Here is a 72,089-nt window from a genome sequence, read left to right on the forward strand (position 1 = left end):
CCTTGTGGAGTTTGTGTTTTCCCCCCGTTCAGCGTGGGGTTCCTCCCGCGTCTTTAACATAGACACGTGGTAACCCGTCGCTTTAATACGTGTAGGCTTTCGCGACCACTATCATCCAAAAGTAAAGATTGCTTTGGGTTATGTCGCGCCTAGCGACACGTTTATATTTACGTGACCTAACCCAAATAAAAACACCTTTATTATTGCTTGTAACTGGTATTGGCCACATTCAAAAGTGACTTTCACATCACTAAAATGGGATTACGCACAGCGGCAACATCGCCCAACGCCACCATAGAAAGCTGGCAGGACCTGACAAACGAGACCAGCCTCGTCGTCGTAATAACAACATGCTGACGACACTTTGGTCTTCAAGGCACACCGACTGTTGGGTCTGGCAGTCACCTCAGCAGTGGATGGAGCTCCACAAGCAGTGGGCGGGTGCTATGCGAGCAGTGGGTCACCTGAGTAGTGGGCGTGGCTAATCAGATGAGTGGGCGTGGTTACAAAAGAAATTGTGGGCGGGGTGATCTGAGTATTGGGTGGGGCTACCGACAAGTGGGTGTGGCTGCTTAATTAATGTGCCGGGCTATCTGAGCTAAGGATGATGGGCGGTGGATAACGGGTAGGGTGGGGGTTGGGAGTATGTTGGCACCAAAATCACGTGCGGGGTGACGTAATCGTTCCGGATGTGTGTGGGGGGGGGTGGCAGCAGTGAGGTCACAATGCCTGGGGCCCTCTTTGTGGGGCGCACGCGGCTGGTCTCCGTGCGTGGCGATGAGCGAGCAGGTCCCCAGGCGCGCGTTGTTGCGTATCGCGCGTTGAACTTCTTTCGCACCGTACGCGTGTAGCCAACCGCGCGAATCGGAAGGTGAGTCGGGTGGAGGCTGCGGGTTTATTGCGCGGGGGACAAGCTCCACCGGGCATCACGCATCGAAACGTCGGACATCGGGCCGAACAGAAACAAAATCAATCACTGGGATTTACCGCCACCCCATCAAGATCAATACAATCACGATACCCAGTCAACCCCACAACCGATGTATAAACAATACAGAGCCAAAATCAATATCTAGGCAAACCCCGATTCATGCCCAGGATGCGCTCCTGAAGACCAGAATGAAAAGTACTTAAACAGCAGCAAAGGGATCGATGGGATGGTGGATTGTAACGTGGTACAGCACCTACAAAGGGGATGCTTGGTAATCCACTGGGCCATCTATACAGCACAAACCATCGGTGTGAAAAGCATTACTGATATACTGAGATGTATTACAATGTCTCCTATACTCTACTATCATCATCATCACGACAATCCGTGGGCAGATAGCCCGTCGGTGTTCACTGCACATTTCCCCATCACGTGTTTCCACTTTCCCCTGTCTCGTGCCAACGTGTTAAAGTAGCGGCCACGTCTTCCTGGCGCCAATCTCTCATGGTGTCTTCCTCTCTTTCCAGTTCCTTACATTTCCCCCCGAAGAACAACACCACCACCACTTTGTATTGTCCCGCTGTTGTCCATCCTCCTCCTACTACTACTGCTGCTACGCGTGACCACAAATAGTGCCGGTTTCATTCCCATCGCTGCCCGCTGCATCATGATCATCATCAGCTGGTCGGCGTCGTCTTCTACGGCGCAACATTTTTCTCACTTTCTCCGTCGGTCACCCTTTGAAGTCCGATGCAATTTCGAGTGCCGGTGTCGTGGCTCCGCCGGTCTTTGTCAACCTCCAATTCTCGCCCGCGTGCCACGCAGACGTGGTGGACACGCACGTCCTAGGGAGGGGTCCTCGAGAGGGGTCCTAGAGAGGGGTCCCAGAGAGGGGTCCTTGAGAGGGGTCCCAGAGAGGGGTCCCAGAGAGGGGTCCTAGAGAGGGGTCCTCGAGAGGGGTCCTCGAGAGGGGTCCTAGAGAGGGGCCACGCCGACGTGGTGGACACGCACGTCCTCGAGAGGGGTCCTCGAGAGGGGTCCTAGAGAGGGGTCCTTGAGAGGGGTCCTATAGAGGGGTCCTCGAGAGGGGTCCTCGAGAGTGGCCACGCCGCCGAGGGATGAGCCATGGGCGGCGAGGCCACGACGGTTACGTCACGGCTTGTTAGGAATCAATTACTAACAACAACAAATAATTATTAATGCCTCGACGGCTCGAGTTTTGCCAATTGACTCGGCGGCGCAACTGAGAGGCGGATTAACACAGAGAGTACAAAAGGGTTAAAATAAATAAATAAATACAAAATGCTTCACGATTGAAAAATAAATCAAGCGACGGTGAGGAGGTGTTGAGGTCACACGACACGAGGTGACGCCACATCGTGCCCTTAAAGTTGCGACTTCTTTCGCACCGTACATAGCCAACAGTGCTCATGGAAGTTGCCTTTTATGGTCCTCCAGCCCGAGATATCGGTGACGCAATCGAAAGGAATTATTTTCAGCAGGTAACAAACAACCACCAAGACCACGTTACAGGAGATTGCGCAATGGACGAGAGTAAACGAGAGCTCTTGTGTTGTTGACGCCGGATGTTTGATTTTTTTTACTTTTACCAGGTAAGGCCCCATTGAGGTGTATTAGCTCGTTTATTTTTTCAGAAGCGACCTGGTTATCGCAAATGATAGCCGAGAGAAAGCGGCTGATCTCATCACGCGGAAATATATAGCGGACAAATAACTCTAAACTCCTCCATACCAGGCGAGGTAGTCAACATCTCCTTGCCACGGGGGTGTCTATACTTCGACCCCGGATGAACCTCGCCCTGGCTGCAGGCCACTCCGCTTGAATTCGCAGCAGACCGCGGTTTCGCGGTCATCCTCCAGCCTGACATGCAACTCTGTGGTGCCCACGTGAAACCGTACCAGGTGAGCCATTCTGGGCGAGCCATCCATACCGTGTGAGTCATATTGGGTTGATCATACAAGGTCAGCCATACCGGGTGAGCCATACCGGGTGAGCCATACCAAGTGAGCCATACCAGGTGAGCCATACCGAGTGAGCCACACGGGGCAAATAATTCTGGTCCAACCGAGCCACACCGAGTGAGCCACGCTAGCTGAGCCATACCACGTGAGCCCTACCGGGTTGGCCGTTCCGGGCGAGTCGGGAAAACGTGAAAGTGCACACGGTGGTGGCTTTCCACGCTGCACGTGGAATGGCAGCAGGGAGCGAGCGCCGTGGTGGCAGCAGAGAGGGTTGGTGGACCGCACTCGAAACGTCGTGAAACTCCCTTGCCACGTGTGTCGAGGAGTTTGACGTACCCCTTATAGGCTCGCCATTGGAAGGCCGGTAGAGCAAATAGAGTAATTTCCATCGGTTTGGAGTTGAGTGTTGCCCCCTCGCACACGCGGGTTTTCTCCGTGTTTCCTTCAACACTCATGAAGTGACTGAAACCACCATGCTATATAGAGAACCACAGAGCTTGGGGGGGGGGGGGGGCGGGAGGGGCGGGGATTTGGAACTAGCGACCCCTGAGAGGCGTTGCGTTATAGTCAATTACTCTCCGTCAAAAGTGATGTTTTATCAATTTATCTAAAAATCTCATTTGTATTTCTTGCGCAAAAACGAATTTGTATTTCTCACGTTGCAGAGTGGAACGTGCTCGGCCTGCAACCGTAAGTCCGGCTCTTGCCATGGGAGTGAGTCAATTGGGAAAACAGCGATCGTCCCACGAGTTTTCGCCCACCGAGCAATTCTCGCGGAACGTAAGTGCCTCGTTAAGCGAGACGCCTGCATTGGAGGGACAACAGAGAACCCACGCGTGCCTGGTGGAGGGGTAAAGGCTTTGCACCGAAACGCGCTCAAAGGTCACGTGCCGTGCGTGACACGGCCTCAAGGAAAATGTCACTCGAGAGCAGTGGTCCCTAATTACACCCGGGGTGCACGCATCCCCTGGGAGTGCGAGATGCCCTGTCTGGGAGTGGGAGACGTGGCCAGATGTTTGTTTGTCGAAAGTAAATCACAAGTTGAGCACCGGCACATAAGTAGAACTGCTTTGTTTCATCAAAAGCTACGTATCTTCTTGGTTCTTTCGGTGAAGTCACGTAGAATGGAAATGTTTTATTTTTATTATTTTATTTCCGTTCTACGTGGTGACTTTACCGAAAGAACCAAGAAGATGAATCCCTGCAGTCACGAAAGCCTCAAATCAAGATTATAACCTTACTAATTGGCTGTGTCGGGTGGTGGCGGGTTTAATGACACATTTATATTTACACGATCTAACCCCAAAACAAAAACCTCTGTCGACTTGAAGCTCATTACCTTTGTTGTGAAGTTAGCCTGATCACAACCATCATATTGTACACGGGCTGATGCCTTATTAATAAAAAAATTCAAAGTAAGCCATTGATTAATTTATTAGTTTTCAGTATTATTTGGACCGAGTGTTAGTAGCCACCTTGATGACTGGTGCTCCGACCTTTAATAAATGAGAGACTTGATTGTATTAACATCTGTGTGTGTTTTGATTTAAAGCTTTCGTGACTGCAGTAATTCATATTCTTAGTTTTTTCGGTAAAGTCACGTTGAAGAGAAACAACAAAATAATATATATATAAAACAATAAAAAATTCTCTCGCATAAATTTATGCGAACCAACACACCTGAAGACGACCGTTTGAGTTATGGTCGAAACGTCGTGAGAATTTTTTTATTGTTTTATATATATATTTTATTATTTTGTTGTTTCTCTTCAACGTGACTTTACCGAAAAAACTAAGAATATCTGTGTGTGTGTTTGAAATGCGTGTCAAAATCCATCCGTTACATGCGAGGTATCTCACAATCTGGACAATATCTGCTTCATCATACCCTAGATAAAGACAATATGGAAATGACAGCTTCCTGCCATCACTCGTCAGGGTCGACATTGATTTTATTTACTACGAGCCGGAAGTGCCCGGCGTTGCCCGGGGGGGGGGGAATATATATTTAAAAAAAAAAATCTCAAAACTTAAAAACATAACATATACAAATGAAAATAAAATTTTGATCATTACCTCATTAATTAAAATAAAACACAACGCGCGGTGGGGACAAAAAAAACTTACGCTCGCGCGCCAAGATTCGATTCTTTAAATCGCGCAACGGAATCGAAAGGTGTAGATTTCTTTAGAATCGGCCTATTCCCCTATTAATCGATACCACAAACGTTCACCAGATATCGATTATCGCCAGTCCTGGATGCGTGTTGACGCCACACACTTGATGGTCTTTTACCCACTCCCCCCCCCAAAATACATTTTTAAAATGTTTGCATTGTGTACAGTCTGGATGCTACCCACATGCCAAATTTCAAGTTTCTTGCATGTCGAGAAGTATGCTAAACATTTCGAACAGACACACATTCACAAATGTCCCTTTAATATACAGTATATATTTATATTACCAGGCAATGCTCACCGAGCTGCGTAGCTATTTTTCAAGAAGCGACCTGGCCATGGCAAATGATAGCTCAACAAAATTGGCTCATCACGCGATCATTCACAGCAGTCGCCAAATACTCTTTAAGATTTTGACTGCGTAAAAATGAATAAATAATTTGCGTCTCGCTGGAGGTGATTCCGGCAGCAGTGGCCACGAGCGAGCGATTGTAGGGCAGAAACCTTTTACAACAACAGACGCCGTTCGCCACGAAGTGGTCACCACGACGCTTGTGCCAGGCTAGGTGCATCTTGAGGCCACGTGAAATGTGGAAGACTCGCTGGCAGGCGGTCACGGGGCAGAGCCAGGTGCCATGGGTTGACTGACGTGCCAGGCAGGAGGAGGTCACGGCACAGACCCAGGTACTATGGGTTGACTGGGAAGACCTTTGCTCCCTACTGTACTGACTTGCTGAATTTTAGCCGCCCGGCGCTTGCCAAGTTTAGCAATGACTTGTGGAACAAAACATAAGTCAATCCTATCAATTCGTCCATTGTACTCGGGACAGCCACCTGGCTAGGGGCGGCGCGGTGGCGAGATCCCAGCTGACCTCGCCTGGTGTACAGGTGGAGGTCGTGGATTCAATTCCGACCCTGATGCCTGCATTATATTTGGAGTTTGCGTCTCTCTTTCGTCATCATCAACACGGTGACTAGGAGATGTTAACTACCTCGCCTGGGGTGCAGGAGGTCGTGGATTCGATCCCGACCTCTGCTCTATATTTGGAGTTTGCATGTCTCTCTCCCCGTGATCGCATGGATTTTTTTCCGAGTCCTCCGCTTTCTTTCCTCAACATTTAGAATCACCATCACGCGTTTGGAGTGTTTGGCTACTACTATACATGTCCACATGTTAAGCCACTCCGTTGAGCTGTCATTTGTGGCCAGCTCGCTTCTGAGAAAGAGCTCACTGCATCTGACCTGGGAAAATATAAAAAGCAGTAACAATAAATAGGATGGGATTCACGTGTCCCGTACCTCTCACCAGTATCGGGGTGCCACCGTGGCGAGATAACTACCTCGCCTGCTATGCAGGAGAGCATGGGTTCGCTCCCAACCCTGACGCCTGCTGTATATTTGGAGTTTGCGTGCCTCTCTTCCCGTGGTCACGTGGATTTTTTTCCTCCGGGTCCTTCGGTTTTTTTCCCCGCCACTTTTAAAAACGATGCCTTTAGACAGGGGTCGGCAACCTATGGCTCGCGAGCCAGATGTGGCTCTTTTGATGACTGCATCTGGCTCGCAAATACATCTTAGCTGACATTTCTTAACATGATAAGTAATGAATAATTCCGCTCACATTAAAGTAAAACATTACAGAAATCACGGTGTTAAAAATAACGTTTAAAATATAAAACATTCTCATGCATTTTAATCCATCCATTTTCTACCGCTCCTGCTCAGGGTTGCAGGTGGCTGGAGCCAATCCCAGCTGTCCGACACCAAAACTCTATTTTTATTGGATAATGCGGTAGCCTACGGGTCGTTGTGAGGTCAAGAAGTAAACTTCCGTCATTTTAATCAAATAGTCAGCTGGCTAATTCATGCAGCGCAAACCCTTTTGATGAAGAAGATGGCGAAAAGAAAAAAAAGATGAGGAGTACCGCATATTTTAGCACGAATGGACAGAAGAATTCGCCTTTGTGGAGAGAGCAGGTTCTGCGGTGTGTCTAATATGCAAAGATAAAATTTCATCGATGAAACGGTCAAATATGAAGCGGCACTTCGACACACGCCATGCTACATTTGCATCGAAATATCCAGCGGGGGACAGCAGAAAGAAGGCATGCCAAGAGCTACTGTCCAGAGTGCAAGCTGGTCACTCCGTGTGTGGACCAGACAAGGTGACGGGAATTCGGCTAGCTTTGCTGGTTCTTTAGCAATTGTGAGGGAACGGAAGGCCATTCACAGATGGCGAGTATGCCAAAACATTCATGCTTGATGTGGCCAACGAACTTTTTGACGACTTTTCGGATAAAGACAAGATAATCAAGCGAATAAAACACATGCCTCTGTCAGCAAAAACTGTTCACGATCGTACCATAATGATGGCAAATCAAGTGGAGGAAACAAGTGAAGGACATAAATGCAGCGCCATACTTTCCCCTCGCTTTGGATGAGTCAACAGACGTAAGTCATTTATCCCAGTTCAGTGTGATTGCAAGGTATGCTGCCGGTGACACACTGCGTGAGGAAAGTCTTGCTGTTTTGCCAATGAAAGGGTCAACAAGAGGGGAGGATTTATTCAAGTCTTTCATTGAGTTCGCTAAAGAAAAAAATCTACCGATGGATAAGCTTATTTCGGTGTGTACTGATGGTGCTCCGTGTATGGTGGGGAAAAACAGAGGATTTGTAGCGCTTCTTCGTCAACATGAAAAAAGACCAATCCTAAGTCTTCACTGCATTCTACGTCAGGAGGCGCTTTGTGCTCAAATGTGTGGCGAGCAGCTTGGTGAGGTGATGCCACTGGTCATTCGGGTGGTCAACTTTAGTGTTGCCCGAGCCTTAAATGATCGCCAGTTTAAAACACTGCTGGATGAAGTTGGGAATCATTTTCCCGGTCTGCTTTTGCACAGCAATGTGCGTTGGTTTGTCAAGAGGGAAGGTGCTCAGCCGTTTTGCGGCTTGCCTGAGCGAAATCCGGACATTTCTTGAAATGAAAGATGTCGAGCATCCTAAGCTAGCTAACACTGAGTGGCTCCTGAAGTTTTACTATCTTGTCTCCATGACTGGACATCTGAACTAGCTCAATGTGAAAATGCAAGCCATTGGAAATACAGTCTTATCCCTTCAACAAGCAGTGTTTGCATTTGAAAACAAGCTGGAACTCTTCATTGTGGATATTGAAACAGGTCGTTTACTGCACTTTGAAAAACTGAGAGAATTTAAAGATGCGTGCACAGCAAGTGACCCCGTTCAACATTTTGATCTCCAGCAGCTAGCTGGCTTCACATCTGATCTCCAGCAGTCATTCAAATCACGCTTTGGAGAATTTCGTGAGCAGACTCGTCTTTTCAAGTTCATCACTCATCCACACGAGTGTGCAGTGGACAAAGCCGACCTGAGTTACATCCCTGGTGTCTCCATCAGAGATTTTGAGCTGGAAGTTGCTGACCTTAAGGCCTCAGACATGTGGGTGAATAAGTTCAAGTCACCGAATGAAGATTTGGAAAGACTTGAACGACAGCAAGCAGAGCTGGCGAGCAAACACAAGTGGACAGAAATGAATAAACTTCAACCCGCAGACCAGCTGATTGTCAAAACATGGAACGCGCTTCCTGTCACATACCACACACAATGCAGCGTGTGAGTATTGCTGTATTGACCATGTTTGGTTCTACGTATTCATCTGACCAGTCGTTCTCACATCTAAAAAACATCAAGACTAACCTACGATCCCGTTTAACGGATGAAAGCCTCAACGCCTGCATGAAGCTTAACCTCACCACGTATCAACCAGACTACAAAGCCATCAGAAAACCCATGCAGCACCAGAAGTCGCATTAATGGTAAGAAATATTTTATTTATTATTGGTTGTTGGGATAACAACGTTATTAAAAAGGATACATTCAGAGACTTACTATATTTTAAAATTGGTGGTCTTATCTTCTATGTTTTTTTCGGTAAAGTCACGTAGAATGAGAATAAAATAATAAATTGATAAAATAAAATAACACAATAAAATTTTCACGACGTTTCGGCCACAACACAAGCGGCCTTCATCAGGTGAAGGGACGAGACTGTCTGGAGGACAGCGCTGGAGCGAAAAAGCCACGCTCAGATCGCGACCTTTAAGCTGTGTGAGAAGAAAAAAGCGCCTTAGAGTCGCGGCATCTCTTCAGAAAGGTGAGAGACTCGATTAGTTGAGCCTTCTTATCCCGAGACTGTCCTCCAGACGAGACTGTCCTCCAGACAGTCTCGTCCCTTCACCTGATGAAGGCCGCTTGTGTTGTGGCCGAAACGTCGTAATAATTTTATTGTGTTATTTTATTTCATCAATTTATTATTTTATTCTCATTCTACGTGACTTTACCGAATGAACCAAAGAAGATGCATCCTTGCAGTCACGAAAGCTTTAAATCGAAATTGGTGGTCTTAGTTAAAAATACACGCATTTAGTTGTATTCAGTGTTAAAAAATATTATATGGCTCTCACGGAATTTTTTTTTAATATATGTGGCTTTCATGGCTCTCTCTGCCAAACAGGTTCCTGACCCCTGCTTTAGAGTGTTTGGCTACTACTATACATTTCCACGCGATAAGCCACTTCGTTGAGCTGTCATTTGCGGGCAGGTTGCTTCTGAAAAAAAGAGCTTTATAGCTCAGAGGGCCTTGTATGGTTAAATGTTTAGTTAAGTTTATACAAGCCGTCAACCGCACGTTAGCAGGTGGAATGATGTTTGCCAAAATACCTACCGACTTGTCGAACAAGAATATAATATTTTAGAAAGTCACCTGCAGCGATGCTTTCGCATTCCATTCCTCTGAGCTCAGTCGACGGTGGCAGTGGTTTGGTGGTGGGTGGCGGTGGTGGGTGGCGGTGGTGGGTGGAGGTTGTGGCGGTGGTGGGTGGCGGTTGTGGCGGTGGTGGGTGGCTGTTGTGGCGGTGGTGGGTGGAGGTTGTGGCGGTGGAGGGTGGCGGTGGAGGTGGCGGTGGAGGCGGTGGTGGGTGGTGCGTGGAGGTGGTGCGTGGAGGTGGTGCGTGGAGGTGGTGCGTGGAGGTGGTCCGTGGAGGTGGTCCGTGGAGGTGGTGCGTGGAGGTGGTGCGTGGAGGTGGTGCGTGGAGGTGGTGCGTGGAGGTGGTGCGTGGAGGTGGTGCGTGGAGGTGGTGCGTGGAGGTGGTGCGTGGAGGTGGTGCGTGGAGGTGGTTCGATTCCCGACGGGGGCGACACTCCTTGTGGAGTTTGTGTTTTCCCCCCGTTCAGCGTGGGGTTCCTCCCGCGTCTTTAACATAGACACGTGGTAACCCGTCGCTTTAATACGTGTAGGCTTTCGCGACCACTATCATCCAAAAGTAAAGATTGCTTTGGGTTATGTCGCGCCTAGCGACACGTTTATATTTACGTGACCTAACCCAAATAAAAACACCTTTATTATTGCTTGTAACTGGTATTGGCCACATTCAAAAGTGACTTTCACATCACTAAAATGGGATTACGCACAGCGGCAACATCGCCCAACGCCACCATAGAAAGCTGGCAGGACCTGACAAACGAGACCAGCCTCGTCGTCGTAATAACAACATGCTGACGACACTTTGGTCTTCAAGGCACACCGACTGTTGGGTCTGGCAGTCACCTCAGCAGTGGATGGAGCTCCACAAGCAGTGGGCGGGTGCTATGCGAGCAGTGGGTCACCTGAGTAGTGGGCGTGGCTAATCAGATGAGTGGGCGTGGTTACAAAAGAAATTGTGGGCGGGGTGATCTGAGTATTGGGTGGGGCTACCGACAAGTGGGTGTGGCTGCTTAATTAATGTGCCGGGCTATCTGAGCTAAGGATGATGGGCGGTGGATAACGGGTAGGGTGGGGGTTGGGAGTATGTTGGCACCAAAATCACGTGCGGGGTGACGTAATCGTTCCGGATGTGTGTGGGGGGGGGTGGCAGCAGTGAGGTCACAATGCCTGGGGCCCTCTTTGTGGGGCGCACGCGGCTGGTCTCCGTGCGTGGCGATGAGCGAGCAGGTCCCCAGGCGCGCGTTGTTGCGTATCGCGCGTTGAACTTCTTTCGCACCGTACGCGTGTAGCCAACCGCGCGAATCGGAAGGTGAGTCGGGTGGAGGCTGCGGGTTTATTGCGCGGGGGACAAGCTCCACCGGGCATCACGCATCGAAACGTCGGACATCGGGCCGAACAGAAACAAAATCAATCACTGGGATTTACCGCCACCCCATCAAGATCAATACAATCACGATACCCAGTCAACCCCACAACCGATGTATAAACAATACAGAGCCAAAATCAATATCTAGGCAAACCCCGATTCATGCCCAGGATGCGCTCCTGAAGACCAGAATGAAAAGTACTTAAACAGCAGCAAAGGGATCGATGGGATGGTGGATTGTAACGTGGTACAGCACCTACAAAGGGGATGCTTGGTAATCCACTGGGCCATCTATACAGCACAAACCATCGGTGTGAAAAGCATTACTGATATACTGAGATGTATTACAATGTCTCCTATACTCTACTATCATCATCATCACGACAATCCGTGGGCAGATAGCCCGTCGGTGTTCACTGCACATTTCCCCATCACGTGTTTCCACTTTCCCCTGTCTCGTGCCAACGTGTTAAAGTAGCGGCCACGTCTTCCTGGCGCCAATCTCTCATGGTGTCTTCCTCTCTTTCCAGTTCCTTACATTTCCCCCCGAAGAACAACACCACCACCACTTTGTATTGTCCCGCTGTTGTCCATCCTCCTCCTACTACTACTGCTGCTACGCGTGACCACAAATAGTGCCGGTTTCATTCCCATCGCTGCCCGCTGCATCATGATCATCATCAGCTGGTCGGCGTCGTCTTCTACGGCGCAACATTTTTCTCACTTTCTCCGTCGGTCACCCTTTGAAGTCCGATGCAATTTCGAGTGCCGGTGTCGTGGCTCCGCCGGTCTTTGTCAACCTCCAATTCTCGCCCGCGTGCCACGCAGACGTGGTGGACACGCACGTCCTAGGGAGGGGTCCTCGAGAGGGGTCCTAGAGAGGGGTCCCAGAGAGGGGTCCTTGAGAGGGGTCCCAGAGAGGGGTCCCAGAGAGGGGTCCTAGAGAGGGGTCCTCGAGAGGGGTCCTAGAGAGGGGCCACGCCGACGTGGTGGACACGCACGTCCTCGAGAGGGGTCCTCGAGAGGGGTCCTAGAGAGGGGTCCTTGAGAGGGGTCCTATAGAGGGGTCCTCGAGAGGGGTCCTCGAGAGTGGCCACGCCGCCGAGGGATGAGCCATGGGCGGCGAGGCCACGACGGTTACGTCACGGCTTGTTAGGAATCAATTACTAACAACAACAAATAATTATTAATGCCTCGACGGCTCGAGTTTTGCCAATTGACTCGGCGGCGCAACTGAGAGGCGGATTAACACAGAGAGTACAAAAGGGTTAAAATAAATAAATAAATACAAAATGCTTCACGATAGAAAAATAAATCAAGCGACGGTGAGGAGGTGTTGAGGTCACACGACACGAGGTGACGCCACATCGTGCCCTTAAAGTTGCGACTTCTTTCGCACCGTACATAGCCAACAGTGCTCATGGAAGTTGCCTTTTATGGTCCTCCAGCCCGAGATATCGGTGACGCAATCGAAAGGAATTATTTTCAGCAGGTAACAAACAACCACCAAGACCACGTTACAGGAGATTGCGCAATGGACGAGAGTAAACGAGAGCTCTTGTGTTGTTGACGCCGGATGTTTGATTTTTTTTACTTTTACCAGGTAAGGCCCCATTGAGGTGTATTAGCTCGTTTATTTTTTCAGAAGCGACCTGGCTATCGCAAATGATAGCCGAGAGAAAGCGGCTGATCTCATCACGCGGAAATATATAGCGGACAAATAACTCTAAACTCCTCCATACCAGGCGAGGTAGTCAACATCTCCTTGCCACGGGGGTGTCTATACTTCGACCCCGGATGAACCTCGCCCTGGCTGCAGGCCACTCCGCTTGAATTCGCAGCAGACCGCGGTTTCGCGGTCATCCTCCAGCCTGACATGCAACTCTGTGGTGCCCACGTGAAACCGTACCAGGTGAGCCATTCTGGGCGAGCCATCCATACCGTGTGAGTCATATTGGGTTGATCATACAAGGTCAGCCATACCGGGTGAGCCATACCGGGTGAGCCATACCAAGTGAGCCATACCAGGTGAGCCATACCGAGTGAGCCACACGGGGCAAATAATTCTGGTCCAACCGAGCCACACCGAGTGAGCCACGCTAGCTGAGCCATACCACGTGAGCCCTACCGGGTTGGCCGTTCCGGGCGAGTCGGGAAAACGTGAAAGTGCACACGGTGGTGGCTTTCCACGCTGCACGTGGAATGGCAGCAGGGAGCGAGCGCCGTGGTGGCAGCAGAGAGGGTTGGTGGACCGCACTCGAAACGTCGTGAAACTCCCTTGCCACGTGTGTCGAGGAGTTTGACGTACCCCTTATAGGCTCGCCATTGGAAGGCCGGTAGAGCAAATAGAGTAATTTCCATCGGTTTGGAGTTGAGTGTTGCCCCCTCGCACACGCGGGTTTTCTCCGTGTTTCCTTCAACACTCATGAAGTGACTGAAACCACCATGCTATATAGAGAACCACAGAGCTTGGGGGGGGGGGCGGGAGGGGCGGGGATTTGGAACTAGCGACCCCTGAGAGGCGTTGCGTTATAGTCAATTACTCTCCGTCAAAAGTGATGTTTTATCAATTTATCTAAAAATCTCATTTGTATTTCTTGCGCAAAAACGAATTTGTATTTCTCACGTTGCAGAGTGGAACGTGCTCGGCCTGCAACCGTAAGTCCGGCTCTTGCCATGGGAGTGAGTCAATTGGGAAAACAGCGATCGTCCCACGAGTTTTCGCCCACCGAGCAATTCTCGCGGAACGTAAGTGCCTCGTTAAGCGAGACGCCTGCATTGGAGGGACAACAGAGAACCCACGCGTGCCTGGTGGAGGGGTAAAGGCTTTGCACCGAAACGCGCTCAAAGGTCACGTGCCGTGCGTGACACGGCCTCAAGGAAAATGTCACTCGAGAGCAGTGGTCCCTAATTACACCCGGGGTGCACGCATCCCCTGGGAGTGCGAGATGCCCTGTCTGGGAGTGGGAGACGTGGCCAGATGTTTGTTTGTCGAAAGTAAATCACAAGTTGAGCACCGGCACATAAGTAGAACTGCTTTGTTTCATCAAAAGCTACGTATCTTCTTGGTTCTTTCGGTGAAGTCACGTAGAATGGAAATGTTTTATTTTTATTATTTTATTTCCGTTCTACGTGGTGACTTTACCGAAAGAACCAAGAAGATGAATCCCTGCAGTCACGAAAGCCTCAAATCAAGATTATAACCTTACTAATTGGCTGTGTCGGGTGGTGGCGGGTTTAATGACACATTTATATTTACACGATCTAACCCCAAAACAAAAACCTCTGTCGACTTGAAGCTCATTACCTTTGTTGTGAAGTTAGCCTGATCACAACCATCATATTGTACACGGGCTGATGCCTTATTAATAAAAAAATTCAAAGTAAGCCATTGATTAATTTATTAGTTTTCAGTATTATTTGGACCGAGTGTTAGTAGCCACCTTGATGACTGGTGCTCCGACCTTTAATAAATGAGAGACTTGATTGTATTAACATCTGTGTGTGTTTTGATTTAAAGCTTTCGTGACTGCAGTAATTCATATTCTTAGTTTTTTCGGTAAAGTCACGTTGAAGAGAAACAACAAAATAATATATATATAAAACAATAAAAAATTCTCTCGCATAAATTTATGCGAACCAACACACCTGAAGACGACCGTTTGAGTTATGGTCGAAACGTCGTGAGAATTTTTTATTGTTTTATATATATATTTTATTATTTTGTTGTTTCTCTTCAACGTGACTTTACCGAAAAAACTAAGAATATCTGTGTGTGTGTTTGAAATGCGTGTCAAAATCCATCCGTTACATGCGAGGTATCTCACAATCTGGACAATATCTGCTTCATCATACCCTAGATAAAGACAATATGGAAATGACAGCTTCCTGCCATCACTCGTCAGGGTCGACATTGATTTTATTTACTACGAGCCGGAAGTGCCCGGCGTTGCCCGGGGGGGGGGGGAATATATATTAAAAAAAAAAATTCTCAAAACTTAAAAACATAACATATACAAATGAAAATAAAATTTTGATCATTACCTCATTAATTAAAATAAAACACAACGCGCGGTGGGGACAAAAAAAACTTACGCTCGCGCGCCAAGATTCGATTCTTTAAATCGCGCAACGGAATCGAAAGGTGTAGATTTCTTTAGAATCGGCCTATTCCCCTATTAATCGATACCACAAACGTTCACCAGATATCGATTATCGCCAGTCCTGGATGCGTGTTGACGCCACACACTTGATGGTCTTTTACCCACTCCCCCCCCCAAAATACATTTTTAAAATGTTTGCATTGTGTACAGTCTGGATGCTACCCACATGCCAAATTTCAAGTTTCTTGCATGTCGAGAAGTATGCTAAACATTTCGAACAGACACACATTCACAAATGTCCCTTTAATATACAGTATATATATTTATATTACCAGGCAATGCTCACCGAGCTGCGTAGCTATTTTTCAAGAAGCGACCTGGCCATGGCAAATGATAGCTCAACAAAATTGGCTCATCACGCGATCATTCACAGCAGTCGCCAAATACTCTTTAAGATTTTGACTGCGTAAAAATGAATAAATAATTTGCGTCTCGCTGGAGGTGATTCCGGCAGCAGTGGCCACGAGCGAGCGATTGTAGGGCAGAAACCTTTTACAACAACAGACGCCGTTCGCCACGAAGTGGTCACCACGACGCTTGTGCCAGGCTAGGTGCATCTTGAGGCCACGTGAAATGTGGAAGACTCGCTGGCAGGCGGTCACGGGGCAGAGCCAGGTGCCATGGGTTGACTGACGTGCCAGGCAGGAGGAGGTCACGGCACAGACCCAGGTACTATGGGTTGACTGGGAAGACCTTTGCTCCCTACTGTACTAACTTGCTGAATTTTAGCCGCCCGGCGCTTGCCAAGTTTAGCAATGACTTGTGGAACAAAACATAAGTCAATCCTATCAATTCGTCCATTGTACTCGGGACAGCCACCTGGCTAGGGGCGGCGCGGTGGCGAGATCCCAGCTGACCTCGCCTGGTGTACAGGTGGAGGTCGTGGATTCAATTCCGACCCTGATGCCTGCATTATATTTGGAGTTTGCGTCTCTCTTTCGTCATCATCAACACGGTGACTAGGAGATGTTAACTACCTCGCCTGGTGTGCAGGAGGTCGTGGATTCGATCCCGACCTCTGCTCTATATTTGGAGTTTGCATGTCTCTCTCCCCGTGATCGCATGGATTTTTTTCCGAGTCCTCCGCTTTCTTTCCTCAACATTTAGAATCACCATCACGCGTTTGGAGTGTTTGGCTACTACTATACATGTCCACATGTTAAGCCACTCCGTTGAGCTGTCATTTGTGGCCAGCTCGCTTCTGAGAAAGAGCTCACTGCATCTGACCTGGGAAAATATAAAAAGCAGTAACAATAAATAGGATGGGATTCACGTGTCCCGTACCTCTCACCAGTATCGGGGTGCCACCGTGGCGAGATAACTACCTCGCCTGCTATGCAGGAGAGCATGGGTTCGCTCCCAACCCTGACGCCTGCTGTATATTTGGAGTTTGCGTGCCTCTCTTCCCGTGGTCACGTGGATTTTTTTCCTCCGGGTCCTTCGGTTTTTTTCCCCGCCACTTTTAAAAACGATGCCTTTAGACAGGGGTCGGCAACCTATGGCTCGCGAGCCAGATGTGGCTCTTTTGATGACTGCATCTGGCTCGCAAATACATCTTAGCTGACATTTCTTAACATGATAAGTAATGAATAATTCCGCTCACATTAAAGTAAAACATTACAGAAATCACGGTGTTAAAAATAACGTTTAAAATATAAAACATTCTCATGCATTTTAATCCATCCATTTTCTACCGCTCCTGCTCAGGGTTGCAGGTGGCTGGAGCCAATCCCAGCTGTCCGACACCAAAACTCTATTTTTATTGGATAATGCGGTAGCCTACGGGTCGTTGTGAGGTCAAGAAGTAAACTTCCGTCATTTTAATCAAATAGTCAGCTGGCTAATTCATGCAGCGCAAACCCTTTTGATGAAGAAGATGGCGAAAAGAAAAAAAAGATGAGGAGTACCGCATATTTTAGCACGAATGGACAGAAGAATTCGCCTTTGTGGAGAGAGCAGGTTCTGCGGTGTGTCTAATATGCAAAGATAAAATTTCATCGATGAAACGGTCAAATATGAAGCGGCACTTCGACACACGCCATGCTACATTTGCATCGAAATATCCAGCGGGGGACAGCAGAAAGAAGGCATGCCAAGAGCTACTGTCCAGAGTGCAAGCTGGTCACTCCGTGTGTGGACCAGACAAGGTGACGGGAATTCGGCTAGCTTTGCTGGTTCTTTAGCAATTGTGAGGGAACGGAAGGCCATTCACAGATGGCGAGTATGCCAAAACATTCATGCTTGATGTGGCCAACGAACTTTTTGACGACTTTTCGGATAAAGACAAGATAATCAAGCGAATAAAACACATGCCTCTGTCAGCAAAAACTGTTCACGATCGTACCATAATGATGGCAAATCAAGTGGAGGAAACAAGTGAAGGACATAAATGCAGCGCCATACTTTCCCCTCGCTTTGGATGAGTCAACAGACGTAAGTCATTTATCCCAGTTCAGTGTGATTGCAAGGTATGCTGCCGGTGACACACTGCGTGAGGAAAGTCTTGCTGTTTTGCCAATGAAAGGGTCAACAAGAGGGGAGGATTTATTCAAGTCTTTCATTGAGTTCGCTAAAGAAAAAAATCTACCGATGGATAAGCTTATTTCGGTGTGTACTGATGGTGCTCCGTGTATGGTGGGGAAAAACAGAGGATTTGTAGCGCTTCTTCGTCAACATGAAAAAAGACCAATCCTAAGTCTTCACTGCATTCTACGTCAGGAGGCGCTTTGTGCTCAAATGTGTGGCGAGCAGCTTGGTGAGGTGATGCCACTGGTCATTCGGGTGGTCAACTTGATCGCCAGTTTAAAACACTGCTGGATGAAGTTGGGAATCATTTTCCCGGTCTGCTTTTGCACAGCAATGTGCGTTGGTTTGTCAAGAGGGAAGGTGCTCAGCCGTTTTGCGGCTTGCCTGAGCGAAATCCGGACATTTCTTGAAATGAAAGATGTCGAGCATCCTAAGCTAGCTAACACTGAGTGGCTCCTGAAGTTTTACTATCTTGTCTCCATGACTGGACATCTGAACTAGCTCAATGTGAAAATGCAAGCCATTGGAAATACAGTCTTATCCCTTCAACAAGCAGTGTTTGCATTTGAAAACAAGCTGGAACTCTTCATTGTGGATATTGAAACAGGTCGTTTACTGCACTTTGAAAAACTGAGAGAATTTAAAGATGCGTGCACAGCAAGTGACCCCGTTCAACATTTTGATCTCCAGCAGCTAGCTGGCTTCACATCTGATCTCCAGCAGTCATTCAAAGCACGCTTTGGAGAATTTCGTGAGCAGACTCGTCTTTTCAAGTTCATCACTCATCCACACGAGTGTGCAGTGGACAAAGCCGACCTGAGTTACATCCCTGGTGTCTCCATCAGAGATTTTGAGCTGGAAGTTGCTGACCTTAAGGCCTCAGACATGTGGGTGAATAAGTTCAAGTCACCGAATGAAGATTTGGAAAGACTTGAACGACAGCAAGCAGAGCTGGCGAGCAAACACAAGTGGACAGAAATGAATAAACTTCAACCCGCAGACCAGCTGATTGTCAAAACATGGAACGCGCTTCCTGTCACATACCACACACAATGCAGCGTGTGAGTATTGCTGTATTGACCATGTTTGGTTCTACGTATTCATCTGACCAGTCGTTCTCACATCTAAAAAACATCAAGACTAACCTACGATCCCGTTTAACGGATGAAAGCCTCAACGCCTGCATGAAGCTTAACCTCACCACGTATCAACCAGACTACAAAGCCATCAGAAAACCCATGCAGCACCAGAAGTCGCATTAATGGTAAGAAATATTTTATTTATTATTGGTTGTTGGGATAACAACGTTATTAAAAAGGATACATTCAGAGACTTACTATATTCTAAAATTGGTGGTCTTATCTTCTATGTTTTTTTCGGTAAAGTCACGTAGAATGAGAATAAAATAATAAATTGATAAAATAAAATAACACAATAAAATTTTCACGACGTTTCGGCCACAACACAAGCGGCCTTCATCAGGTGAAGGGACGAGACTGTCTGGAGGACAGCGCTGGAGCGAAAAAGCCACGCTCAGATCGCGACCTTTAAGCTGTGTGAGAAGAAACAAAGCGCCTTAGAGTCGCGGCATCTCTTCAGAAAGGTGAGAGACTCGATTAGTTGAGCCTTCTTATCCCGAGACTGTCCTCCAGACGAGACTGTCCTCCAGACAGTCTCGTCCCTTCACCTGATGAAGGCCGCTTGTGTTGTGGCCGAAACGTCGTAATAATTTTATTGTGTTATTTTATTTCATCAATTTATTATTTTATTCTCATTCTACGTGACTTTACCGAATGAACCAAAGAAGATGCATCCTTGCAGTCACGAAAGCTTTAAATCGAAATTGGTGGTCTTAGTTAAAAATACACGCATTTAGTTGTATTCAGTGTTAAAAAATATTATATGGCTCTCACGGAATTTTTTTTTAATATATGTGGCTTTCATGGCTCTCTCTGCCAAACAGGTTCCTGACCCCTGCTTTAGAGTGTTTGGCTACTACTATACATTTCCACGCGATAAGCCACTTCGTTGAGCTGTCATTTGCGGGCAGGTTGCTTCTGAAAAAAAGAGCTTTATAGCTCAGAGGGCCTTGTATGGTTAAATGTTTAGTTAAGTTTATACAAGCCGTCAACCGCACGTTAGCAGGTGGAATGATGTTTGCCAAAATACCTACCGACTTGTCGAACAAGAATATAATATTTTAGAAAGTCACCTGCAGCGATGCTTTCGCATTCCATTCCTCTGAGCTCAGTCGACGGTGGCAGTGGTTTGGTGGTGGGTGGCGGTGGTGGGTGGCGGTGGTGGGTGGAGGTTGTGGCGGTGGTGGGTGGCGGTTGTGGCGGTGGTGGGTGGCTGTTGTGGCGGTGGTGGGTGGAGGTTGTGGCGGTGGAGGGTGGCGGTGGAGGTGGCGGTGGAGGCGGTGGTGGGTGGTGGGTGGCGGTGGTGCGTGGAGGTGGTGCGTGGAGGTGGTGCGTGGAGGTGGTGCGTGGAGGTGGTGCGTGGAGGTGGTGCGTTGAGGTGGTGCGTGGAGGTGGTCCGTGGAGGTGGTCCGTGGAGGTGGTGCGTGGAGGTGGTGCGTGGAGGTGGTGCGTGGAGGTGGTGCGTGGAGGTGGTGCGTGGAGGTGGTGCGTGGAGGTGGTGCGTGGAGGTGGTGCGTGGAGGTGGTTCGATTCCCGACGGGGGCGACACTCCTTGTGGAGTTTGTGTTTTCCCCCCGTTCAGCGTGGGGTTCCTCCCGCGTCTTTAACATAGACACGTGGTAACCCGTCGCTTTAATACGTGTAGGCTTTCGCGACCACTATCATCCAAAAGTAAAGATTGCTTTGGGTTATGTCGCGCCTAGCGACACGTTTATATTTACGTGACCTAACCCAAATAAAAACACCTTTATTATTGCTTGTAACTGGTATTGGCCACATTCAAAAGTGACTTTCACATCACTAAAATGGGATTACGCACAGCGGCAACATCGCCCAACGCCACCATAGAAAGCTGGCAGGACCTGACAAACGAGACCAGCCTCGTCGTCGTAATAACAACATGCTGACGACACTTTGGTCTTCAAGGCACACCGACTGTTGGGTCTGGCAGTCACCTCAGCAGTGGATGGAGCTCCACAAGCAGTGGGCGGGGCTATGCGAGCAGTGGGTCACCTGAGTAGTGGGCGTGGCTAATCAGATGAGTGGGCGTGGTTACAAAATAAATTGTGGGCGGGGTGATCTGAGTATTGGGTGGGGCTACCGACAAGTGGGTGTGGCTACTTAATTAATGTGCCGGGCTATCTGAGCTAAGGATGGTGGGCGGTGGATAACGGGTAGAGTGGGGTGTTGGGAGTATGATGTCACCAAAATCACGTGCGGGGTGACGTAATCGTTTCGGATGTGTGTGGGGGGGGGCAGCAGTGAGGTCATAATGCCTGGGGCCCTCTTTGTGGGGCGCACGCGGCTGGTCTCCGTGCGTGGCGATGAGCGAGCAGGTCCCCAGGCGCGCGTTGTTGCGTATCGCGCGTTGAACTTCTTTCGCACCGTACGCGTCGAACCAACCGCGCGAATCGGAAGGTGAGTCGGGTGGAGGCTGCGGGTTTATTGCGCGGGGGACAAGCTCCACCGGGCATCACGCATCGAAACGTCGGACATCGGGCCGAACAGAAACAAAATCAATCACTGGGATTTACCGCCACCCCATCAAGATCAATACAATCACGATACCCAGTCAACCCCACAACCGATGTATAAACAATACAGAGCCAAAATCAATATCTAGGCAAACCCCGATTCATGCCCAGGATGCGCTCCTGAAGACCAGAATGAAAAGTACTTAAACAGCAGCAAAGGGATCGATGGGATGGTGGATTGTAACGTGGTACAGCACCTACAAAGGGGATGCTTGGTAATCCACTGGGCCATCTATACAGCACAAACCATCGGTGTGAAAAGCATTACTGATATACTGAGATGTATTACAATGTCTCCTATACTCTACTATCATCATCATCACGACAATCCGTGGACAGATAGCCCGTCGGTGTTCACTGCACATTTCCCCATCACGTGTTTCCACTTTCCCCTGTCTCGTGCCAACGTGTTAAAGTAGCGGCCACGTCTTCCTGGCGCCAATCTCTCATGGTGTCTTCCTCTCTTTCCAGTTCCTTACATTTCCCCCCGAAGAACAACACCACCACCACTTTGTATTGTCCAGCTGTTGTCCATCCTCCTCCTACTACTACTGCTGCTACGCGTGACCACAAATAGTGCCGGTTTCATTCCCATCACTGCCCGCTGCATCATCATCATCAGCTGGTCGGCGTCGTCTTCTACGGCGCAACATTTTTCTCACTTTCTCCGTCGGTCACCCTTTGAAGTCCGATGCAATTTCGAGTGCCGGTGTCGTGGCTCCGCCGGTCTTTGTCAACCTCCAATTCTCGCCCGCGTGCCACGCAGACGCGGTGGGCACGCACGTCCTCGAGAGGGGTCCTCGAGAGTGGCCACGCCGGCGAGGGATGAGCCACGGGCGGCGAGGCCACGACGGTGACGTCACGGCTTGTTAGGAATCAATTACTAATCACAACAAATAATTATTAATGCCTCGACGGCTCGAGTTTTGCCAATTGACTCGGCGGCGCAACTGAGAGCCGGATTAACACAGAGAGTACAAAAGGGTTAAAGTAAATAAATAAACACAAAATGCTTCACGATTGAAAAATAAATCAAGCGAGGGTGAAAAGGCGTTGAGGTTACACGACACGAGGTGACGCCACATCGTGCCCTTAACGTTGCGACTTCTTTCGCACCGTACATAGCCAACAGTGCTCATGGAAGTTGCCTTTTATGGTCCTCCAGCCCGAGATATCGGTGACGCAGTCGAAAGGAATTATTGCCAGCAGGTAACGAACAACCACCAAGACCACGTTACAGGAGATTGCGCAATGGACGAGAGTAAACGAGAGCTCTTGTGTTGTTGACGCCGGATGTTTGATTTTTTACTTTTACCAGGTAAGGCCCCATTGAGCTGTATTAGCTCGTTTATTTTTTCAGAAGCGACCTGGCTATCGCAAATGATAGCCGAGAGAAAGCGGCTGATCTCATCACGCGGAAATATATAGCAGACAAATAACTCTAAACTCCTGCATACCAGGCGAGGTAGTTAACATCTCCTAGCCACCGTGATAATGAGAGAGACCGCAAAGTCTAAATATACAGCAGGCGTTAGGGTCGGGATCGAACCCATGCCCTCCTGTATATCAGGCGAGGTAGTTAACATCTCCTAGCCACGGGGGTATCCATAATTCGACCCCGGATGAACCTCGCCCTGGCTGCAGGCAGCTCCGGCTGAACTCGAAGCAGATTGCGGTTTCGCTGTTATCCTCCAACCTGACATGCAACTCGTTTAGTCCAGGTGAGCCGTACCAGGTGAGCCGTACCAGGTGAGCCATACCCAGTGACCCACACCGGGCAAACCATAGCAGGAGCGCCGTACCGGGTGAGCCATTCTGGGCGAGACATCTATACTGAGCGAGCCATATTGGGTGGATCATACCAGGCAAACCATACCACGTGGGCCATACCGGGTGAGACATTGGGTGGGTCATACCAGGTCAGCCATACCGACCTTAGCAGTGGATGGAGCGACACAAGCAGTGGGTGGGGCTATGCGAGCAGTGGGCAGGGTCACCTGAGAAGTTACCCGATTAGTGGGCGTGGCTACCATAGTGGGCGGGGTTATCTGAGTGGTGGGTGGGACTACCGACTAGTGGGCGTGGCTGCTTAATTAATGAACCGGGCTCTCTGAACTCAGGCCGGTGTGCGGTGGATAACGTGTAGGGTGGGGGGGGGTATGAGGTCACCAAAATTCCGCGCGGAGTGACGTCATGGTTTTGGATGTGTGTGGTAAGGGGGGGCAGCAGTGAAGTCATAATGCCTGGGGCCCTCTTCGTGGGCCGCACGCGGTTGGTCTCCGTGCGTGGGGATGAGCGAGCAGGTTCCCCAGGCGTGCGTTGTTGCGTATCGCGCGTTGAACTTCTTTCGCACCGTACGCGTGTAGCCAACCGCACGAATCGGAAGGTGCGTCGGGTGGAGGCTGCGGGTTTATTGCGCCGGGCATCACGCATCCAAACGTCGGACATCGCGCCGAACAGCCATTCAATCAATCACCGGGATATACCAACCACCCCGTCACGATTACGCCGATAAATATAATCCCAAGACCAAGTCAACCGCACAACCGATGTATAAAGAATATATAACCAAAATAAATTTCTAGGCATTTTGATCACTTCTACGTTGGTCACTCTTGGGTTCCAGCGTAGATGCAGCATCCTTCTCCAGCGGTGCGATTTTGAGTGCCAGTGTCGTATCTCCGCCAGTCGTTGTTAAAACCTCCAATTCTCGCCGGCGTACAAAGCTGTACTGAACACGCACGTCCTCACTTTGGTCTTGTGGCCGATTCGCTTGCTTCTCCAGATGTCACCCAAGTCCTGCCGTTCCTCCTTTTGCCTTTCCTATTCTCGCACCCGTGTCTCCCGTGCGGTTATTTTCCCATGTCCGGATCCTTCCCAACTATACAAATTCCTTAACGTTCGCAAACCTTGCCGCTTTCCCGCGATTATGCTTCTTTCTCGATGTCCTCCCTTCCGAACTCTGTCGCCTTTGTCTTTTCCACGTTAAATCCTCAGTCCTTGCCACCCTTAATTATACGACAGGTACAATCAATATAATTGCCAACGTAATCAGGACCACCGCTGACGCTCCCGGTGCCATCTGGGTAACCAGCGCATCGCCACGCAGCCTAAAAACATTTGGGTACCTCGCGGTAAAAGTTCGTAACCCCCGGGGGTAAGCGATGGCGAGGTAACCACGGTACGTGCAAAAAAGACGCGGGCATCAATGCACTGAGCAAGTCGTCGGGTACGCGAAGCGGGCCCCATTGCGGCCCCCCCCCCCCTCATTCCGCCAGTGTCCATCGCTCCTCTCTTGAAGCCGCGATCACCCCGCCACCAGCAAGGCCTCCCCTTCTCCTCTGCTCTTCTTCCGGCATTCTCCGTCTGCGAGAGTTCCGACGACGCTGTTGCCATTCCCTCACGAGGTGCGGGTGTGTGGGGGGGGTGGGGGGCTTTCCCTGGGGGGCCATCTATCTGCCCACCCCCCCCCCCCCCGTAGCTTCTGCTGCTGCCGCTTGCTACCCCCGTGGATTATGTCACCGGGGAGCCCGGCTCATGTCCGTCCACAGAGCAGCGGTTCGAGTTTCCGATTTGCACGACCTGAGCATTCACGTTGAACTGGATGCCGGGAACTAAGGGAGGGGGGGGGCAGAAAGGTAAACGCGTTTAGTTGTTGTTGTTGTTGCGTTTTCAAGCGCAGCTACGAAGACTCATTTTTCACGTTGTAGGGTTGACGAGAACGGGAGAGTGTACCGTACCATGAGGGACCATAGCGCCGGGAACGTTGGGGACGTCATCGTCGTTCTCCTGCAGGACACGAAGAGAAGAACGCACGCTCAGGGACCGCAGCGAGCATGGAGACGCACATGTAGTCGTAGCCCAGGGAGGGGGGAGTGGGGAGGGAGTGGTGGAGGGAGGGAGGGGAGAGAGTGGGGGAGGGAGGGAGGTGTCACTCACCTCGTTGGAGGGCTGCAGGTGCGTCAGGCTGTCCTCCTTGTTGTAAAACTCCACGTCGTCTCTTTCCTTCTTGCAACAGCCTACAGAGAGCGTCACGGAAAGTGCCGTCAGCCCCCACTCGTAGTGGCTCCACCTCGCATCTCATCATCAGTGGCTCTTCGTCATCATCATCATCGCTGTCATCAAAATTATTTGATGTGAAAGTCTACGGGCCTCTGCGTGAGTCTACGGGAACCTTGGTGTGATCGCTGTGGCTGGGCGACCGAGACCCGGATTGGGACCACGGCCTCTGTGACCTGGGGCGGTGGTGCCGGTCTCGGTGCGGAGGGCGCTGTGCTTCTCACCTTTGCGGTGAAGTATGCAGCAGAGCCCCACCACCACCAGCACCGCCAGCACCACCAGCGGCGCCACCATCATCAAAATCGACCCTGGGGGCACAGCAGCGGCAACTCACTCTCAGCACCAGCACGGTGTACTCAGTGTCAGAGTGTGCGTGTGGTGGGGAGCGGTAGTGTAGCGGTTACCGTGCTGTGCTACGAACCTGGCTACCCGGGTTCGATTCCCGCTCATGGCCACCGCCAAACACCGGTGACGATTATCTAAATTGGTCCTGGGCCTCCCCTAGGTCGACTCAACCTCAAATGTGTACCTGGTGTGGTGTGTAAACAACATCGCTACTCGGTGACCGGGCGTGGTGTTGGCCACCCGCCCCCTCGTGTGCCGTGCCGGCCTTCATAGGTGTTGTTCGCTAACAGCACTTGCCCCAACAGTCTGCTAAGGCTACACGGGGGATCTTTGTCTTCGTGTGGCTCTTATCTCCACGTCCCTGTGCCCCCCCCCCCGTACACTTCCCCACCGCACCACCCACGCCCCCTCCCCCATGCATACCATATGTGAGGTAGGCCACTCCTTGGTCTTCACACTTTGTGTCTGTAGTCTCCGTGCCATTGGTAATGGTTCTCAATCCAGAATCCTCACAGCTGCACACACACACACGACCATCACCAACGTCACGACCATCAATACCACCACCATCAATACCACCACCATCCCTATCACCACCATCATACCACCACCATAAACACCACCACCGTCACTATCACCACCATGTCTATCACCACCATCATCACCACCATACACCCACACACTATCATCACCACCACCACCACCACCACACCCACGGCACTCACCGCGTGTGCTCCCTGCAGGGCAGCGTGGCGGACGTGGAGTCGGAGTAGGAGCCGGGTGGGCAGGGGATGCAGGAGGTGGCCTCCGGGGGGGGCCCAGGCTGCTGCCCCGGGGGGCAGAGCGGCTGCCCCGAGCAGAGCGGGCAGTCGGGGCTCACGCAGTGCAGGCCGGGACGGCACCGGCACTCCGCATTGGCCAGCGCACTGCACGGCCGCTCCTCCTCGAAGCCGGCATCTGCTCCAGGGGGATGGGCGGGGGAGGGTGGGGTGAAGAGCGAGGGGGTTGGCTGTGTGCTCTGGGCTGGCGTGTCTCCATGCTGCTGCGTTCTCACCCCGCAACACAGAATCAACCTGGGCGTAGACTTGCCTGAATGCTGTTTGTGTCATGCGTGGTCATGTGACTCGTGCGTGGTCATGTGACTCGTGCGTGGTCATGTGACTCGTGCGTGGTCATGTGACTCGTGTGTATTTTGTGCGTGGCTTGTGGTCATGTGGCTCATGCAAGTCTTGGGAGTGATCGTGTGACTCGTATGTGGTCATGTGACTCGTGCATGTATCCTGCACGGCTCGCGAGCGGTACCTGCGTTGCAGCTTCTGCACCTGAGGCACTTATGTTTGGTGTTGGCGTGGTCCATGAAGGAGCCGCGCGGGCACGGGGCGCAGGTGCCGCTCTCCTCCTGGAGGAAGCACCCTGGGCGCCCCCACCCACGCCGCACGAGAAGAAAAAAAGAGAAATCGTTAACGGGCAGGCAGCGGAAAGGCGAGCTCGCAGCCATGCCAACCCGCCACTCGCCATCGGTCTTCCTGGGCGGGCAGGCGGGCAGCGTGCGCGTTTTAATCCGGCCACGTCCGTGTCGTCGGAACCCCCCCCCCCCCCCCCCCCCAGCCACAACCCAACGCGGCCAATGGGGTTGGCACGCGGTGCGTTTGTGTGCGAGCGTAGAGTCTCACCTGGGAGACAGCGGATGTCCCAGGGCCCAGGCAGGGTGCACGGAGGCGACGTGACCGGAGTCCCGCCCACGCACAGCATCTAGACATGGTGAGAGAGAGAGAGAGAGACGCAAGGTGAGTCACAGGTAAGGGGCACAGGTGAGAGACACAGGAGGGGCAGGTCATAGTGACAGGCAAGAGCCTCGGGTGAGGGACGCGGGCGAGGGAGACGCACACGTGAGTGAGGAGACAGGTAAGAGAGACGTCACAAGCTGTCATCTCGTTCCGAGTTCAGGTAAAGTGGCTCCTTTTCTTCCCCTCCGCCCACCACACTCAAAATCCAGTTGGGCCTGCTCCACCGCTGCCGGTAACTCAGCCTAAGGTTTCCTCCGACGGAACCGATCAAGACGTAACTCCGGCTGCTGCTCATGATGACCATGATAATGACAATACTGGTGACGATGGTGCTGACAATGGTGGTGGTGACGATGATGACAATGATGACAACGGTGATGATAGCATACCTGTCAACCCATACGGTTTACCCCGTATTCTTGTACAGGGAAATTTGAGTTTTCATGTCCATACGGCGTACAGACATTTCAATACAGGCAAAAACGTGTTTTTTGTGTCTATTTGTGTTGTGTTTCTCCCTTGTAATGGGACTTTGTAGGATGAACGTTGGCATTTATAAGGGCACCGGGGTGACCAATAAGGTCTCGATTGGTCTTTAATCAGGTAGGCACTCATAAGGGGTTAACAGGTATGATGGTGATGACGATAATAGTGATGGTGATGACAGTGACGCTTATGATGACAATAGGGGTGGTGATGACGATTATGACAACGGTGATGACGATAATAGTGATGGCGATGACGGTGACGATGATAATGACAATAGTGGTGATGGTGGTGCTAATGACAATGGTAACAGTGATCATAATGACGAACGCGGTGGTGATGGCAACAGTGATGGTGGTGATGAAGATACTGGCGATGGCGGTGATGATGACGATGATCATGATATTCTTGGTTCTTTCGGTAAAGTCATGTAGAAGGGAAACAATAAAATAATAAAAATATAAAACAATAAAATGGTATTATTGTTTTATATTTTTTCTTACTTCATTGTTTCCCTTATACGTGACTTTACCGAAAGAACCAAGAATATGAATCCCTGCAGTCACGAAAGCTTTAAATCAAAAGATGATCATGATGGTTGTGGTTGGGGGTGATGGTTGAAAGGGGAGGTCTATGGTGTGGAGGAGGCACCGATTGATTGTAAAGCCGGAAGTTAAGAAACCACAAAACACCCGCGTGTGTATTAACCGCAAAAACAATACTACTACCACGCGCCCGCCCGCCCGCCTTCTTGACGGTGGATGTAAAAGATCCACTGGCGTCTATACTAAACATTTTTTTTATTTCACCAGGCAAGGCCCACTGAGCTCTGAATCTTTTTTTCAGAAGCGACCTGACTATCACAAACGACAGCTCAACATATATATCATCGCGTGGACATTCATAGCAGCACCCAAATACACGCGACGTTGATTCTAAATGTGGAGGGGGGGGGAAAACCCCAGAGGACCCCGAGAAAAATCCACGCAATCACAGGGAAAGAGATGGAGAGAGAGAGAGACAACGCAAACTCCAAATATACAGCAGTAGGCATCAGGGTCAGGCTCGAACCCACGACCTCCTACATACCAGGCGAGGTAGTTAACATTTCCTAGCCACCATGATGATGAGAGAGAGAGACACGCAGACTCCAAATATACAACAGGCAACAGGGTTGGGCTCGAACCCACGACCTCTTGCAAACCAGGCGAGGTAGTTAACATCTCCTAGCCACCGTGGCGCTCCATTGGTGAGAGTCGGCCACTGTGGTGTGTCGGCGTGATGGCCCATGTCTCTGGGACCTTTGTTTTAGCAGTGAAAATGAGACTTGGGCCGGTGTACTTCAACTTATTTATTCCGCCGTTACCGCTCGTACACCACAGCAACACTCATCATCAAAACCAACCCCGTTTCCTCGTTCCACAGTCCCTTTAAAACGTCCTCTCCGCCCTTCTCCACCAATCACCCTTCTCCAATTTATGGCTCTTCCCCGATCCGCTCACCGCACCAATCCGATCAGTGGTCATCCAGCCACCCGTGGGGTTTGTGTGTCGTGCGCCTTCAGTGCTCACAACCCCCCCCCCCCCCCCGATCTCTATTACCTGCCCAAGGCTGCCGTGCTGTGTGCGTGACGTGCGTGACCCCTCCTGACCTCCGACGCTTCCCTTGATTGATGTGTGCGACCCGAGCGTGTCGATGTCGAGTGCGGAAGGCATGCCGTGTTGTTTGTGTGGTGCGAGTGTGTAAGGATGGGCGAGACGATCCTCTGGCAATAAACAGGAGTTGTGTTAAGATGTTCAAACAGCCAAATAGACGCCTTTTTTTGGCAAGGCATCAAGTCTGCAGTAACCGCACACGGCACTTGTGGCAAACAAACATGCTCTGATAATAGTGTATGCATTGTCTTCGAAAGCGATTGGCCCAGCCAAGAGACAGCCTTGTTTATGGCCTTGAGAACCAGGCCTTCTCTGGTCCAACACCACTGGTGAGACTAGGCCACAAAGAAAGCAGTGTCTGGTGTAGGCCCAATGAGTTTCAAAGACAATGCATACATCATCAGAGCACGTTGGTTTGCATGTTTTTCCACAAGTAGTGTGTGTGGCTAAATGCAGTACTTGATTTTTTTAAAGAAAGGTATCTATAATTGGGTGTTTGAACATCGTAACACCTCCTGTTTTTCTATACTCTTTGGGTCTTTCGGTAAAGTCACTAGATAGGCGACTTTACCGAAAGACCCAAAGAATATGAATTCCTGCACAAAAGCTTGAAGTCAAGATTTAACTTCCTGTATTATTGCCCGAAAGGTGTAATAACGCCTATTCCCGTGTTTTATTGTCGTGGCTCACGTTTGCCGAATTCGAAACGTGGCTCCTCAAATTACTGAATTGAAAATCGACACAGACATATACATACAGACATAGTCACACACAGACATATACATACAGACATAGACACACACAGACATATACATACAGACATAGACACACACAGACATATACATACAGACATAGACACACACAGACATATACATACAGACATAGACACACACAGACATATACATACAGACATAGACACACACAGACATATACATACAGACATAGACACACACAGACATATACATACAGACATATACACACCCAGACATATACATACAGACATATACACACACAGACATATACACAGACATAGTCACACACAGACATATACATACATACAGACATAGTCACACACAGACATATACATACATACAGACATAGTCACACACAGACATATACATACATACAGACATAGTCACACACAGACATATACATACATACAGACATAGTCACACACATAGACACACACAGACATACATACAGACATATACATACATAGACACACACAGACATAGACACACACAGACATAGTCACACACAGACAAAGACAAATATCCCCCGTGTAGGCTTAACAGACTGTAGGGGCAAGTGCTGTTGGCGAGCAGCACCAATAGAGGTCGCCACGGAACACGAGTGGCTGAGTGGCCAAAACTACGCCCGATCGCCTTTGTCTCCCCAGTGGCGATGTTTACACACCGCACCAGGTACTCATTTGTGGCTGAGTCGACCTAGGCGAGGCCCAGGACCAGTTCAGATAATCGTCACCGGTGTTGGCCGTGAACGGGAATCGAACTCCTGACCGCCGCGACTCGTAGTGCAGCGCAGACCGCTACGCCACCGCTCACCACGCACACACACACCACGTGTACACACACACACCACGTGTACACACACACACACACCACGTGTACACACACACACACACCACGTGTACACACACACCACGTGTACACACACACCACGTGTACATACACACACACCACGTGTACACACACACACACACCACGTGTACACACACACACACCACGTGTACACACACACACACCACGTGTACACACACACACACCACGTGTACACACACACCACGTGTACACACACACACACCACGTGTACACACACACCACGTGTACACACACACACACCACGTGTACATACACACACACCACGTGTACACACACACACCACGTGTACACACACACACACCACGTGTACACACACACACACCACGTGTACACACACACACACCACGTGTACACACACACACACCACGTGTACACACACACACACCACGTGTACACACACACACACACACCACGTGTACACACACAGACACTCCACGTGTACACACACACACACCACGTGTACACACACACACACCACGTGTACATACACACACACCACGTGTACACACACACACACCACGTGTACACACACACACACCACGTGTACACACACACACACCACGTGTACACACACACACACCACGTGTACACACACACCACGTGTACACACACACACACACCACGTGTACACACACACCACGTGTACACACACACACACCACGTGTACATACACAGACACCACGTGTACACACACACACACACCACGTGTACATACACAGACACCACGTGTACACACACACACACACCACGTGTACACACACACACACACCACGTGTACACACACACACACACCACGTGTACACACACACACACACCACGTGTACACACACACACACACCACGTGTACACACACACACACCACGTGTACATACACAGACACCACGTGTACATACACAGACACCACGTGTACATACACCACGTGTACATACACAGACACCACGTGTACATACACAGACACCACGTGTACATACACAGACACCACGTGTACATACACAGACACCACGTATACATACACAGACACCACGTACACATACACAGACACCACGTACACACACACCACGTGTGCATACACACACACCACGTGTACACACACACACCACGTGTACACACACACACACACACCACGTGTACACACACTACGTATACACACACACACCACGTACATACGCACACACATTACGTACACACACACACCTTACGTACACACACCACGTACATACACACACACACAGGGCCGACCGTGAATCACCAACCTGGACGATGAGGCTGCTCAGCAGGAGAGACGACGGTAAGCTCTTCTGAGTCATCGTGGCTGCCTGCTCCTCGCCTCTCTCCGACCTCAGCAACTCGGAGAGGTAAGTCTCCTCTCTTCTCTCCTCTCTTCTCTCTCCTTCTCTTCTCTCTCCTCTCAATTCTTCTGGAGCCCCGAGGGAGGGAGACAACCACATCACGGCATCAGTGTCTGTGTGTAACGTTATGGGCCTCCCCTAGGTCGGCTCGGCCTCAAATGAGTAGCTGGTGCGCTGTGTGTAAAGCACGTCCGCGAGGGAGACAAAGGCGGCCGGGCGTGGTGCTGGCCACCCATCCCTTTGTGTGCCGTGCCGGCGCTTCATACAGTGAGGGAAAAAAAGTATTTGATCCCCTGCTGATTTTGTACGTTTGCCCACTGACAAAGAAATGATCACTCTATAATTTTAATGGTATGTTTGTTTGAACAGTGAGAGACAGAATAACAACAAAAAAAATCCAGAAAAACGCATGTCAAAAATGTTATAAATTGATTTGCATTGTAATGAGGGAAATAAGTATTTGACCCCCTCTCATTACAAATAGCTCTCTCAAGAGTAATTTTGCTGTGCTTTTTTTTTACACCTGATGAAGGAAGCTTGTGTTGCCTCCGAAACGTCGTGATTTAATTCAGTCGTTTTCATTTATTAAATCTTTTTTTTTCACCTTACGTGACTTTACCGAACGAACCAATGAATGCGTGTCGGTAGAGTTGACCTGTGACCCTGCCCGGGCCTGCCCCGTCTTGTCAACCTCTGCTGGAGCCCCCCACCGCCCCGCCCCCCACCCCTGCCCGCTACGTCATGACCGAGCGCGTGACTCGGCCGCACCCTCCACCCCCACCCCCACGTCTGCCCGCCCGCCCGCCCACGTCACGACCGAGCACGTGACTCGGCCGCACCCTCCACCCCCACCGCCTTTTGAGATGACGCGCGGGACCCCGTGACAGTCCCCCCCCACCCACGAACTTTGGCCTACTCTTCCACTTCGAGAATGGAAGAGGCGCGCGCGTGCGCGGCGTTACCCCCCCAGAAGAGGCAGACGAGGTGCGATTCCACCCCCCTCCGCCCCCCGTGTAGACTTCAACACAGACCGATAACACTGATCACCAGTGGCCTTAGCAAACAGCAGCAGCAAGCGATGAAGGCCGACACGGTACGCGACGGGGGGTAGAGTGGTACTCATTTGAGGTCGAGTAGACCTAGGGGAGGCACAGGGCAATCGTCTGCCAGTGTTTGGTGGTAGACGCGGCACGCTAGCCGTTGCGCCACCGCTCCCCATCGATCGTCACACCGGTACGGTCGCGACGGGCCCCGTGTCCACGTGTGTGTATACATGTGTGTGTATACATGTGTGTGTATACATGTGTGTGTATACATGTGTGTGTATACATGTGTGTGTATACATGTGTGTGTGTATACACGTGTGTGTGTGTATACACGTGTGTGTGTGTATACACGTGTGTGTGTGTATACACGTGTGTGTGTGTATACACGTGTGTGTGTGTATACACGTGTGTGTGTATACACGTGTGTGTGTATACACGTGTGTGTGTGTGTGTCCACGTGTGTATACATGTGTGTATACATGTGTGTGTGTGTGTCCACGTGTGTGTATACATGTGTGTGTATACATGTGTGTCCACGTGTGTATACACACGTGTGTATGCGTGTGTGTATGCGTGTGTGTCTGCGTGTGTGTGTGTCTGCGTGTGTGTGTGTGTCTGCGTGTGTGTCTACGTGTGTGTGTCTACGTGTGTGTGTGTCTACGTGTGTGTCCACGTGTGTCTGCGTGTGTGTTCACGTATCTCTGCGTGTGTAAACATGTGTGTGTCCGCGTGTGTGTCCGCGTGTGTGTCTCTGCGTGTGTGTGTCCACGTGTGTGTCTGCGTGTGTGTATACATGTGTGCGTGTGTCTGCGTGTGTGTCTACGTGTGTATCTCTGCGTGTGTGTATACATGTGTGTATCTCTGCGTATGTGTGTATCTCTGCGTGTGTGTGTATCTCTGCGTGTGTGTGTATCTCTGCGTGTGTGTGTATCTCTGCGTGTGTGTGTATCTCTGCGTGTGTGTGTATCTCTGCGTGTGTGTATCTCTGCGTGTGTGTGTATCTCTGCGTGTGTGTATCTCTGCGTGTGTGTGTCTCTGCGCGTGTGTGTGTCTCTGCGTGTGTGTGTCTGTGAGGAGCGGTGGCGTACCGGTTAGTGCTACGCTGCACTACGAATCCGGCAACCCGAGTTAGAATCCCGCTCACGAACCCACACCGGTGACGATTATCTGAACCGGTTCTGGGCCTCCCCTAGGTCGACTCGGCCTCAAATGAGTAGCCTGGTGCGGTGTGTAAACATCGCCACTGGGGAGACAAAGGCGGCCGGGCGTGGTGCTGGCCCCAACAGTCCGTTCAGGCCGGTCGGGGGTGATCTTTGTGTGTAAATGCCGGTTGGAATCCCACCGGTGGCTCATCAAACCCGGAAGTAACTTCACAGTCACAGTGTGAGACGCTCACCCAACCCTCACCCTCACCCACACGCTCGACTCACCTGTCGCCCGGGCAGGTAGTAATACATCCGCGCGGGGTCGACCTCTTTGCTGGACTGAAGTGACTAGCGGAGTTGACTGAGCGACTATAAAACACTTTATTTTACCAGGTCAGTTGAGTGACTGAGCGAGTGATCAGGTGAACGACTGAGCGACTAGGTGAGTGACTGAGTGACTAGGTGAGTGACTGAGCGACTGAGCGGGTGTCCAGGTGAGTGACTGAGCGACTGAGTGGGTGTCCAGGTGAGTGACTGAGCGACTGAGTGGGTGTCCAGGTGAGTGACTGAGCGACTGAGCGAGCGACACGGAGCAACTCCGCGTGTGGGGGCTGCCCACTTGATTCGTTGCCCTTTATAGCCCCGCCCCCTGTCCCAGACTGTGGATGACGTCAGCCAGAAGGGGTTTCCCCCACGCCCCCTGCTCAACTCGCCCTCATGCCGGAGTGGGGAAATGCAAGGTTGTAAGTGGAGACGTTGTGTTGCATTCCTTTGATAGTTAACACCTAGGAATTCGCAACCAATATCTATAAAACGGGGTTTCTTGGGATAGATCGCGTAAATAATAAATAATATTTATGCGACCTAACTTTAAAAAAAACCCTCTTATGGATACTGCTATTTTGAATTAAAACTTTGACTTAAAACTCCTATGTTGTAGGAAGACAAAGGCGTCCGGGCGTGGTGTTGCCCACACCGCCCCCCTCCCCTCGTGCGCCTTTACGGGGTGTCTTGGGATAGATCGCGTAAATAATATTTATGCGACCTAACTTTAAAAAAAAACCCCTCTTATGGATACTCCTATTTTGAATTAAAACTTTGACTTAAAACTCCTATGTTGTAGGAAGACAAAGGCGTCCGGGCGTGGTGTTGCCCTCACCGCCCCCCTCCCCTCGTGCGCCTTTACGTCATCCAGGGCCCACAGTAGAGCAGGAGAGAACTTCAGCTGTAGAAGAATGGCGAATATTCACGTCTTATCATTTGGTATTTATGTCTTAGGCATTCGGATATTTTAGTATTTTAATTTAAACACTATCAGTTATTAAAAAAAGTTTCAAAATGTAACGTTATCTGTTTAAATGTTATTCGAGTAATTTTATTTATTTTTTTGCGATCAAATTCGTTTTTTCCCACTTGCAGCATTGGTTCAAGTCAAGGCTGACTTGCTACCTGATGAGACACCGCGAGTCGAAACCAGTTCTGAGTTATTGCCAGTGTTGAACCCCAATGCTGCTGAACTCATGCGCTGCCAGGAGGGAGGACGTGCGACTGATTGGGAGAGGATATCGCTTGTGACTGCTCTCTCGCTAGTTTAGCGGTTCCACTTCTGGATTGTATTTTTTTTCCGCCTGAGGACGACCCGCTTGTGTTGCGATCGAAACGTCCTAATTTATTAAATGTTATACCTACGCGTAGTGGCGGTGTTTTTCTTAACGTTAAGAAAAAAAACCGCCACTATTTAAAAAAAATGTTCTTGCTGTAGTTTTCACACCTGATGATTGATTTGTGTTGCAATCGAAACGTCGTGCGAATTTTATTGTTTTATTTTTTATTATTTCCCTTCTACGTGACTTTACCGAGAGAACCAAGAATATGAATCCCTGCAGTCACGAAAGCTTTAAAACTAAATTTAGGTGACTTTACCGAAAAAAACAATGAGTATAGTTAGGATATCACTTATTTATTGCATCCCAATATACAGTGACGGAAAAAAAGTATTTGATCCCCTGCTGATTTTGTACATTTGCCCACTGACAAAGAAATTATCAGTCTAGAATTTTAATGGTAGGTTTATTTGAACAGTGAGAGACAATAACAACAAAAACATCCAGAAAAACGCATGTCAAAAATGTTATAAATTGATTTGCATTTTAATGAGGGAAATAAGTATTTGACCCCCTCTCAATCAGAAAGATTTCTGGCTCCCAGGTGTCTTTTATACAGGTAACGAGCTGAGATTAGGGGCACACTCTTAAAGGGAGTGCTCCTAATCTCAGCTTGTTACCTGTATAAAAGACACCTGTCCACAGAAGCAATCAATCAGATTCCAAACTCTCCACAATGACCAAGACCAAAGAGCTCTCCAAGGATGTCAGGGACAAGATTGTAGACCTACACAAGGCTGGAATGGGCTACAAGACCATTGCCAAGGAGCTTGGTGAGAAGGTGACAACAGTTGGTGTGATTATTCGCAAATGGAAGAAACACAAAAGACCTGTTAATCTTCCTCGGCCTGGGGCTCCATGCAAGATCTCACCTCGTGGAGTTACAATGATCATGAGAACGGTGAGGAATCAGCCCATAACTACACGGGAGGATGTTGTCAATGATCTCAAGGCAGCTGAGACTATAGTCACCAATAAAAAAATTGGTAACACACTATGCCGTGAAGGACTGAAATCCTGCAGTGCCCGCAAGGTCCCCCTGCTCAAGAAAGCACATATACATGCCCGTCTGAAGTTTGCCAATGAACATCTGAATGATTCAGAGGACAATTGGGTGAAAGTGTTGTGGTCAAATGAGACCAAAATGGAGCTCTTTGGCATCAACTCAACTCGCCGTGTTTGGAGGAAGAGGAATGCCGCTTATGACCCCAAGAACACCATCCCCACCGTCAAATATGGATGTGGAAACATTATGCTTTGGGGGTGTTTTTCTGCTAAGGGGACAGGACAACTTCACCGCATCAAAGGGACGATGGACGGGGCCATGTACCGTCAAATCTTGGGTGAGAACCTCCTTCCCTCAGCCAGGGCATTGAAAATGGGTCGCGGATGGGTATTCCAGCATGACAATGACCCAAAACACACGGCCAAGGCAACAAAGGAGTGGCTCAAGAAGAAGCACATTAAGGTCCTGGAGTGGCCTAGCCAGTCTCCAGACCTTAATCTCATAGAAAATCTGTGGAGGGAGCTGAAGGTTCGAGTTGCCAAACGTCAGCCTTGAAACAATGACTTGGAGAAGATCTGCAAAGAGGAGTGGGACAAAATCCCTCCTGAGATGTGTGCAAACCTGGTGGCCAACTACAAGAAACGCCTGACCTCTGTGATTGCCAACAAGGGTTTGGCCATCAAGTACTAAGTCATGTTTTGCAGAGGGGTCAAATACTTATTTCCCTCATTAAAATGCCAATCAATTTATAACATTTTTGACATGCGTTTTTATTGTTGTTATTCTGGCTCTCACTGTTCAAATAAACCTACCATTAAAAGTATAGACTGATCATTTCTTTGTCAGTGGGAAAACGTACAAAATCAGCAGCGGATCAAATACTTTTTTTCCCCTCACTGTAGGAGCACAGAGCTTGGGCAATTATTGGTACCCTCTTGTCTGTGGGTTTTCCGTGCCTCTGAATCACTCGACGTTATTTTACCAGGTAACGTCGCAACTGAGCTATAATGCTCTTTTTTTTCATAAGCGACCTTGCACACAAGTGATAGCTCAACGAAGTGGGCTTATCATCGTGTGGAAATTTACAGCAGCCAAAAACTCTAAACGCGCGATGTTGATTCTGAATGTGGAGGGGAAAACCAAGAAGACCCGACGTGATGAACGAAGCAAAGTGCCGAATAAACTAAAGCTTTTTGTTTCCTCTGATCGTAAAAAAAAAGAGAGAGAGGGGAGAGAGGGAGGCAGAGAGAGACTTTTGACTTTTTAAAAACAAATTTATTGCCGCCAGCAGGAACAACACTGGAGGTGATTTCGATACGGAATACAGCAACAAATAACACAAACAATAAAAAAAACACACGTGCCACGCACAACACAAAAAGAGTCACATGGTGGTGGCGTTCGTCACCGCAAGCGACGCTGACGACAGAGCACGTTAGACGGTGAGAAGGAGGGTGCCTTTCATGCTGGTACGGAGGGCGCTTTCGGCCCCCCAGCGGTCGAAGAAGTCGCGCACGTCACCCCGGCCCGTGTGTGGTACGTTTGAGGCAGGGCGAGAGAGAGAGAGGGTGAGAGGGAGGGCTCGGTGAGGATGGCGTGATCGCGTTGCGGCGATGAGTCGACACTAAAGCACCGCCTTCTCGCGAGCCAAAGGAGTTCGGCTCCTCCTCGACGCCCATCCACGGGGTCGGAGTTTCCCACCATCTGTGCGTGATCCACCAATCCCCTCGCTGCCGCTGCTGACTCCACAGCGCTGGGGTCGCAGGTAGCCACGTGCAGCGGCGTAGGCAAAGACAAAAGATCCCCCGTGACGAAGTGCACCCCTGCCTCACCCACCCACAAATATAGAAGTAAAACTCCGCCAGCGAGCAGCGCCTATGAAGGCCGGCATGGCACGTGAGGGGGGTGGGGTGGCCAGCACCACGCCCGGCCGCCTTTGTCTCCCCAGTGGCGACGTTTACACATCGCACAAGGTACTCGTTCGAGGCCGAGCCGACCTAGGGGAGTCCCAGGACCCATTCAGGTATTCTTCGCTGGTGTTAGTGTCCGTGAGCGGAAATCGAGCTCGGTGCGCCGGCTGCCTTTGCCTCCGTAGTGGCGACGTTTACACACCGCACCGGCTTGCTCATTTGAGGCTGAGTTGACCTAGGGGAGGCGTAGCCACAATCCACTAAGTCACGTTGACGTCACAGCGGCGCTTGTGCCAGGCCAGGTGCACTTTGAGGCCACGTTTAAGTGTCGAAGGCTCGCTGGCAGGAGGCCATGGGACAGACCCTGCAGGTGCCACGGGTTTTGCTGCTGTGCCAGGCTAGGTGCAGGAGGTCACGGGACAGACCCTGCAGGTGCCATGGGTTTGACTGCTGTGCCAGGCTAGGTGCAGCGGGAGGAGGTGACGAGACAGACCATGAAGGTGCCACGGGTTTGACTGCTGTGCCAGGCTAGGTGCAGCAGGAGGAGGTCACGGGACAGACCCTGCAGGTGCCACGGGTTTGACTGCTGTGCCAGGCTAGGTGCAGCAGGAGGAGGTCACGGGACAGACCCTGCAGGTGCCACGAGGTTGACCGACTGAGATGACCGGCAGATGCACCCAGCTGTGCCAACTTGCCTCAGGTTATCCGCCCGGTGCTCCGCTTGTTCTCTGTGAGCGGCCGCTCCTCTGCGCTTTGTTGTTGAGAGGGCGACTGCCTCCAGCTGACCGCAATCGCCAACCACCGGCACCAGCACGGCCCACGTGTTACGCAATCTCCCATGGGCCCTCAAGGGTGGAACTGCAGCGGCGGCTCTTCAAATATTCGAAAGGGAAAAATAAATACTCTTCTTGCTTATTATTGTGGTTGCAGATCTCCTGAAACATGGAAGTCCAGTTTACCACAAGAGTCCAGTTTACCAAGGAAGTCCAGTTTACCATGGAAGTCCAGTTTACCATGGAAGTCCAGTTTACTATGAGAGTCCAGTTTACTATAAGAGTCCAGTTTACCATGGAAGTCCAGTTTACTATGAGAGCCCAGTTTACCATGAGAGTCCAGTTTACCATGAGAGTCCAGTTTACCATGGAAGTGCAGTTTACCATGGAAGTCCAGCTTACTATGAGAGTCAAGTTTACCATGAGAGTCCAGTTTAACATGGAAGTCCAGTTTACTATGAGAGTCCAGTTTACTATAAGAGTCCAGTTTACCATGGAAGTCCAGTTTACCATGGAAGTCCAGTTTACTATGAGAGTCCAGTTTACCATGAGAGTCCAGTTTACCATGGAAGTCCAGTTTAACATGGAAGTCCAGTTTACTATGAGAGTCAAGTTTACTATGGAAGTCCAGTTTTCCATGGAAGTCCAGTTTACCTTGAGAGTCCAGTTTACCATGAGAGTCCAGTTTACCATGGAAGTCCAGTTTACCATGAGAGTCCAATTTACCATGGAAGTCCAGTATACCATGAGAGTCCAGTTTACTAAGAGAGTCCAGTTTACCATAAGAGTCCAGTTTACTATGAGAGTCCAGTTTACCATGGAAGTCCAGTTTTACCATGGAAGTCCAGTTTACTATGAGAGTCCAGTTTACCAAGGAAGTCCAGTTTACTATGAGAGTCCAGTTTACCATGCAAGTCCAGTTTACTATGAGAGTCCAGTTTACCATGAGAGTCCAGTTTACCAAGGAAGTCCAGTTTACCACGAGAGTCCAGTTTACCAAGGAAGTCCAGTTTACCATGAGAGTCCAGTTTACCAAGGAAGTCCAGTTTACCATGGCCAGGGGTTCGCAACCTGCGGCTCCGGAACCGCTTGCGGCTCATCATTTTTAAAAAGGCGACCGTCTCGTGTTCACCGCTTGGCATTGTGTGGCTCTTTAACTATTGGGGGGTGTGGCGGGATGTTCACCGAGCCCCCTAGGGCTGCAGCATTCCTCCGCCGCTCGTGCTGGGCTCACACATAACTCTCTGGCACATTGCACAGACACCGAGGAAGAGGGAGGGTGACGTAGGCAGATAGAGAGGGAGGGAGGGGGTAGAGAGAGAGAGAGGTAAGGGGTAAGGAGAGCAGAGCGTGAAATCTATTGTGAAATATTTCATTTAAAAAGGGGGGGGGGGGGGTTTACATAAAGCAAAGCATAAAAAAAACGAAATGATGAACGAAGAAAAGTGCCGACTACACCGTGCATCTTCTTGTTTGCTCTGATCGTTAAAAAAAGGAGAGGCAGAGAGAGGCAGAGAGAGATGCAGAGAGAGATGCAGAGAGAGAGGCAGAAAGAGAGAGGCAGAGAGAGATGCAAAGAGAGGCAGAGAGAGATGCAGAGATAGGCAGAGAGATGTAGAAAGAGAGAGATGCAGAGAGAGGCAGAGAGAGTTCGGCGCGCAGGCAACATGGGTCGCGTACGCACCAAGACGATGAAGAAGGCGGCGCGGGTGATAATCGAGAAGTACTACACCCGCCTGTGCAATGACTTCCACACCAACAAGCGCGTGTGCGAGGAGATCGCCATCATCCCCAGCAAGCCAAGGAGACGCTGAAAGTGCTGGACTTTGGAAACCTGCCCAACCTGCAGGTCACTCAACCTATTCTGGGCATGGACCTTACGGTCGACGCGGATCTAAAACGCATTCGTGTTGTCAAAAATAAAACGATACAAATCTGAACAAAAAGAGAGAGAGAGAGGGCTCGGTGAGAATGGCGTGATCACGATGGAAGAGTGAGTGAATGGGGAACGGTGGCGCAGCGGTTAGCACACTAGGCTACGAACACGACGACCCTAGCTCGATTCCCGCTCACGACCAATACCAGTGACGATTATTTGAACCGGTCCTGGGCTTCCCCTAGGTCGACTCAGCCTCAAATGAGTACCTGGCACGATGTATAGTAAACACCACCACGAAGGAAACAAAAGCGGCCGGGCGTGGTGCTGGCCACCCACCCCCTCGTGTGCCATACCGGCCTTCATAGGTGCTCGCTAGCAGCACTTGCCCCAACAGTCTGTGGAGGAGGAGGGGATGGGGAGGGGTCTTGCTTGGCACGAGTGTGCGAGTCTCTGCATTTCTGGGTAATTCCAAGTGCGCATCTCTCCACGTGCACCACAACCCCCAGGCACCCTCCAGGCAACAACACCTCGCAGTGACATCTCCGGATGTTGCGCCATGCGGAAACGCGCACCCTGATGCGTTGTTTTCTACCGCCCCTCGGGTCAGGGTCTGCCCTATATACGGTCTCTCTTGACCCCAATACATGTATTTATTTAGTTACCAGATAAGGCCCTCTGAGCTTTACAGGGACTCCTCCACTTACGAACACTTGACTTACGAACGTTCAGAGATACGAACAAACCTGTCCGTGTGTCCAGTTGCCTGTTCGGACCGAGAGTCGTAAGTTCAACTGCAGCGTAAAAGATTGTGGTGGTGGTATCTACATCTGTAAAACATGAAGGAACAGTGGCATCTACATCTGCCGAACATGAACAACCAGTGGCATCTACATCTGCAGAACATGAAGAACCAGTGGCATCTACATCTGCAGGAGATTACACTACATTTACAGTAATTCCCCATGTTTAGTGTAGACGCCGTACAACATGTTTGGGAATCGACGGGAGTAAAGTTGGACTTATGAACAAATCGACTTACGAACAGACCTCTGGAACCTAACTCGTTTGTAAGTAAAGGAGTCCCTCTATAGTTTTTCAGAAGCGACCTGGCTATCACGATAGTTGAACGAAGTGGCTTAGCACGGTTGGGCTATGTACGGGTGCGAAGCAAGTTCAACATACTGCGTGTACGTAGACCACGTGGAAATGTATAGCCGGCAAATATTCTGAACGCGTGATGTTGATTCTAGACGTGCGAGGGAAAAACCGGAAGAGCCGGAGACAAAGCCACACGACCACGGGGAGAGAGAGAGACACGCAAACTCCAAATGTACAGCAGCAGCATGCGTCAGGGTTTGGATGGAGCCCACGACCTCCTGTATACCAGGCGAGGTAGTTAACATCTCCTAGCCACCGTGATGATGAGAGAGAGAGACACGCAAACTCCAAATATACAGCAGCAGCAGGCGTCAGGGTTGGGATGGAGCCCACGACCTCCTGTATACCAGGCGAGGTAGTTAACATCTCATAGCCACCGTGGCGGCGATCCGTCTGTCTTGCCGTCTGTCTGCCTGCTCGTATGTCTGTCCGTATGTGTGCGACAGTCCTTGACTTAGGAACCACACTAGTTCCTGGGACCTGTTTGTAAATCGAACGGTTCGTAAGTCGGAAAACACCACAATGCACTTTCATTTAAATAGCCACACTGCCAGCGTTATGAAACGTGTTGCGGTTCAATAAAAAGTGAAGCATTGTTAAACTCATACAAAATAAGACGCAATAGCGTATCATGCAACACTGTAAATAAAATTGCTGCATGTCCAGCAAATAAAAGTGAAATAAAGTTACGTAAATAGAAAAATAAATCCGTGCTGATTGTCGGAAGTGGCGTAATGAGTCACCACAATGTACACACACACGAGTCACGCACACACAAGCACACACAATAGACACTCGACAAAGATTCCTCCCCTATCGTCTTATGAGAGGCTGTTGTTGGGGTAAGTGCTGATTGCGAGCAGCTTTTAGGGCCGGCACGGGCACACGTGGGGTTTGGGTGATCGGCACTGCCGCTATCTCCCCACCCCCGTCTGTCTGTCAATATGTCCGTCCGTCCGTATATCCGTCTGTACGTCCGCCTGTCTGTATATCCGTCTGTACGTCCCCCTGTCTGTATATCCGTCTGTAAGTACGTTCAGCTTTTTCTTTCGCACCGCACGTAGCCAACCGTGCTCATCAGAGTTGCGGGGAAAGAACAACGAGCTGAACACGCTAACGCAATTATTATGAAGAAATTCGTTTGCGCTAATGTCCATCTCTCTGGCCGTATGTTTGAACACGTGCATGTCTATCTGCACGTCTATCCGTATGTTTATCATAGAGTTTTTGGTCGGGCTAGGACCCATATCTAACAGAGAGTGTCCTTGCCTACAACATATGGGCAGATCACCAGCGTTGGTCCAAGTCAAGTCCTGACACTGCCGCTGATGAGGCACTGTCGAAACCGACTCAAGAGTATTTTCTAGTTTTTAACCATTGAGATGAATTCCCGGAAGGCGGCAGTGTGTGGCTGATGGAATGTGTAGAATTCACGTGTGCTGCTGCTGCTGTTGTGGTGCGTGGGAGATAGCAGTGATTGTTGTGCGTTGATAGCAGTGATTGTTGTGCGTTGTCGCACCACAACAGCAGCAGCAGCACACGTGAATTCTACACATTCCATCAGCCACACACTGCCGCCTTCCGGGAATTCAATTGTTGTTGTTGTTTGAAGCGCACGGTCGCTCTGCACGATTATTTTGCTGCTTAAAAAAAATGTCCCACGCGATAGGCCACTGTTGAGCTATCATTTGTGGCCAGGTCGCTTCTAAAAAAATAAGATAATAAGCTCAGCGGGCTTTACCTTGAAAGATTACAAATCAATAGTTTAGTTTTATTCGTGTCTATTTTACACGCTTTTATTTAACTCACTGTCTGTTGTCGTCATTGTTGTTGTCGTTGTATCTTCAAATCTTGTAACTGAATTTTATCCTACTTCCCAATGTGGTATCGACTGCAAACTTGTTATACTTATGTCATACCGATGACAATAACTATATAATATCATAAAAATATTGAAACATTTTTTATATGTTATGTTTCGGCTTAGGTCTAATTGTCCACGCTCAACTGACGTTGCCTGTAATTGGCCACGGTCCCCCTTACGTTATGGCAAACTTCGGGGCCACTTCCTGGAGTCATGGAGTTTTATGCCATTACTACTACGGTACATTTCATAAAAACGTGTTTAAAAAAAAAGTTTAAAAAATATATATTACTTATTTAAATTGATTTGCTTATCCTTTCCTATACTTTGGACTCCCATCGTGTTTTCCTATTGTCTGCTGGACATCTGAGACAAAGAGCTTTATAGCTCATCGGATATTTCCCGTGGGGGGGGGGGGGTGAAACAATAACTCTGCACGGAACCTCGAGGCCACGGCGCCTGGCGGGACGCGCCTGACTCCTGCTCAGTGCACGGCTCGGGGAGAGGAGAGCGCGTGACTCGGATTGGGGATTTTTCCTCGACAATAACTCACCCAGTCGAAGTGCGCAGTGGCGAGGGGGGGAGGGGGAGGGACCTGGGGAAGTGGGGGGGTTTCGAGTAAGAGAGTTTAACATCGGACACCAAGTCGCGTGTCTTACACAGAGGGAAATCGTCATCACCACCCACCCATCACGTGGCTTTCCCCCAGCGCATTCCCTGCCCTCTTATCACAAACTCTGCGCGCGGGGCTGGGAGTCTTCTGCAGGACAGCGTGACAATGGCCGAGAGTAACCTCACCCCGCCACCACCTCCACCCCGCCGCCTCCACCCCTTGCCCGACCGGCCCAGAGTAACCTCACCCCGCCACCACCTCCACCCCGCCACCACCTCCACCCCGCCACCACCACCACGTCCACCCCGCCGCCTCCACCCCTTGCCCGACCGGCCCAGAGTAACCTCACCACGGCTCCTCGCCGCGCGGCCAACGCGGCGCAGATTTGGCGACGCGCAGTGGCGAGACGCGCTTCGGTATTTTTCAGTGGCCTCACACCCCCCCCCCACCGCGTGCATCTCGGTCCGCGTTAGCGTAGCGTAGAGTAGCGTAGTGGTGCTTCATCAGGGGGTGCATCACGCATCAACCCCCCCACAGAGTAGAGTAGTGGTGCTTCACCAGGGGGTACATCAACCCCCCCCCCCCCCACAGAGTAGCGTAGTGGTCCTTCACCAGGGGGTGCATCACGCACCCACCCCCCACAGAGTAGCGTAGTGGTGCTTCACCAGGGGGTGCATCACGCACCCGCCCCCCACAGAGTAGCGTAGTGGTGCTTCACCAGGGGGTGCATCAACCCCCCCACAGAGTAGAGTAGTGGTCCTTCACCAGGGGGTACATCAACCCCCCCCCCCACAGAGTAGCGTAGTGGTCCTTCACCAGGGGGTGCATCACGCACCCACCCCCCACAGAGTAGAGTAGTGGTGCTTCACCAGGGGGTGCATCACGCACCCGCCCCCCCCCCCCCCCCCACAGAGTAGAGTAGTGGTGCTTCACCAGGGGGTACATCAACCCCCCCCCCCCCCACAGAGTAGAGTAGTGGTGCTTCACCAGGGGGTACATCAACCCCCCCACAGAGTAGAGTAGTGGTGCTTCACCAGGGGGTACATCAACCCCCCCCCCCCCCCCCCCCCACAGAGTAGAGTAGTGGTGCTTCACCAGGGGGTACATCAACCCCCCCCCCCCCCCCCCCACAGAGTAGAGTAGTGGTGCTTCACCAGGGGTACATCAACCTCCCCCCCCCCCACAGAGTAGAGTAGTGGTGCTTCACCAGGGGGTACATCAACCCCCCCCCCCACAGAGTAGAGTAGTGGTGCTTCACCAGGGGTACATCAACCTCCCCCCCCCCCACAGAGTAGAGTAGTGGTGCTTCACCAGGGGGTACATCAACCCCCCCCCCCACAGAGTAGAGTAGTGGTGCTTCACCAGGGGGTACATCAACCCCCCCCCCCACAGAGTAGAGTAGTGGTGCTTCACCAGGGGTACATCAACCTCCCCCCCCCCCACAGAGTAGAGTAGTGGTGCTTCACCAGGGGGTACATCAACCCCCCCCCCCACAGAGTAGAGTAGTGGTGCTTCACCAGGGGGTACATCAACCCCCCCCACCACAGAGTAGAGTAGTGGTGCTTCACCAGGGGGTACATCAACCCCCCCCCCCAACGGAGTAGAGTAGTGGTGCTTCACCAGGGGGTACATCAACCCCCCCACAGAGTAGAGTAGTGGTGCTTCACCAGGGGGTACATCAACCCCCCCCCCCCCACAGAGTAGAGTAGTGGTGCTTCACCAGGGGGTACATCAACCCCCCCCCCCCCCCCACAGAGTAGAGTAGTGGTGCTTCACCAGGGGGTACATCAACCCCCCCACAGAGTAGAGTAGTGGTGCTTCACCAGGGGTACATCAACCCCCCCACAGAGTAGCGTAGTGGTGCTCCACCAGGGGTACATCAACCCCCCCACAGAGTAGAGTAGTGGTGCTTCACCAGGGGGTACATCAACCCCCCCCCCCACAGAGTAGAGTAGTGGTGCTTCACCAGGGGGTGCATCAACCCACCCCCGCGCCCAGATTTGTTTTTGAAGACGGTAAATCATCGAAGGACGCAAATTAAGAACGGGCACGTTCAGCGACAACTTACTTCGTTTCATCAAACCCCTGTGTATCCCTATTAGGGGCCGTCCATAAATGACGTCACGCACCTAGGGGTGGGGGGTCAGACGTTTGTGACGATGTGTGACGAGGGGGGGGGTGGTTTGAGAAATGTGACGTCACGCCAAAATGCCCAACTTTAAGTAAATATAGACAACGCGTTCTACTTAATTAAATAGACTTTTTAATAAATGTTTTCTCCTACAACATCAGAGTGCAGCGCCACATTAAATACGCGCTACAATCACAATAGTTTAAAGCGCTTTGAAGCATGGTTTATTTTGTTTTTGGTGGGGAGAGGGCAGAGCTTTGTGACGTCATATTTGAGGGGGGGGGGTCTGACTTTTTGTGACGCATTGTGACGAGGGGGGGGGGGTAAAAAATCGCGTGACGTCATTTATGGACGGCCCCTTAGATACATCATCGTGTAATGATTGAGAACCAAAGGTGGGGGGGGGGGTCTGCAGTAGAAGGCTCAGAACCACTTCCACAACCCCATCTGCTGTACGTGCCACGGTCATTGTGCGCTGATTAACACTGAACCCTAATGACCCCCATGTGATTAACACTGAACCCTAATGACCCCCAGTGATTAACACTGAACCCTAAGGGAGCCCCCAGTGATTAACACTGAACCCTAAGACCCCCAGTGATTAACACCGAACCCTATTGACCCCCAGTGATTAACACAGAACCCTAAGGGAGCCCCCAGTGATTAACACCGAACCCTAAGGGAGCCCCCAGTGATTAACATTGAACCCTAAGGGAGCCCCCAGTGATTAACACTGAATCCTAAGACCCCCAGTGATTAACACTGAACCCTAAGTGAGCCCCAGTGATTAACACTGAACCCTAATACCCCCAGTGATTAACACTGAACCCTAATGACCCCCAGTGATTAACACTGAACCCTATTGACCCCCAGTGATTAACACTGAACCCTAAGACCCCCAGTGATTAACACTGAACCCTAAGGGAGCCCCAGTGATTAACACTGAACCCTAAGGGAGCCCCCAGTGATTAACACTGAACCCTAAGACCCCCAGTGATTAACACTGAACCTTAAGACCCCCAGTGATTAACACTGAACCCTATTGACCCCCAGTGATTAACACTGAACCCTAAGGGAGCCCCCAGTGATTAACACTGAACACTATTGACCCCCAGTGATTAACACTGAACCCTAAGACCCCCAGTGATTAACACTGAACCCTAATGACCCCCAGTGATTAACACTGAACCCTAAGGGAGCCCCCAGTGATTAACACTGAACCCTAAGACCCCCAGTGATTAACACTGAACCCTATTGACCCCCAGTGATTAACACTGAACCCTATTGACCCCCAGTGATTAACACTGAACCCTAAGACCCCCAGTGATTAATACTGAACCCTAAGGGAGCCCCCAGTGATTAACACTGAACCCTAAGGGAGCCTCCAGTGATTAACACTGAACCCTAAGGGAGCCCCCAGTGATTAACACTGAACCCTAAGGGAGCCCCCAGTGATTAACACTGAACCCTAAGGGAGCCCCCAGTGATTAACACTGAACCCTAAGACCCCCAGTGATTAACACTGAAACCTAAGGGAGCCCCAGTGATTAACACTGAACCCTAAGACCCCCAGTGATTAACACTGAACCCTATTGACCCCCAGTGATTAACACTGAACCCTAAGGGAGCCCCAGTGATTAACACTGAACCCTAAGGGAGCCCCCAGTGATTAACACTGAATCCTAAGGGAGCCCCAGTGATTAACACTGAACCCTAAGACCCCCAGTGATTAACACTGACACCTATTGACCCCCAGTGATTAACACTGAACCCTAAGACCCCCAGTGATTAACACTGAACCTTAAGACCCCCAGTGATTAACACTGAACCCTATTGACCCCCAGTGATTAACACTGAACCCTAAGGGACCCCCATTGATTAACACTGAACCCTATTAACCCCCAGTGATTAACACTGAACCCTAAGACCCCCAGTGATTAACACTGAACCCTAGGGGAGCCCCAGTGATTAACACTGAACCCTAAGGGAGCCCCCAGTGATTAACACTGAACCCTAAGACCCCCAGTGATTAATACTGAACCCTAAGACCCCCAGTGATTAACACTGAACCCTATTGACCCCCAGTGATTAACACTGAACCTTATTGACCCCCAGTGATTAACACTGAACCCTAAGACCCCCAGTGATTAACACTGAACCCTAAGTAAGCCCCAGTGATTAACACTGAACCCAAGACCCCCAGTGATTAACACTGAACCCTATTGACCGCCAGTGATTAACACTGAACCCTAAGACCCCCAGTGATTAACACTGAACCCTAAGTGAGCCCCAGTGATTAACACTGAACCCTGAGACCCCCAGTGATTAACAATGAACCCTAATGACCCCCAGTGATTAACACTGAACCCTATTGACCCCCAGTGATTAACACTGAACCCTAAGACCACCAGTGATTAACACTGAACCCTAAGGGAGCCCCAGTGATTAACACTGAACCCTCAGGGAGCCCCCAGTGATTAACACTGAACCCTAAGACCCCCAGTGATTAACACTGAACCCTAAGATCCCCAGTGATTAACACTGAACCCTATTGACCCCCAGTGATTAACACTGAACCCTAAGGGAGCCCCAGTGATTAACACTGAACCCTAAGGGACCCCCATTGATTAACAGTGAACCCTAAGAGAGCCCCCAGTGATTAACACTGAACCCTAAGGGAGCCCCTAGTGATTAACACTGAACCCTAAGACCCCCAGTGATTAACACTGAACCCTATTGACCCCCAGTGATTAACACTGAACCCTAAGTGAGCCCCAGTGATTAACACTGAACCCTAAGACCCCCAGTGATTAACACTGAACCCTAAGACCCCCAGTGATTAACACTGAACCCTAAGACCCCCAGTGATTAACACAGAACCCTAAGGGAGCCCCAGTGATTAACACTGAACCTTAAGGGAGCCCCAGTGATTAACACTGAACCCTAAGGGACCCCCATTGATTAACACTGAACCCTAAGAGAGCCCCCAGTGATTAACACTGAACCCTAAGGGAGCCCCTACTGATTAACACTGAACCCTAAGGGAGCCCCCAGTGATTAACACAGAACCCTAAGGGAGCCCCAGTGATTAATACTGAACCCTAAGGGAGCCCCAGTGATTAACACTGAACCCTAAGGGACCCCCATTGATTAACACTGAACCCTAAGGGAGCCCCCAGTGATTAACACTGAACCCTAAGGGAGCCCCCAGTGATTAACACTTGAACCCTATTGACCCCCAGTGATTAACACTGAACCCTAAGACCCCCAGTGATTAACACTGAACCCTAAGGGACCCCCAGTGATTAACACTGAACCCTATTGACCCCCAGTGATTAACACTAAACCCTAAGACCCCCAGTGATTAACACTGAACCCTATTGACCCCCAGTGATTAACACTGAACCCTATTGACCCCCAGTGATTAACACTTGAACCCTATTGACCCCCAGCGATTAACACTGAACCCTAAGGGAGCCCCCAGTAATTAACACTGAACCCTAAGGGAGCCCCCAGTGATTAACACTGAACCCTAAGGGAGCCCCCAGCGATTAACACTGAACCCTAAGGGAGCCCCCAGTAATTAACACTGCACCCTAAGGGAGCCCCCAGTGATTAACACTTGAACCCTATTGACCCCCAGTGATTAACACTGAACCCTAAGACCTCCAGTGATTAACACTGAACCCTAAGGGACCCCCAGTGATTACACTGAACCCTATTGACCCCCAGTGATTAACACTGAACCCTAAGGGAGCCCCAGTGATTAACACTGAACCCTAAGGGAGCCCCAGTGATTAACACCGAACCCTAATGACCCCCAGTGATGAACGACGATGCGATTCGGGCAAAGAGGAAGCCGCAAACAGTTTCAGTTTTCAGTTTATTTATTTTGGTATAGCCCTGTGAGCTACACACACGCAGACACACATGTATACACACTTGTATACACACACACTTGTATACACACGTGGACACACACGCGGATACACACATGTATACACGCGTGTATACACAGACATGTAACACACACGTGGACACACACGTGGACACGGGGCCCGTCGCGACCGTACCGGCGGGGAGCGGTGGCGCAACGGTTAGCGCGCCGCGTCTACCACCAAACACCGGCAGACGATTGCCCTGTGCCTCCTCTAGGTCTACTCGACCTCAAATGAGTACCACTCTACCCCCCGTCGCGTACCGTGTCGGCCTTCATCGCTTGCTGCTGCTGCTGTTTGCTAAGGCCACTGGTGATCAGTGTTATCGGTCTGTGTTGAAGTCTACACGGGGGGTGGAGGGGGGTGGAATCGCTCCTCGTCTGCCTCTTCTGGGGGGGTAACGCCGCGCGCGCGCGCCTCTTCCATTCTCTAAGTGGAAGAGTAGGCCAAAGTTCGTGGGTGGGGGGGGACTGTCACGGGGTCCCGCGCGTCATCTCAAAAGGCGGTGGGGGTGGAGGGTGCGGCCGAGTCACGTGCTCGGTCGCGACGTAGCGGGCAGACGTGGGGGTGGGGGTGTGGGGCGGGGGGCGGGGCGGTGGGGGGTGAGGGGCGGGGCGAGGGTGGGGGGCTCCAGCAGAGGTTGACGAGACGGGGCAGGCCCGGGCAGGGTCACAGGTCAACTCTACCGACACGCATTCATTGGTTCGTTCGGTAAAGTCACGTAAGGTGAAAAAAAGATTTAATAAATGAAAACGACTGAATTAAATCACGACGTTTCGGAGGCAACACAAGCTTCCTTCATCAGGTGTTAAAAAAGCACAGCAAAATTACTCTTGAGAGAGCTATTTGTAATGAGAGATTAATTATATAGGGTAAGAGGAGGGGGGAGGAGCCAGGGAGGACGGACGCAGGGGGTGAGCCAGGAAGGTTTTTTTAAATTTTTTTATTTTGGTATAGCCCTGTGAGCCATTCGGCTCTTGAATCGGGTGCAACCACAACAAACAAAAAACACGAACAAGAAAAACATCTTAAAGTGACTATGTGACTGTGCAAACAGAAAATCCATGAAAAAACAGCAAAATATTCCTGACAAAAGCACCGTACACCAACGCTGTGTGCAAAAAATCCCAGTGGGATGCAAGTCAAACAACAACAACCACAAGAAAACTTAGATTAAGGCCATCAGTTTAACTCGGTACTACAACAAAACAAACATGTCCAAACCAAAAAACGTTTTCGAAATCACCAAAAAATAAAGTCATAATTGCAACGTAACAGTGATCACAGGGACTGTGACCGAATTTTTACAATAAACTACATAAATAACATGTAACACCAAACCCTAGAGCCATAGCTGCCTGCATGAGTTACTCCACAACAACAGAAGCATCGGTCGGAGTATCAAATTTTTCAATGCACCTTTAAGATCAGCACGCTAAATCAAAATACAGATAATACTTTGCAGCGTCATCCGGAGCGAAACATTTAATTTTATTTTACGCCAATGAATAGCAGTGGCAGCTAGGGGTGTACAACTCCTCTAGAGCATATCCTTAGCTCTTTCGGTAAAGTAACGTTGAAGGGAACAATAAAATATATATAAAACAATAATATATTTTATTATTTTATTGTTTCCCTTCAACGTGACTTTACCGAAAGAGCTAAGAATATGAATTACTGCAGTCACGAAAGCTTTAAATCAAAATTCCTCTAGAGCAGTTTTGAGAGAAGATCTCATTGGTAGCGATTCAAGTTGCAGTTTATTGGCAATAGCATTCCAGACTCTGGAGGCATCAATAGCAAAGGCCCTTCCTCCAGTTTTTGTACGGCAATAGGGAATGTGAATACAGTTTGGGTGCGAGAAAAGAGGTAATTTTGTAACAATTTCACTGCGTTATCGGAAAAACCGAGGCAACTTAGTTTACTAAGCAGGGTGTTGTGGTCTACTGTATCAAAAGCTTTGGACAGGTCTAGAAAAAGACAGGCACAGTACTGCTTATTATCAAGGCTACTGCAAATGTGATTCAGAGAGTCTAATGCAGCAGATGTGGTGCTGTATTATTTTCGGAACCCAGATTGTTTTAGATGTAGTAGATTGTTGGTGGACAGGAAACTGCTAATTTGGTAGGTCAATAATTTTTCAAAAATGTTGATCAACGGGGACAAAATTGAGATAGGTCGGTAGTTATTTGGATCATCTTTAGGGCCCCCTTTGTGGAGTGGACGGACATAGGAATGTTTCCATTCTCGAGGAATTGATGCTTCGTTGATGGGCAGGTTAAAAATATGAGCTATAGGTTTGTATATTAGGTGACCAACAGAATATTGAAGTCAGCCTCCCCAAAGTCAAAATCCTGGCTCCGCCCCTGGCGGTGAGCGCGCTGCCCTACGAACCTGGCGACCCGGGTTCGATTCCCGTTCACGGTCAACACCGCCTCTAGGTGGCACCGTGCGAGTACAGATTAAATACTGGGGGAGCCCCCCCCCCTTCCACTTGACCGCTCGCCACACCACCAGGAGGTGATCATTACACTCGGACAACCACTGTTTCACGAACCCTAAGGGGTGGTGGCTCTTGTGTGACGCGGCCGATCACGAGGCTCGCGTGACTGGTCACGTGTTTCACCGTCGCTGGTTGCGCACGCGTGGTTTTGTTTGGGTTATGCGTGTCGGTTGCAGCAGCATGAGAAGGATATTGCGTGTTTGGGTTTGGTGGGTGTGTGCGCGCGCGTGTGTGTGTTGTTGTTGTTGTGGGGAGCGGTAGTGTAGCAGTGAGCAGGGGCGGAGCCACGGGGGGGGCTGGGGGAGGGGGCTTTGCCCCCCCTGAAATTTTGAGAAAGTCGGTATTCGGGATAACCGGATATCCGGCTGCTGCAAAATGCTGCAGGCTGCCACCTCGTGTGCTGCCCTGCAGGCTGCCACCTCGTGCTGCCCTGCAGGCTACCACCTCGTGCTGCCCTGCAGGCTGCCACCTCGTGCTGCCCTGCAGGCTGCCACCTTGTGCTGCCCTGCAGGCTGCTTGAGCGGCAACCTTGCGAACTTATCGAACTTATCAGCCACATCAGTGGCTCCGACCTATTAATAAACTCCGCGTTCAAATCCAATAAAATTTGTTTTATACATTTGTGGCGCCCATTGGAAAACATAAACACACTGAGATATCTCAGAATATTGAAGTCAGCCTCCACCCCAAAGTCAAAATCCTGGCTCCGCCCCTGGCGGTGAGCGCGCTGCCCTAAGAACCTGGCCACCCGGGTTCGATTCCCGTTCACGGTCAACACCGCCTCTAGGTGGCACCGTGCGAGTACAGATGAAATACTGGGGGAGCCCCCCCGCTTCCACCTGACCGCTCGCCACACCACCACGAGGTGATCATTACACTCGGACAACCACTGTTTCACGAACCCTAAGGGGTGGTGGCTCTTGTGTGACGCGGCCGATCACGAGGCTCGCGTGACTGGTCACGTGTTTCACCGTCGCTGGTTGCGCACGCGTGGTTTTGTTTGGGTTATGCGTGTCGGGGGCAGCAGCATGAGAAGGATATTGCGTGTTTGGGTTTGGTGGGTGTGTGCGCGCGCGCGTGTGTGTTGTTGTTGTTGTGGGGAGCGGTAGTGTAGCGGTGAGCAGGGGCGGAGCCACAGGGGGGGGGGGGGGGGGACTGGGGGAGGGGGCTTTGCCCCCCCTGAAATTTTGAGAAAGTCAATAATCGGGATAACCGGATATCCGGCTGCTGCAAAATGCTGCAGGCTGTCACCTCGTGCTGCCCTGCAGGCTGCCCTGCAGGCTGCCACCTTGTGCTGCCCTGCAGGCTGCCACCTTGTGCTGCCCTGCAGGCTGCCACCTTGTGCTGCCCTGCAGGCTGGCACCTCGTGCTGCCCTGCAGGCTGCCCTGCAGGCTGCCACCTCGTGCTGCCCTGCAGGCTGCCACCTTGTGCTGCCCTGCAGGCTGCTTGAGCGGCAGCCTTGCGAACTTATCAGCGGCTCCGACCTATTAATAAACTCTGCGTTCACATCCAATAAAATTTGTTTTATACATTTGTGGTGCCCATTGGAAAACATAAACACACTGAGATATCTCACAATATTGAAGTCAGCCTCCCCGCCAAAGTCAAAATCCTGGCTCCGCCCCTGGCGGTGAGCGCGCTGCCCTACGAACCTGGCGACCCAAGTCATTTATGGACGGCCCCCTAAGATCTTCATGTGGTGCATCGCTCACTGTCACCACGGTATCTCGGGGTGGAGGAGGGGGGGGGTCACAGGGGTTGTGACAGCTCAACCCCTGTGACTCGTTGCCCTTTCGTTATTCGCAAACGACTTTCTCACTTCTTCATTTAAACCATCATCATCATTATTGTTAACTCCCGTGGTCTGTGTAAGACGCACCTGCTCAGGAATCGCCTTAACGTAACGTCTCAAATGTAAAATATATATTTAGATGTTATTGTTACTATTATTATTTACCACTTGTCGTACGCGATCCGTCAACGTTGCGCGCGCACGGGATTCCACTCTTATCACTTCCCGCGCGGTCGCAATTCGCCCTGCTCAGCGGAGGAGAGCCGCCGAGGTCGTCACGGGGTCTCTCTCCCTGCCTTGATCCCCCCCATCCCCCCCTCGGAGCGTGCCAGTTCTGCCGGGATGAGCGGCATCGGCGCGTACGATCAAGATTGAGCGATGCGTTAAGAGTTGACGCCCTGGACCTCGGATTACGAAGGCAATTCGTTATCCGAGACGGTCCTGGGCCACCCCTATAAGTTGAGCAACCCGGTGCGATGTTGTAGACATCGTCACTAGGGAGACAAAGGCGGTCGGGCGTGGTGCTGGCCACCTACCACTCTGGCGTGTCGTACCGCCCTTAATAGGTGCTCGCTAACAGCACTCGCCCCAGCAGTCTGTTACGGGGGGATCTTTGTCTGTGAGCGGTGTGTCTGTGCGTTGTTGGTTTTTTTGTAAACATCGGCAACGGGGAGACAAAGGTGGCCGGGCAATGGAACCGGCCACACCGCGTTCGTAAGTCGAACGGTTCGTAAGTCGGGAGCACGGCGATGCACTGCGTTTAGATGTCCATACGTTGAGTCGTTCTGAAATGTGTCTACGGTTCGGCAAAAAAGGGAAGTTTTCTTTGAACTCATTAACATGAAGAAATATTGTACGTTTGTAATGTAACACCGTCAACAAAAAAAAATTGTATGGTAAATAAAACGTAAATAAAGTAACATAGAACAGGAAAAATAATCGATTTTGTTTTCACTTGCAATGAGTTCTTGCGCTGGCCGGCTTATCGGAAGTGGCTCGAGTCACCACACACACACACGGGGCACACACACACACACGGGGCACACACGGGGCACACACACACACACGGGCACACACACACACACGGGGCACACACACACACACGGGACACACACACACGGGATACACACACACACGGGGCACACACGCACACACGCACACAACAAAGACAACGATCCCCCGTATAGCCTTAACAGACTGTAGGGGCAAGTGCTGTTAGCGAGCACCTATGAAGGCCGGAACGGTACACGAGGGGGTGGGTGGCCAGCACCACGCCGGACCGCCTTTGTCTCCCTAGTGGCGATGTTTACACACCGCACCAGGTACTCATTTGAGGCTGAGTCGACCTAGGGGAGGCCCAGGACCGGTTCAGATAATCGTCACTGGTGTTGGCCGTTAGCAGGAATCGAACCCGGGTCGCCAGGTTCATAGCGCAGCTCGCTAACCGCTACACTACCGCTACCCACAACACACGCACACACACACGGGGCGCACACACACACACGGGCACACGCACACACACACACGGGGCACACACACACGCACACACACACACGGACACACACACACGGCACAAAACAAAGATCCCCCGTGTCGCCTCACAACCGGCTGTTAGTCCAGGTGTTAGTCCAGGTGTTGTTCGCCAGCGCCACTGATGGAATGCCGGAACAGCACAGACGGGGTGGGTGGCCAGCACTACGCCCGGCCGCCTTTGTCTTCCCGAGTGGCGATGTTTTACACACCGCATCAGCTACTCATTTGAGGCTGAGTCGACACACTCACTTTCACTCACCTTCACACACACACACACTCACTCACTTTCACACACAAATATCCCCCATATAGCCTTAACAGACTGTTGGGACAAGTGCTGAATCGACCTAGGGAAGGCCTAGGACCGGTTCGGATAATCGTAAGCGGGAATCGAACTCGGGTTGCCGGGTTCGTAGCGCAGCACCCTAAACGCTACGCTACTATTCCACACACACACGCACACGTACATACATACAGCCACACACACACGTGCACATGCGCGCACACACACAAACACTCCGAGCTCGATGTTGACTCATTACATCTTGTGGAGGATCCCTCCTCTAAACAAAATAGTCCCACGGTTCAGTTTGCAAGTGCGAGTTCGCGTTTTAAGTCGCGAACTCGCAAGTGTGGGTGTTCGTAAGTCGGGTGTTCGTAAGTGTGGGTGTTCGTAAGTCGGGTGTTCGCAAGTCGATGTCCGCCTCTATACACACGAGCGTGGCGCGTAGAAACATCAGCACTGGGGAGACAAAGACGGCTGGGTGTGGTATTGATCACCCACCCCCTCGTGTTACAAACCGGCCTTCATACGCGCTACTTGCCAAAAGCACTTGCCCCAACAGTCTGCTGAGGCTAAACGGGGGATCTTTGTCTTTGTAGTGTACGTACAGTGGTGTATTATTCCTACTGCTATTCCACTTGTGGGCCCAGGAGGAGAGAGCCTCAAGACTGATTTTCAGGAGGGTCCTGCCAGGTTTTAGGTGCTGCGGCTGGCTCAAGTTTTGCGCGCTAACATTGGTCAACATTAACCCACCGTTAACCCAGTCTCGATGTGCCTCGATGCATCTCTGTGAGTCCATATGAGCCTCTACGAGTCACCATCACCACCACGTTTGTGGCAAAGCGCATGGTCCCCGAGGGCTTCATCTGGCCACGTGAGCAGCAAGTGGCATTGCTGGGGGGGTCTGACATCACAACGCGCCTGTGACGTGGCCCAACAGGAGTGCGATCTTCCGAACATTCCTGCACAAAGCGAACACAACAGCGGGCTCGAGCCGGTCGGCGTGCCGCGTGATGCAACATCCATCGAGAATTGCTCGCGACGATTGAAGATTCCACCCCACGGTGTAACCTGAACAGATTTGTTGTTGTTGCTGTTGCGGCACGCGCTGTGTGAGCGAGCAGCGAACTCGGAGCGCGTCGGGTTTGTCGTCTCTGTCAACCGTTCATAACAAAGATAAAGATCCACCGTGGAGCCTGCAACTGACTGTTGGGGCAAGTGCTGCTAGCCAGCACCTATGATGGCCGGCACGGCACACGAGGGGGTGGGTGGCCAACACCACGCTCGGCCGGCTTATCTCCCAAGTGGCGATGTTTAACACACCGCGCCAGGTACTCATTTGAGGCTGAGTCGACCTAGGGGAGGCCCGGGACTGGTTCAGATAATCGTCACTGATGTTGGTCCGCGAGCGGGAATCGAACCCGGGTCACCGAGTTCGTAGTGCAGCGCGTTAACCGCTACACTACCGCTCACCACACACACACACCACACACCTCACACGAACCACACACACACCCCACACACACCTCACACGCACCACACACACACCACACACACTACACACACATCACATACACCACACACTACACACACCACACACACACTACACACACACCACACACACCTCACACACACACCACACACACCTCACACATACCACACACACACCACACACACCTCACACACACACCACACACACACCACACACACCTCACACACACCTCACACACACACACACTACACACACCACACACACTACACACACACACCACACACACTACACACACACTACAAACACTACACACACACACCACACATTAACTTCCTGCATTAAGAGACAAAGGGAACACACGACCCTATTTATTTATATATTAAGCACGACTTTTTTATTTATTTAGTACGAGCAGGAAGTAGCAGGCATTGCCTGGGGGAAAACATTTATTTAAAAACTTATCTTTAAAATATAACATACAAATTAAATTCGAAGCTTTCGTGACTGCAGGAATTACTCTTTGGTTCTTTCGGTAAAGTCACGTAGAAATAAATTCAATAACAATTGAATACGACGTTTCGATTGCAACACAAGCAACCAGGTACAAATGAACGAGAAAACAAGCATAGCAAGCTTGAAAATATAATGCAACACAGTGCTATGGCCCCCTGTTACACCTGCGAGCAGTGGAAACTGGTGCAGATAAAAAAAAACAACCCCAATGTTGTAACAAGGTCTGAACTGTGATTGTTAAAATGAGTAGCTGATGCGTTGTGTTAAACATCGCCACTCGGGGAGACAAAGGCGGCCGGGCGTGGTGCTGGCACACCCACTCCGTCTGTGCCGTTCCCACTTTCATAGCTGCTGGCTAGCAGCACTTGCCCCAACAGTCTGTTGCAGGCTACACAGGGAATCTTTGTCTTTATTATGAGCGGTGGACAGAGATGACAAACCCGGCGAGTTCGCTGCTCGCTCACACAGCGCGTGCCGTAACAACAACAACAAAAATCTGTTCAGGTGACACGGTGGGGTGGGATCTTCAATCGTCGCGAGCGATTCTCGACGCTGAACGGGCATGGACCGCTGTTGCGTTTCGCTTTGTGCGGCAAAGTTCGGGCGGCGTTCGGTGGGGGCCACAGGCGCGTGGGATTTTAGCGACGCAAACAATGTCACCTGCTCCTCATTAGGCCAGATGAAGCCCTCTGGACCATGCGCTCTGTCCAAACGTGGTGGTGATGATGATGATGGGTCATAATCGGGCCCCCGACCCCACCCACCCACCCCGTGCAGGTGGAATAAACAGAGGGAGAGTTTGCCCACTTGCTCTACTGCCTCCTCCTCCTCCTTCTGGCACAGCGAGGAGCAGTCGCTCTACTGGAACGCTGCTTAGGGAAAACAGCAACAAGAGCTGTCGGGACTGTGGGTGCTGTAGGGGCTGTGGGAGCTGTAGCGGGGTAAAGATCGTGACGTTAATATTGCACAGGGCGATAGCGACCACTGCGTGACCGCTCCCCCCATTCCAACGTCTCCCCACGTGGGTCCGAGCTGACTCACTGTGACCCCGACGTAAACATCATCCGATCCGCAAGACCACCGCTGAGGCGGCCAATCACGGCAGCGCACTCCCACAGGAAGCCCGGCGCGGAGCCTCCACCACCGCCCCCGAACCCCTCGATGTCTCGGCGCTGCTCCAACCGTGTGGGGGGGTTGAAGGGGAAGCCCCTCGTCCTCCTTAGAGACCCACAGAGGTACAGGAAGCCCCCGCAGGAGATCTACATACCCATAGATACCCACAGAGACCCATAGAGACCCACGGGAGATCCACATACCCATAGAGACCCACATACCCATAGAGACTCACAGAGACCCGTAGAGACCCACGGGAGATCCACATACCCATAGATACCCACAGAGGTCCACAGAGATCCATAGAGACCCACGACGACCCACATACCCATATAGACCCACATAGTCCCAGCGGAGACTCACAGAGACCCATAGAGACCCATGGGAGATCCACATACCCATAGAGATCCACATACCCATAGAGACCCACAGAGGTCCACAGAGACCCATAGAGACCCACGACGACCCACATACCCATAGAGACCCACAGAGGCCCAAAGAGACTCACAGAGACCCATAGAGACCCAAAGCGACCCACATATCCATAGAGACCCACAGAGGCCTAGGGAGACCCACAGAGACCCATAAAGACCCACGTAGACCCACATAGCCATAGAGACCCACAGAGATCCATAGAGACCCACAGACTCATAGAGACCCACAGAGACCCATAGAGACCCTCAGATACCCATAGAGACCCTCATATACCCATATCGTCTCACAGGGATCCACAGAGACCCATATAGACCCACGTAGTCTACGGGTAACTGTGTGAGTCTATTGTTCTCTGTTTGAGTCTATGGTTATCTATGTGTGTCTATGGGTCTCTGTGTGAGTCAATGGGTCTCTGTGCGAGTCTATGGGTCTCTGTGTGAGTCTATGGGTCTCTGTGTGAGTCTATGGACCCCTGTGTAAGTCTATGGGCCCCTGTGTGAGTCTATGGGTCTCCGTGTGAGTCTATGGGTCTCTGTTTGAGTCTATGATGCCCCTGTGTGAGTCTATGGGTCTATGAGTGAGTCTATGGGACTCTGTGTGATGAGTCTATGGGACTCTGTCTGAGTCTATGGGTCTCTGTGTGAGTCTATGGGACTCTGTGTGATTCTATGGGTCTCTGTGTGATGAGTCTATGGGTCTCTGTGTGATGAGTCTATGGGTCTCTGTGTAGTGAGTCTATGGGTCTCTGTGTGATCAGTCTATTGGTCTCTGTGTGATGAGTCTATGGGTCTCTGTGTAATGAGTCTATGGGTCTCTGTGTGGTGAGTCTATGGGACTCTGTGTGAGTCTATGGGTCTCTGTGAGTCTATAGGACTCTGTGTGATGAGTCTATGGGACTCTGTGAGTCTATGGGTCTCTGTGTGATGAGTCTATGGGTCTCTGTGTGATGAGTCTATGGGTCTTTGTGTAATGAGTCTATGGGACTCTGTGTGAGTCTATGGGTCTCTGTGAGTCTATGGGTCTCTGTGTGATGAGTCTATGGGTCTCTGTGTGATGAGTCTATGGGTCTCTGTGTGATTAGTCTATGGGTCTCTGTGTAATGAGTCTATGGGTCTCTGTGTGGTGAGTCTATGGGACTCTGTGTGAGTCTATGGGTCTCTGTGTGAGTCTATGGGTCTCTGTGAGTCTATGGGTCTCTGTGTAATGAGTCTATGGGTCTCTGTGTGATGAGTCTATGGGTCTCTGTGTGAGTCTATGGGTCTCTGTGTGATGAGTCTATGGGTCTCTGTGTGATGAGTCTATGGGTCTCTGTGTAACGATTCTATGGGTCTCTGTGTGAGTCTATGGGTCTCTGTGTGATGAGTCTATGGGTCTCTGAGTCTATGGGTCTCTGTATGATGAGTCTATGGGTCTCTGTGTGAGTCTATGGGTCTCTGTGTGAGTCTATGGGTCTCTGTGTGATGAGTCTATGGGTCTCTGTGTGATGAGTCTATGGGTCTCTGTATGATGATGAGTCTATGGGTCTCTGTGTGATGAGTCTATGGGTCTCTGTATGATGATGAGTCTATGGGTCTCTGTGTGATGAGTCTATGGTTCTCTGTGAGTGTTCGGGGCTGCAGCGCCCTCTGGTGGCTGCATGGCTCCTTGCACGCGACGCGCGCGCCAGGGGTCCGGGCGGTTTCAGAGGCGAGGGTTGGTGGGTCGCGTCGAGATGGAACTTCCCAGGACCGCGAGTTAGAAGTACAGTAAGCGGATTATTGAATCAATCCGTACGGAGATGTGAATGTGTCTCCCCCATCGTGCACAGCGTTCTTCCTTTTATCTGCTTTGTTTGGTTCGCTTCTCATGTGGCAGCACCCGCCGGCCAATGAGTCCTGAGACTCAGCGAGGCTCTCCTGACTTAGCTAACCATAGACTCCCATAGAGACCCGTAGACTTACACAAATAACTATAGACTCACATAGAGACCCATAGACTTACACAACTAACTATAGACTCACATAGAGACCCTTAGACTTAAACACATACCCATAGACTTACATAGAGACCCATAGACTAACACAAATACCTATAGACACAAATAGAGACCCATAGACTTAGGCAAATAACTATAGACACACATAGAGACCCATAGACTTACACAAATACCTATAGACACAAATAGAGACCCATAGACTTACACAAATAACTATAGACTCACATAGAGACCCATAGACTTACACAAATACCTATAGACACAAATAGAGACCCATAGACTTACACAAATAACTATAGACACAAATAGAGACCCATAGACTTAGGCAAATACCTATAGACTCACATAGAGACCCATAGACATACACAAATATCTATAGACTCACATAGAGACCCATAGACTGATACAAATACCTATAGATTCACATAGTGACCCATAGACTTGCGCAAATAACTATAGACTCACATAGAGACCCATAGACTTACACAAATAACTATAGACTCACATAGTGACCCATAGACTTACACAAATATCTATAGACTCACACAGAGACCCATAGACTTACAAAAATAGCTATAGACACACATAGAGACACACAGCCGCACATATAGACCCATAGACTCACACAACTACCCATAGACTCACAACAATACCTATATATTCACACAAATACTTAAAGACTCATCTAGAGACTCATAGCCACATACAGAAACCCATAGACTCACACAGAGGTCCCATAGCGACACATAGAGGCACTCACATAGAGACCCATATCATCACACAGAAACAGGCTCACATAGAGACCCATAAACTCACACAGAGATAGATTCACCAAATACCCATAGACTCATAGTGATCCACAGACTCACATAGAGATCCAGAGACTCACACAGATACCCATAGCCACACATAGAGACAGACTCACATAGAGACCCAGCGACTCACACAGATACCCATAGCCACACAAATAACTATAGACTCACATAGAGACCCATAGACTCACACAGATAACCATAGCCACACATAGAGACAGACTCACATAGAGACCCAGAGACTCACACAGATACCCATAGCCACACAAGTAACTATAGATTCACATAGAGACCCATAGATTCACACAGATACCCATAGCCACACATAGAGACAGACTCACATAGAGACCCAGAGACTCACACAGATACCCATAGCCACACAAATAACTATAGACTCACATAGAGACCCATAGAGTCACACAGATACCCATAGCCACACATGGAGACAGACTCACATAGAGACCCAGAGACTCACGCAGATACCCATAGCCACACATAGAGACAGATTCACATAGAGACCCAGAGACTCACACAGATACCCATAGCCACACATAGAGACAGACTCACATAGAGACCCAGAGACTCACACAGATACCCATAGCCACACAAATAACTATAGACTCACATTGAGACCCATAGACTCACACAGATACCCATAGCTACACATAGAGACAGATTCACATAGAGATCCAGAGACTCACACATACCCATAGCCACACAAATAACTATAGACTCACATTGAGACCCATAGACTCATACAGATACCCATAGCCACACATAGAGACAGACTCACATAGTGACCCAGAGACTCACACAGATACCCATAGCCACACAAATAACTATAGACTCACATAGAGACCCATAGATTCACTCACACAGATACCCATAGCCACACATAGAGACAGACTCACATAGAAACCCATAGACTCACACAGATACCCATAGCCACACATAGAGACAGACTCACATAGAGACCCAGAGACTCACACAGATACCCATAGTCACACAAATAACTATAGACTAACATAGAGACCCATAGACTCACACAGATACCCATAGCCACACATAGAGACAGACTCACATAGAGACCCATAGACTCACACAGATATCCATAGCCACACATAGAGACAGACTCACATAGAGACCCAGAGACTCACACATATACCCATAGCCACACATAGAGACAGACTCACATAGAGACCCATAGACTCACACAGATATCCATAGCCACACATAGAGACAGACTCACATAGAGACCCAGAGACTCACACAGATACCCATAGCCACACATATAGACAGACTCACATAGAGACCCAGAGACTCACACAGATATCCATAGCCACACATAGAGACAGACTCACATAGAGACCCAGAGACTCACACAGATATCCATAGCCACACATAGAGACAGACTCACATAGAGACCCAGAGACTCACACAGATGCCAATAGCCACACATAGAGACAGACTCACATAGAGATCCAGAGACTCACACAGATACCCTTAGCCACATAAATAACTATAGACTCATTTTGAGACCCATAGACTCACACAGATACCCATAGCCACACATAGAGACAGACTCACATAGAGATCCAGAGACTCACACAGATACCCATAGCCACACATAGAGACAGACTCACATAGAGACCCAGAGACTCACACAGATACCCATAGCCACACAAATAACTATAGACTCACACAGATACCCAAAGCCACACAAATAACTATAGACTCACATTGAGACCCATAGACTCACACAGATACCCATAGCCACACATAGAGACAGACTCACATAGAGACCCAGAGACTCACACAGATACCCATAGCCACACATAGAGACAGACTCACATAGAGACCCAGAGACTCACACAGATACCCATAGCCACACATAGAGACAGACTCACATAGAGACCCAGAGACTCACACAGATACCCATAGCCACACATAGGGACAGACTCACATAGAGACCCATACACACGCAACTGCCACACAGCACCAGAACCATGATCCCCGGGATGCAAAGACAAAGATCCCCCGTGCAGCCTTAACAGACTGTTGGGGCAAGTGCTTAGTGAGCAGCACCTATGAAGGTTGGCACGGCATCACGAGGGGGTGGGTGGCCAGAAACCACGCCCGGACGCCTTTGTCTCCCCGGTGGCGATGGTTACACACCGCACCGGGTACTCATTTTGCGGCTGAGTCGACCTAGGGGAGGAGGTCCAGGACCCGTTCACATGCCCGTCACCGCCGTTGGCCGCGAGCGGGAGTCGAACTCGGGTTGGCGTTACAAGCACGGCCCCGAAGCGCAGCCCTGCAATTCCTTGCCGCCGTCGATGCTGCCGGAAGGGTCCCCCACAATCCCCCCCCCCCCAAACGTAGTCGACACCGGAGGGCTCAACTCGCTTTGCTTGATGGGATGTGTAAGACGAAACTCGCGGAGAAACTTGGGAGACCCACCGTGGGAGACCCACGGCAGGCGCCCCGCAGCCGCCGGATTCGCGACTTCCGCTAGGGGGCGATGCAGCTACGCGGGAGGCGCGCGGCGCGCTGCGGCTCACCCCCAGGCTGGCTATGAGTGGGCGCTTGGGGCAAGGGGCGGGGTGGGGGGGGGCATTACCGGCGTAAGGCACTACCACTAGATTGCAAAGTAGGTCCGTGCGTAACGGGGATGCGAGCGAGAGACGTTCTTCGCTGTTGCTGCTGATGTTGTGGAATGCTATTGCTAATAAACTGCAACTTGAATCACTACCTATGAGATCTTCACTCAAAACTGCTCTAGAGGAGTTGTACACCCCTAGCTGCCATTGCTATTCAGTGGCCTAAAATATGGCTCTAGATTTTGGTGTTATAATTTATTTATGTAGTTTATTGTAAAAAATTCGGTCACAGTCCCTATGATCACTGTTACATTGCATTTATGGCTTTTATTTTGGTGATTTCGAAAACTTTTTTTTTGTTTTTGGCCATGTTTTTGTTTATTGTAGTACGGAGTTAGACTGATGGCCTTAATCTTAGTTGTCTTGTGGTTGTTGTTGTTATTTGACTTGCATCCCACTGGGATTTTTGCACACAGCGTTGGTGTACGGTGCTATTTCAGGAATATTTTGCTGTTTTTTTCCTGGATTTTCTGTTTGCACAGTCACATAGTCACTTTAAGATGTTTTCTTGTTCATGTTTTTTGTTTGTTGCGGTTGCACCCGATTCAAGAGCCGAATGGCTCACGGGGCTATACCAAATAAATAAACTATGAAACTATGAAATAAAATAAATAAATGTTGAAGGGGTCTTCGCACGCAGGAGGCTTTCGCGGCCAATGTCATCCGTAGTAGATGTTGTTTTTTGGGTTATATCGCGTGAACATAAATACGTCGTTAATCCCGCCACCACCCGACACAGCCAATTGGTGAGGTGTGTCACGTAAACGGGACGTGGCCAATTCGTCACTAGTACACAGCCACACCGGTTGTGTGTTGGAGTGCAAATCCACAACGTTTACAATCTGAGTCCGACGTTTCGCCGGTAATTACAACCGGCATCATCAGGCGGCAGACAGACACAAATCTGGGCTGAGTCGGGTGGTGGCGGGTTGAACGACACATATGCACGCGATCTAACCCAGAAAAAAAATACAACAACAACGTGTATTGTGGTTGATGGGGGTCTTGTTTATAGCTGCGGGCTGGAAAGCGGAGAACATAGAGAGACTCCACTCTCTCGCTCTCACTGTGGTGGTGGTGGTGCGGACCGTGTTGTGGTGATGGTTGTTGTGTAATGGTTGTTGGGTTGTGGCTTGGGGGGTGTGGAGGAGGTGTGGAGGAGGTGTGGTGGAGGTGAGGGTTGTGGTGTGGGAGTGTGGATGAGGTGGGGGTTGTGGTTTGGGAGGTGTGCCGGGAAAGGTCCTGGCAAGGATTATTCAACATCGCCTTGCCAGGCACGCTGAGGAGAGGCTTGCGGAGTCCCAATGCGGTTTCAGGAAGGGGCGGTCCTGCACAGATGCCATATTTTCTGTCCGTCTGCTACAGCAGAGGTGTAGGGAATTCCAACAAGACCTACATCTCTGCTTTATTGACCTGGTCAAGGCCTATGATACCATCAGTAGGCCTGGGCTCTGGGATGTTCTTCGTGCTTTTGGAGTCCCTGACCCTCTGTTCACGATCATTAAGGACCTTCACGATGGTGAGCGGGCCCAGGTAAAACTACGTGGCCGGGAGTCAGAGCCATTCCCTGTACACCTTGGGGTGCGACAGGGATGTCCTCTGGCTCCCACATTATTTAACATCTATTTTGACCACGTAGTTCGTGAAGCCTTCAATAGCTGTCCCGGGGGAATCTGCATTTGGTACCGATATAATGGGAGGCTGATCGATGCCCGGGTGCGGTCAAGGGATGGCTCCCTATTGCCACGTTATGTATGCCGATGATTTGGTAATAGCTGCTCATTCAGAGGAGGCGTTGGAGACGCTGCTGCTGAGACTGGTGCGTGCCACTAAGAGATGGGGCCTTACCATCAGCCCCACCAAAACTAAGCACCTGCCTGGGTATTTTGTACCATCGGACACTCCACCCCCACAACTCCCAATCGGTGATGGGGCAGTTGTGGAGAGAGTGGAGAGTTTCCCATACCTGGGCAGTGTGCTTATGACCGGCTCCAGTTTAACAGCAGAGGTCTCACTCCGAATCAGTCGAGCGGCAATATCTTTTCATCGGTTGCGTAACGCTGTGCGAAAGCTACCTGGTCTGTCGCTCCGCACAAAGCTTCAGGTCTTCTCGGCCACGGTCATTCCCTCCTTTCTATAGGCTTGCGAAACGTGGACCCCCCTAATGGAACATCTTCGCCGGTTAGAAACATTTAGGCTAGCCTGCCTACGATCCATCCTGGGTTTAACCAGGCTGGATTGTGTGAGGAGCTCACAAATCCTTGAAAGATCTGGGCAAGGTCCCATCGGTGAGCTCCTCCGGCAGGCAAGGCTGCGTTGGCTGGGTCATGTAGCCCGCATGCCCAGCCACCGCATGCCGAAACAGCTTTTGTTCAGTCGGATCGAGGGGGCTATACGGGCGCTGCACGGGCTAGAGAAGAGATGGAGTGATGTGGTACAGGAGGACGTGGAGCTGAGTGGACTTGCCGATGACTGGTAGCAGCGGTGTCAAGATCGGCCTCTGTGGAGGAGGCTCGTGAAGGATGCTACTGGGCAGTTGGAGGCAGTCGCCCTCCAACAACAACGGAGGGCGGAGGAGCGACGCTCACAACAACGAGCGGAGCGCCGCAGCAGGTTAGCACAGTCGGGGGCACAGGTGGTGCATCAGCCAGTCATCTCAGTCATCTTAGTCAGTCGACCCGTGGCACCTGGGTCTGCCCCGTGACCTCCTGTCCGCGGGCGTTCGACACTTCACGTGGCCTCAAGGTGCACATGGCCTGGCACAAGCGTCGTGGTGACGTCACCACCACTTAGTGGCGAATGGCGGTTGTTGTTGTTGTGGTGGAGGTGTGGTGAAGGTGGGGGTTGTGGTGTGGGAGTGTGGATGAGGTGGGGGTTGTGGTTTGGGGGGTGTGGTGGAGGTGTGGTGGAGGTGGGGGTTGTGGTGTGGGAGTGTGGATGAGGTTTGGGGGTGTGGAGGAGGTGTGGTGGAGGAGTGGTGGAGGTGGGGGTTGTGGTGTCGAGGTGGAGGTGGGGGTTGTGGTTTGGGGGGGGATGCACGAGGTTCAGCTGTTGGCTGTAGAATCCGTGGGCTCACGGGAAATGAGCTGTCAGCGCCGATTACAGAGAGAGGCGTCAGGGGAGCGAGACGAGACAAACACTCACAGTTACACACACACAAACATACACACACACATACACACACAAACATACACACTCACAGTTACAAACACACAAACATACACACTCACAGTTACACACACACACAAACATACACACACATTTACACACATACACATTCACACATTTACACACAACAACAACCGCCAAACCGCCATTCGCCACTAAGTGGCGGTGACGGCACCACGACGCTTGTGCCAGGCTATGTGCACCTTGAGGCCACGTGAAGCGTCGAACGCCCGCGGGCAGGAGGTCACGGGGCAGACCCAGGTGCCACGGGTCGACTGACTGAGATGACTGAGATGACCGGCTGATGCACCACCTGTGCCCCCTACTGTGCCAACCTGCTGTGCTTTAGCCACCCGGCGCTCCGCTCGTTGTTGTGAGCGTCGCTCCTCCGCCCTCCGTTGTTGTTGGAAGGCGACTGCCTCCAACTGCCCAGTAGCGTCCTTCACGAGCCTCCTCCACAGAGGCCGATCTTAACACAGCTGGTACCAGTCATCGGCAAGTCCACTCAGCTCCACGTCCTCCTGTACCACGTCACTCCATCTCTTCTCTAGCCCGTGCCGCGCCCGTTTAGCCCCCTCGATTCGGCCGAACAAAAGCTGTTTCGGCATGCGGTGGCTGGGCATGCGGGCTACATGACCCAGCCAACGCAGCCTTGCTTGCCGGAGGAGCTCACCGATGGGACCGTGCCCGGATCTTTCAAGTATTTGTGAGCTCCTCACACAATCCAGCCTGGTTAAACCCAGGATGGGTCGTAGGCAGGCCAGCCTAAATGTTTCTAACCGGCGAAGATGTTCCATTAGGGGGGTCCACGTTTCGCAAGCGTAGAGAAGGGAGGGAATGACCGTGGCCGAGAAGACCTGAAGCTTTGTGCGGAGCGACAGACCAGGTAGCTTCCACACAGTGTTACGCAACCGATGGAAAGATATTGCCGCTCGACTGATTCGGAGTGAGACCTCTGCTGTTAAACTGGAGCCGGTCATAAGCACACTGCCCAGGTATGGGAAACTCTCCACTCTCTCCACAACTGCCCCATCACCGATTGGGAGTTGTGGGGGTGGAGTGTCCGATGGTACAAAATACCCAGGCAGGTGCTTAGTTTTGGTGGGGCTGATGGTAAGGCCCCATCTCTAAGTGGCACGCTCCAGTCTCAGCAGCAGCGTCTCCAACTCCTCCTCTGAATGAGCAGCTATTACCAAATCATCGGCATATATAACGTGGTTGAGCAATAGGGAGCCATCCCTTGACCGCACCCGGGCATCGATCAGCCTCCCATTATATCTGTTCCATACAGTGAGGGAAAAAGGTATTTGATCCCTTGCTGATTTTGTACGTTTGCCCACTGACAAAATAAATGATCAGTCTATAATTTTAATGGTAGGTTTATTTCAACAGTGAGAGACAGAATAACAACAAAAAAATCAAGAAAAACGCATGTCAAAAATGTTATAAATTGATTTGCATTTTAATGAGGGAAATACGTATTTGACCCCCTCTCAATCAGAAAGATTTCTGGCTCCCAGGTGTCTTTTATACAGGTAACGAGCTGAGATTAGGAGCACACTCTTAAAGGGAGTGCTCCTAATCTCAGCTTGTAAGCTGTATAAAAGACACCTGTCCACAGATGCAATCAATCAATCAATCAGATTCCAAACTCTCCACCATGGCCAAGACCGAAGAGCTCTCCAAAGATGTCAGGGACAAGATTGTAGACCTACACAAGGCTGGAATTGGCTACAAGACCATTGCCAAGAAGCTTGGTGAGGTGACAACAGTTGGTGCGATTATT

At 50.6% G+C, this 72,089-nt stretch overlaps 1 protein-coding gene and 1 pseudogene across 4 annotated transcripts; one reads left to right on the forward strand and one right to left on the reverse strand.

The window, feature by feature from the left end:
• Positions 1-23,984: 23,984 nt before the first annotated feature.
• On the reverse strand, positions 23,985-35,777 carry LOC142930473 (uncharacterized). Of its 4 annotated transcripts, none has more exons than XM_076072875.1 (10): positions 35,373-35,777; positions 32,801-32,961; positions 27,671-27,749; positions 27,300-27,410; positions 26,723-26,954; positions 26,421-26,512; positions 25,877-25,960; positions 25,533-25,612; positions 25,334-25,382; positions 23,985-25,207 (listed from the first exon to the last, which is right to left on the reverse strand). In XM_076072875.1, exons 2-10 carry the CDS (start codon positions 32,852-32,854, stop codon positions 25,107-25,109), a joined length of 882 nt encoding a protein of 293 aa, XP_075928990.1. In that variant the 5' UTR covers positions 32,855-32,961; positions 35,373-35,777; the 3' UTR covers positions 23,985-25,106. The 4 variants fall into 4 exon arrangements, with proteins under 4 accessions (XP_075928990.1, XP_075928989.1, XP_075928992.1 ...); XM_076072874.1 differs by having other exon boundaries at positions 32,801-32,964; XM_076072877.1 differs by lacking the exon at positions 35,373-35,777 and adding an exon at positions 35,031-35,314 and having other exon boundaries at positions 32,801-32,964.
• Positions 35,778-42,070: 6,293 nt separating this feature from the next.
• LOC142930474 (small ribosomal subunit protein eS17 pseudogene) lies at positions 42,071-42,394 on the forward strand (annotated as a pseudogene).
• The last annotated feature ends 29,695 nt before the right edge of the window (positions 42,395-72,089 follow it).

Source organism: Petromyzon marinus, chromosome 39 (genome assembly GCF_048934315.1).
Source record: "Petromyzon marinus isolate PM22_M1 ecotype Great Lakes invasive population chromosome 39, UKy_Petmar_22M1.pri1.0, whole genome shotgun sequence".
Classification (NCBI taxonomy): domain Eukaryota; kingdom Metazoa; phylum Chordata; class Hyperoartia; order Petromyzontiformes; family Petromyzontidae; genus Petromyzon; species Petromyzon marinus.

Bases quoted from the DNA above. Each gene is read 5' to 3' on its own strand.
- LOC142930473 (XM_076072875.1), bottom strand. From the start codon at position 32,854: ATGACTCAGAAGAGCTTACCGTCGTCTCTCCTGCTGAGCAGCCTCATC. The intron at 26,513-26,722 runs GTGAGTGCCGTG...GTGTGTGTGCAG, and splicing joins CCCTGCAGGGAGCACACGCG to CTGTGAGGATTCTGGATTGA. The intron at 25,383-25,532 runs GTGAGTGACACC...CGTGTCCTGCAG, and splicing joins ACCTGCAGCCCTCCAACGAG to GAGAACGACGATGACGTCCC.